A 70,866-nucleotide genomic window follows, 5' to 3' on the forward strand; every position below is an offset into this window, starting at 1 on the left:
TCTTGTGCCACACCCTCTTGGTCTTCTTTTGTGGTGTAGGTGGCGCGGGAACTGGATTTGAAGTTACACTGTAAAATTGAGTTGAAGGCTACACTTGAGTTGAAGGCTACACTGTAAACTTGTGGTATGCGATGCAGATTTATGTTTAAGTTCCTGCTGTAGACTATATACAATATATTGCTTACAAGAAATGAGGCAGCCCAATACTATAGGCAATGGGCATCATGTACAGTCTGTTACCTTTAGTAGGTAGATCTTTACCTTACTAACATCAATGGTAATGGGCTTCATGGGACAACTGTAACGACCCGGCCCACCTTTAGTAGGTAGATCTTTACCTTACTAACATCAATGGTAATGGGCTTCATGGGACAACTGCAACGACCCGGCCCAAAATAACAGTTAAGATCAATTCTACATGTTGAGTAGACCACACCTGCTAAATATTTCTTTTGCGCTTTCTTCCTCGCTTCGTGCAAAAGACTGCCGCCGGAGTTATTCAACTCCCCGAGACCTTCCTTTTAAGCTGGCTCATCTCTCCCTCAATTTCGAGTATGGGATGTTGGAGTAATGGGCTTGGCCCATTTATTCTAAAGCATTAAAAGAATTTAAAGCCCACTATTAATGCTAGGGAATCAATGCTTAATTCCGTACCGGGAATTGAGGAGGATCTCAACCGACTTAAAAGGTGGACTTCGTGTACACCACTTGTGAAGCCGGTAAGAGGAGGACAGTGAACCACACGCGCGCGCTCGCTCGCCTCGCCGGGCCGGGCCGGGCCGGGCCGTGGCGAGGCGAGGCGAGGCGCGGCGCGGCCGGCCGGCCGGCCGGACGGGCGGTGCGCGTGCGCGTGCGCATGCGCGGCCGGACGTGACGTGCAGGTGCGGTGCGGTGCGGTGCGGCGTGGCGTGGTGCGATGTGATGTGATGGCTATTTTGCCGTTGACAGCCATTAATCATGCGATTAAACGTGCAATTAAATCTGTAATTAATGGCCATAACCGCATCACCTAAATGACTCTGATGGTGTCCAGGTTCAACGATCCTAAGCACCTGAGTCACTATATAAGGAGTGCCATTCCCCTCATCCATTCTGGACCAGAGCACTGAGGCAACTCGGCTCCTCTCTTCTCCCTCTCCAGTTGCAACAACTGAGTTCCCCAACGCTAATTTCTGCGCGCACAGAATTAGCGTGAGCAGGCCTCCGAAACCTTGCTCGCCTTGAGATCCTGCACGGGATAGGCGGGCAATCAGGTTTTTGGGTAACGCTTTAGCGTGACTGCTCAAAAATACTAAGGTTTTGCCCGATTGAATGTCTACTTCCTGGTGGACGAGCCGAACGACTACGTCGACTACATTCTGGTGGCCGAACGACTACGTCGACTACATCTTGGTGACCGTTCGCGGGACTGCACTGCGAACTTCTTCCTGCACCGATTTAGTTCGACTACTTCGACTGAGGCCAACCGAGTAGATGTCTACTCCAGTTGGTAACAGCGCAGCCAATGCCTCCGGCAACGGCCCCACTTCAGGGTACTCCCTGAAACTTTGGTTATTTATATTGTTTATGCTTATATGTGTGATAAGTATAAACATGTTCACATGTTTTATTTTACTCCTTAAAGTCATAGAAATATTGCTAGTTTATACATTTAATTTTGGAATTAAATTGTGCCCGAAATTGCCTAAATATCTAACAATCCAAAAACCTGATTGTGTTAATAGGCTTTCGGTATCTAGCTTTGCTGCATCAATCAAACCACCACCTTTTGATGGTTCAAATTACAAACGTTGGCAAGAGCGGCTTATACTGTGGTTAACACTATCGAGAGTGATCCATGTGAAAGAGGGTAAGCCTGAACAATTCTCTCCAGAGGAAGGGAGTGCGTTCGATGAGGCTGATATCCTCTTTCGAGGTTTGATCATTAGTGTTCTCGGTGAAAACCTGGTGGATTCTTATATCCGGCTGCCAACTGGCAAAGCATTGTGGGATGCTCTTGAGGCTCAATATGGAGTATCTGACGCCGGGAGTGAGTTGTATATCATGGAGCAGTTCCTTGAGTACAGGATGGTCGAAGACCGTTCTGTAGTGGAACAGGCTCATGAAATACATACTCTGGCAAAAGATCTCAAAAATTGCAGCAAAGAGTCCCCATGTGTGTTACCCAATAAGTTTGTGGCTGGAGGTATAATCTCTAAGCTGCCACCTTCTTGGAGGGACTTTGCTACTTCTCTAAAACACAAGAGACAGGAGTTCACAATAGATGGACTCATAGGGACTCTTGATGTTGAGGAGAAGGCGAGAGCAAAGGACATACGTGGGAAAGGAGTTGTTGGTGCTTCAAGTGCCAATCTTGTTCAGAAGAACAACTCCCATAAGAACAAGAAAAAGCCACCGCAGAACCAACCAAAGACTAAGAAGACAACCACTTTTAAGAAGAAGAAGAAGAAGACGGGAGCTTGCTATGTGTGCGCTAGTACGGATCACTTTGCTGCAAAGTGTCCGAACCGCAAAGGCAACGACTCCGCCAACATGGTTATTAGCGAGCCTGGAGGAACTTCGGGGTACGGTAATTTATTACCTACTGTTCTTTCAGTCTTTGGTTCACCCGAGTGGTGGGTTGACACTGGTGCTAATATTCATGTTTGTGCTGATGCTTCTTTGTTCTCTTCTTACCAGACCGGCGGGACTTCCTCCTTGCTGATGGGGAACGGATCACATGCGCGTGTTCTTGGTGTTGGTACGGTAAATCTGAAGTTTACTTCGGGGAAGACCGTGCAGCTGAAGAACGTGCAGCATGTCCCCACCATCAAGAAGAATTTAGTCAGCGGCTCTCTACTGTGTAGAGATGGTTTCAAATTAGTCTTTGAGTCCAATAAATGTATCTTGTCTAAGTTTGGTACTTTTGTTGGAAAAGGTTATGAAAGCGGAGGTTTGTTCCGTCTTTCTTTGTCAGATGTTTGTAATAAAATTGCATACAATGTTATTAACGTTGATGAAACAAATGTTTGGCATTCGAGGCTTTGTCACGTTAATTTTGGTTGTATGATGCGCTTAGCTAATTTGAGCTTAATTCCAAAGTTCACTTTTGTCAAAAATTCTAAGTGTCATGTATGTGTTGAATCAAAACAAACTCGTAAGCCTCATAAGACCGCGGAGGCAAGGAGCTTGGCACCCTTAGAATTAATTCATTCCGATTTGTGCGAAATGAATGGAGTGTTGACAAAAGGTGGTAAAAAATATTTCATGACTTTGATTGATGATAGTACTAGATTTTGTTACATCTATTTGTTGAAGTCAAAAGATGAAGCTTTACACTACTTTAAAATCTATAAAGCTGAAGTAGAAAACCAACTTCAGAGAAAGATCAAAAGAGTTAGGTCAGATCGTGATGGCGAGTATTTCTCAAATTTATTTACTTTATTCTGCGAGGAACATGGTATTATTCATGAGAGGATGCCTCCCTATTCACCTCAGTCAAATGGGGTTGCCGAAAGAAAGAACCGCACTCTAACGGATTTGGTTAACGCCATGTTAGATACAGCGGGACTTTCCAAGGAATGGTGGGGTGAGGCTATATTGACTGCATGTCATGTCCTAAACCGTGTTCCAACAAAGAATAAAGAGATAACTCCATTCGAGGAATGGGAGAAGAAAAGGCCAACACTGTCATACTTACGTACATGGGGTTGTTTGGCAAAAGTGAGTGTGCCAATAACCAAGAAACGTAAGCTTGGACCTAAAACTGTGGATTGTATCTTTCTAGGTTATGCTATTCACAGCGTTGGATATAGATTTTTAATAGTGAAATCTGGAGTACCTGACATGCATGTTGGTACTATAATGGAGTCCAGAGATGCTACATTTTTTGAAAACATTTTTCTCATGAGAGATGAAACAAGTTCATCTAGGCAAGAGTTCATCAAGGATGATGGCTCTGCTGAGCCGATAGAACACAATGAACATACACTTGTAGAAAATCCTGAGAAGGATAACAATGATGCTCCGAGAAAGAGCAAGAGACAAAGGACTGTAAAGTCTTTTGGTGATGATTTCATTGTATACCTCATAGATGATACACCCAGAACCATTGAAGAGGCATATTCATCTCCTGATGCTGACTATTGGAAGGAAGCAGTAAGGAGTGAGATGGATTCTATTATGTCTAATGGAACCTGGGAGGTCGTTGAACGTCCTTATGGATGTAAACCGGTTGGATGCAAGTGGGTGTTCAAGAAAAAGCTTAGGCCAGATGGTACTATTGAAAAGTACAAGGCTAGGCTTGTGGCCAAGGGTTATACCCAAAAAGAAGGAGAAGATTTCTTTGACACTTATTCACCAGTTGCCCGATTGACCACAATTCGAGTGTTACTTTCCCTGGCAGCCTCTTATGGTCTTCTCGTTCATCAGATGGACGTTAAGACGGCTTTCCTCAATGGAGAGTTAGAAGAGGAGATCTATATGGATCAGCCGGATGGGTTTGTATCAAAGGGTCAAGAAGGAATGATTTGTAAGTTGTTAAAATCTTTATATGGTCTCAAGCAAGCGCCTAAGCAGTGGCATGAAAAGTTTGATAGAACTTTGACCTCTGCCGGCTTTGTTGTGAACGAAGCTGACAGATGTGTGTACTATCGCTATGGTGGGGCTGAAGGAGTGATTTTGTGCTTGTATGTGGATGACATACTGATCTTTGGCACTAGCCTTAATGTGATTAAGGAAGTCAAAGAGTTTTTATCTCAAAATTTTGAGATGAAGGATCTGGGAGAAGCTGATGTTATCCTTAATATAAAACTGGTAAAAGTGATCAATGGTGGGGTGATTCTTACACAGTCTCACTATGTGGAGAAGGTGTTAAGTCGCTTTGGTTATAGCGACTATAAACCTGTCTCAACACCATATGATGCCAGTTTAATTCTTAGAAAGAACAAAAGGATAATGCGAGATCAGCTGAGATATTCTCAGATCATTGGTTCATTAATGTATTTAGCGAGCGCTACAAGACCTGACATCTCGTTTGCTGTAAGCAAACTGAGCCGGTTTGTTTCAAACCCAGGAGATGATCATTGGAAGGCTCTTGAAAGAGTAATGCGCTATCTGAAGGGGACAATGAACTATGGAATTCACTACACCGGGTACCCAAGGGTACTAGAAGGGTATAGTGATTCAAATTGGATTTCTGATGCTGATGAGATAAAGGCCACAAGTGGATATGTGTTTACACTTGGTGGTGGAGCTGTTTCCTGGAAGTCTTGCAAGCAGACCATCTTAACGAGGTCAACTATGGAAGCAGAACTCACAGCATTAGATACCGCCACTGTTGAGGCTGAGTGGCTTCGTGAGCTCCTTATGGACTTGCCGATAGTTGAAAAAACCGTTACCAGCAATCCTAATGAACTGTGACAATCAAACGGTAATTGTCAAGGTGAATAGTTCAAAGGATAACATGAAGTCATCTAGACATGTGAAAAGGCGGTTGAAATCTGTCAGAAAATTGAGAAACTCCGGAGTTATAGCCCTGGACTATGTTCAGACGGCTAAAAATCTGGCAGATCAGTTTACAAAGGGTCTTTCACGAAATGTGATAGACAATGCATCTATGGAATTGGGCTTGAGACCCACGTGAGTCATTCTATAGTGGAAACCTGTCCTATGTGATCGGAGATCCCGTGAATTAGGATGGTGAAACAAACTAAAGTCTGACTGTGAGAAGAGAACCTTTGTGAAAAGGGCTCATTCCGTGTATAAGGTGCATTTCTCTTCTAATCTGTATGGCAGGTTGGTCTATACCTTAATGTGTGCCAGGTGGTTTCTTTTAAACAAATGAGTTGTTTTCTTGAAACAAAGATGTTGTCCTACAGAACATCTGAAAGGAACACACCTATATGAGTTTGACCACTGGTCATGGTCTATGAGAATTGGGTATTCTCTAGAAACTCATGAAGGGCCTGGAGTATGACTTATAAGCTCCAAACCGCGGGGATGCTTTTGCAGCCTAGTACCAGTGTAGGGCTCTGGTCAAACTTGTTTGCACAAAACTGGCAATTCAAGGCACAGTCCATTGCACAGTTGTGAATAAGTGTAGCCTTTGTCCTAGATGGAAGTTCAACTTAACAGTCTCTGTCGAATACTGGTATATCAATGAGGGAATGAGGGTATTTCTAGTGTGGCTTGAATTTCTTGGTGGGGATTGTTGGAGTAATGGGCTTGGCCCATTTATTCTAAAGCATTAAAAGAATTTAAAGCCCACTATTAATGCTAGGGAATCAATGCTTAATTCCGTACCGGGAATTGAGGAGGATCTCAACCGACTTAAAAGGTGGACTTCGTGTACACCACTTGTGAAGCCGGTAAGAGGAGGACGGTGAACCACACGCGCGCGCGCTCGCTCGCCTCGCTGAGCCGGGCCGGGCCGGGCCGGGACCGTGGCCGTGGCCGAGGCGAGGCGAGGCGCGGCGCGGCGCGGCCGGCCGGCCGGACGGGCGGTGCGCGTGCGCGTGCGCGTGCGCTTGCGCATGCGCGGCCGGACGTGACGTGCAGGTGCGGTGCGGTGCGGTGCGGCGTGGCGCGGTGCGATGTGATGGCTATTTTGCCGTTGACAGCCATTAATCGTGCGATTAAACGTGCAATTAAATCTGTAATTAATGGCCATAACCGCATCACCTAAATGACTCTGATGGTGTCCAGGTTCAACGATCCTGAGCACCTGAGTCACTATATAAGGAGTGCCATTCCCCTCATCCATTCTGGACCAGAGCACTGAGCCAACTCGGCTCCTCTCTTCTCCCTCTCCAGTTGCAACAACTGAGTTCCCCAACGCTAATTTCTGCGCGCACAGAATTAGCGTGAGCAGGCCTCCGAAACCTTGCTCGCCTTGAGATCCTGCACGGGATAGGCGGGCAATCAGGTTTTTGGGTAACGCTTTAGCGTGACTGCTCAAAAATACTAAGGCTTTGCCCGATTGAACGACTACTTCCTGGTGGACGAGCCGAATGACTACGTCGACTACATTCTGGTGGCCGAACGACTACGTCGACTACATCTTGGTGACCGTTCGCGGGACTGCACTGCGAACTTCTTCCTGCACCGATTTAGTTCGACTACTTCGACTGAGGCCAACCGAGTAGATGTCTACTCCAGTTGGTAACAGCGCAGCCAATGCCTCCGGCAACGGCCCCGCTTCAGGGTACTCCCTGAAACTTTGGTTATTTATATTGTTTATGCTTATATGTGTGATAAGTATAAACATGTTCACATGTTTTATTTTACTCCTTAAAGTCATAGAAATATTGCTGGTTTATACATTTAATTTTGGAATTAAATTGTGCCCGAAATTGCCTAAATATCTAACATGGGACTATCCATCCGATGCTACAGTATTTTTTGGTTGTACAGTAGTGAGCTACAGTAACCCCAGGATTCGGCCCGGCCATCTGGCCTGTGGGCTGGGATGTTACAACAACTGTCACCTTACAAACATCAATGGTAACGGGTTTCAAGTGACCACTGTCACCGTGGTAACATCACTTGTAACGGTCATCAAGTGCCAACCGTCACCTTACAAAGATGAGTGGTAACAGGCTTCAAGATCCAACCGTGACCTTTGATTTGTCATTAGTAACTGTCACAAAAGTAGGACTGCTACCAATACTTATGGTGGGCCAGAGGGACTAGCCGCACGTGGTCATTGGTAACTGTTATCAGTACCGGCTTAACCGACATCCGTTACTAATGGAGGTTAAAGGTAACGGACGTCCGGTGAAGCCAGTTACTATTACTTGTGGGCCTAGGGAGCAAACGCAAAGGTTGATTGGTAATTAAGTTTAGCAACCGATGTTTAATAACGCCCGTTACCATTGCGTGTAATTGGTAATGGGTTTTTACCCATCACCGATGACAGGTCATTAGTAACCCATAAATAGTATCGTTGGCTATGCTCATTAGTCATTACCAATGTTCGTGTTTCACATAGTGCAAGCAGTCTCCCACCTACCTGCAGCTCTTTCCAAAATTTTATCAAATCAAAGGCTCGATGTCCTGTGTCATCGCTCATCAGCTTATAAAAATGCAAAGGAACTCATCAGCTTCCTACATGGCATCCAAAGATACCATGTGTTCATCTCCTCCTCATCTAAGTCCATAGGGATCAACTCACTTCACAATAAAATAATTTTCATGTCAAACATTTGTGATCGGAGGGAGTATTAAGATGCACAGGTGATCAACACTTGTTACAGATGTACTCAAATATATCCATACTGATGCCTTTATAACTGCATCAATAATTTGATCAACATGAATTTGAACATGGGATCGCTGCTTGAGCATCCTGATTCCTGAAGGCAGCATTACCAGCTTATTTTTTTTGTTACTGTTCAAACAGCGGTAACATCACTCTGTAAGCAATTACTGTTGGAAGCTCCATTACATGGACTGTAGCCTGTAAGCTACGTTTGCTTATTGAAGCATGCTACTCTACACAACAAGTTCAAGAAGTCTCCAGTTGCATCTTGGATCAGCATCTGCATTTCCTTCCCATTTTGAAAAAGCATCTGCGTTTCCAAGTATACACTTCACAACAATTATCATAAACTTTGTAAACGACAGGAAGCAGCAAATCCACCTGTACTTCCACTCGATACCTGGCTTAGTGGGTTCTATATGGAATTCTGAGATTAGTGGCTCCCAGTTGACAGAGCATTTGCCTCAATCCAGTCAAAAGCAAGTGGACTAAGGAATGCATCAGGGATTCCAAAAGAACTGACAACAGCAAGCGCATGGGGCTTGAGTTCACTGCACAGTTTCAGGACTTCATTCCGCACACTGGCTACGTTGTCACGTGACAAATATCCATATCTTAAGAAAGACACAGATTCATCTATGCTGACCATAACATACAGAGACCTCAGCAAGAGCAGCACCTCCTGGAAAATGAAATGTAACATTAGCATTATGTTACGATTAAATATGAAACATAATTCTACTTTCCAATGAAAAAGACCAAAGAAAGGATTGATTTATTTGACAATAGTGGCAAGCAAAATAATACAATTGTAGACTAAACAAAAGTGTGAATATACCTTTAGGGAACCAGAAGGAACATTCATCTCGTCTGCCAAAAATATTTGGAGGATTGTACGCTCAGTAAAAGCTCTAGCTAAATCTTCAGCAAGTTGGTAGCTCTGGGAGAATGTCATTTATATCAATGACAAATAAATTTTTTAACAGGAAAAATAGCGCACAGTGAAATCTGAATTATACCAGCATCAAAGCCTTTTCTCTGCTTTTTCCTTGTGCGAGATGGAGAGAAACCTCCTCCGTGAACTGCTTTAGTAAATCTCTCTCCCTTAAGCAGTACAGGTCCATCTATTCATGTACACAAACCCACTCTAAGTCTGTATGCATGCCAGAGATATATTAGAAGTAACAACTAAAATATGGTTACCTGGAACTTGGAGCTCCTTAATATGCTACTTGTCAGCTTATCAGGAATAACAGGGTTCTGACCATTTAAGTGTTCCAATCCCAATCCCTTGAATGGCTTCTTCTTCTTTTGTGCAGCCAAAAATTCAGCATAAAGTGCTTTGCTTACCTAAACAAGATTAAAAATTTTACAACCACACGAAGCAGCTTTCATAAAATACATGGATGACTGAAAACAACAATAACCTGCTGCATTAGAACATTATTATCACCCTCAAATGTGGACTGGACATCAAATTCAGCTTTGAAAATTCCTATGCGGTTCTCAGTCTTTAGACCTTGGCCTCCACAGGCTTCACGACACTCCTATACATTTAATAGAAAATCCAGTGAGGAAAGTGACTGGAATAAAGAAACATAACGGTAGCTCGTTCAACACTAACAGTACCTGAAGTGTAATCATATTCTGCCAAGTTAGTGTGGCCTTCAGGGCACTAGAATAAATGTGTATGGCTTTGCTCATTTCAGGAGTTCTCTTGACATACATCTTTTTCATAAAATTACCAGCACTGCTCATCAGACATCTGCACAAGGAAGCATAGTGAAATGATAGCTGCTACATAAATGAAACCATTGGCACAACAGTGCTATGATTTATCACTATCAATTACAGAGTATGGAAGCTTTGTACCACAAGAAGGTAATTAGATTTGAACAAAATGTAGCTAAACTAGAGTAAGAATTTGTATTAAATATTGACTATAAATACACAAAACAATAGCAAGGTAGTAGCATACACTTTTGCTAGCAGTGGTAGAAGGCGTCGCTGGTGACTGGGATAATCAAGCAACAACATTTCAGGATCATCTGGTGTTAATGAAAAGGCCCTCCTCGACAAACCGTATCTCACAGCAATTGCTAAGCCTACCTGTATGTATGGAAAGTAAATAGCATATCACTATGCGCAATACAGTTGTATCCATGCTTCAACACTGAACGCCAGGCACATTCGCTCAGTAAAGAGTAAAACTTGGCCAAGCTAGTTATTTTAGAACAAATCAACCCTATCTTTCTGGCGAAAAGATAGAATCATTCCTTCAAACAAACAATCAGGTCCCAGATAATTTCCATGCTTGTCCAAATGAGCTAGGTTTTGCAGGGAAAATCGACTTGTTTATCTATCCCTTGCCCAATCCAGTGATATTTCACTTTAGTAAAGCTGGTTGATTACCCCTGACTGGGACAAGTTTAATTAATTGCCTTGTTGAATTTTTAAAGCAAATAACTGCAATCTTAGGGGAGTATATTTGTTAAATTAATCATCTAAAACATTTTTATCTGTGTTTACAGGGGAAAAAGTGCCACACCTTTGAAATGTAGACTGAGTTAACTGCAATATTTACTCGACCAAGTGTAAGTGGAGAAAGGAAAGCTGCAAACCTCTGCAAATCAACATTGTCAGTTCTTCAGAAAAAAAATAGCAAAATGTAGCTCATCTATCATGTCAACATATTGAGTGAAGCGGACCTGATCCGGATCATCTATCACGCTAACATATTGCCCATTTGGCAAAACATCAGCAACAAAATTAAGCAAGTTCTCGCGAGGAACACGTATATTCTGAAACCTGGTATTGAGGTAAAAGGTATATTGATATACAAAGAATGGCATATATAACAAGAAAAAACAAGAAATACAATTACTCACCAAATCCGGCCATTATCAACACCATTCAATCCAATCTTATGGCCACAGTCAGCTATATGGATATCAGGCAATACATTTCCATCTTCATCCCTAATTTGAGCCAGAAAAGCATGGACTCCTTCACTTTTCCCATTTATATGGAGTTGAGAAAAGACTATTGTATGCGTCGCATGCTGCAAAAGGGCACGAATAGTTTTAGTAAATTATAACCAAATGCGCAGCAGACACATAGAGCTAGGAAAGTGAAGTGTTATCTTACGTTAGCAGCTCCACCAATCCAGTACTTCTGAGCTGATTCACATGGAGTATTTATGATAAACTCTCTTGCTTTTGAATCATAAGTTGCTATTGTCTCTATTCCTCGCACCTTTTGTATGAAAGAAACAGTGAAGCAGAGCTTAATCAGCATGGCAACCCAGATATATACCATCCAAAATTGAAATTCTTAGCCCAAAATTCTGCACTTACATTGCTTCCATGGCCTAGTTCTGTCATTGCAAAACAACCCTTGACATCATAATTTTCCGTGGCCAACAACCACTTGTCATGGTGGCGCTTTGTTCCAAGAAACTTGATAGCACTGCCCCTGGAATATATGAATAAATAATACAAACTAAACATGAGAAAAATGCAAGAAAAAGAACTCAATACAAAATACAATATATTGTATGATTTTCTATTAAGACTAAAATTAAGGTGCAGGCCAATATTAGCTCCTTAAATTTGGATGTGAAATTCTGCTCAAAATTTTCAAAGAGGGATGAAAACATGTCGTCAAAGAGGACCGCTTCCAGATAACTTCTTTGTAATAAATGTAAAATTAGTGATAGAAATTCTGGAAGAGGCAGTATTTGCGCTGAACAAAAAATTAAATTATTTGCCAAAGGAAATAAGAAAAGTTGATCCATGGTGGAAGGCAGCCCAGTAAGGCATTGAGTATTTTTGGGGACTTAGGGGGTCTGAGGCCCTCTGGGCCCCTGGTTGGTAGTACCGACAACAGTATAACTAGGTCAACTGTTACTGCAATACAAGCAGGTTCTTGCCAAAGGAAGAAAAACGTGCTGTTTTTTCTGTTGGAGTAATGGGCTTGGCCCATTTATTCTAAAGCATTAAAAGAATTTAAAGCCCACTATTAATGCTAGGGAATCAATGTTTAATTCCGTACCGGGAATTGAGGAGGATCTCAACCGAATTAAAAGGTGGACTTCTTGTACACCACTTGTGAAGCCGGTAAGAGGAGGACGGTGAACCACACGCGCGCGCGCGCTCGCTCGCCTCGCCGAGCCGGGCCGGGCCGGGCCGGGCCGGGCCGTGGCCGTGGCCGTGGCCGTGGCCGTGGCCGAGGCGCGGCCGGACGGGCGGGGCGGTGCGGTGCGGTGCGGCGCGGTGTGATGGCTATTTTGCCGTTGACAGCAATTAATCGTGCGATTAAACGTGCAATTAAATCTGTAATTAATGGCCATAACCGCATCACCTAAATGACTCTGATGGTGTCCAGGTTCAACGAACCTGAGCACCTGAGTCACTATATAAGGAGTGCCATTCCCCTCATCCATCCTGCACCAGAGCACTGAGGCAACTCGGCTCCTCTCTTCTCCCTCTCCAGTTGCTGAGTTCCCCAACGCTAATTTCTGCGCGCACAGAATTAGCGTGAGCAGGCCTCCGAAACCTTGCTCGCCTTGAGATCCTGCACGGGATAGGCGGGCAATCAGGTTTTTGGGTAACGCTTTAGCGTGACTGCTCAAAAATACTAAGGCTTTGCCCGATTGTACGACTACTTCCTGGTGGACGAGCCGAACGACTACGTCGACTACATTCTGGTGGCCGAACGACTACGTCGACTACATCTTGGTGACCGTTCGTGGGACTGCACTGCGAACTTCTTCCTGCACCGATTTAGTTCGACTACTTCGACTGAGGCCAACCGAGTAGATGTCTACTCCAGTTGGTAACAGCGCAGCCAATGCCTCCGGCAACGGCCCCGCTTTAGGGTACTCCCTGAAACTTTGGTTATTTATATTGTTTATGCTTATATGTGTGATAAGTATAAACATGTTCACATGTTTTATTTTACTCCTTAAAGTCATAGAAATATTGCTAGTTTATACATTTAATTTTGGAATTAAAATATACCGAAAATTGCCTAGATTTCTAACAATCCAAAAACCTGATGATGTTAATAGGCTTTCGGTATCTAGCTTTGCTGCATCAATCAAACCATCACCTTTTGATGGTTCAAATTACAAACGTTGGCAAGAGCGGCTTATACTGTGGTTAACATTATCGAGAGTGATCCATGTGAAAGAGGGTAAGCCTGAACAATTCTCTCCAGAGGAAGGGAGTGCGTTCGATGAGGCTGATATCCTCTTTCGAGGCTTGATCATTAGTTTTCTCGGTGATAACCTGGTGGATTCTTATATCCGGCTGCCAACTGGCAAAGCTTTGTGGGATGCTCTTGAGGCTCAATATGGAGTATCTGACGCCGGGAGTGAGTTGTATATCATGGAGCAGTTCCTTGAGTACAGGATGGTCGAAGACCGTTCTGTAGTGGAACAGGCTCATGAAATACATACTCTGGCAAAAGATCTCAAAAATTGCAGCAAAGAGTCCCCATGTGTGTTACCCAATAAGTTTGTGGCTGGAGGTATAATCTCTAAGCTGCCACCTTCTTGGAGGGACTTTGCTACTTCTCTAAAACATAAGAGACAGGAGTTCACAATAGATGGACTCATAGGGACTCTTGATGTTGAGGAGAAGGCGAGAGCAAAGGACATACGTGGGAAAGGAGTTGTTGGTGCTTCAAGTGCCAATCTTGTTCAGAAGAACAACTCCAACAAGAACAAGAAAAAGCCACCGCAGAACCAACCAAAGACTAAGAAGACAACCACTTTTAAGAAGAAGAAGAAGACGGGAGCTTGCTATGTGTGCGCTAGTACGGATCACTTTGCTGCAAAGTGTCCGAACCGCAAAGGCAACAACTCCGCCAACATGGTTATTAGCGAGCCTGGAGGAACTTCGGGGTACGGTAATTTATTACCTACTGTTCTTTCAGTCTTTGGTTCACCCGAGTGGTGGGTTGATACTGGTGCTAATATTCATGTTTGTGCTGATGCTTCTTTGTTCTCTTCTTACCAGACCGGCGGGACTTCCTCCTTGCTGATGGGGAACGGATCACATGCGCGTGTTCTTGGTGTTGGTACGGTAAATCTGAAGTTTACTTCGGGGAAGACCGTGCAGCTGAAGAACGTGCAGCATGTCCCCACCATCAAGAAGAATTTAGTCAGCGGCTCTCTACTGTGTAGAGATGGTTTCAAATTAGTCTTTGAGTCCAATAAATGTATCTTGTCTAAGTTTGGTACTTTTGTTGGAAAAGGTTATGAAAGCGGAGGTTTGTTCCGTCTTTCTTTGTCAGATGTTTGTAATAAAATTGCATACAATGTTATTAACGTTGATGAAACAAATGTTTGGCATTCGAGGCTTTGTCACGTTAATTTTGGTTGTATGATGCGCTTAGCTAATTTGAGCTTAATTCCAAAGTTCACTTTTGTCAAAAATTCTAAGTGTCATGTATGTGTTGAATCAAAACAAACTCGTAAGCCTCATAAGATCGCGGAGGCAAGGAGCTTGGCACCCTTAGAATTAATTCATTCCGATTTGTGCGAAATGAATGGAGTGTTGACAAAAGGTGGTAAAAAATATTTCATGACTTTGATTGATGATAGTACTAGATTTTGTTACATCTATTTGTTGAAGTCAAAAGATGAAGCTTTATACTACTTTAAAATCTATAAAGCTGAAGTAGAAAACCAACTTGAGAGAAAGATCAAAAGAGTTAGGTCAGATCGTGGTGGCGAGTATTTCTCAAACTTATTTACTTTATTCTGCGAGGAACATGGTATTATTCATGAGAGGACGCCTCCCTATTCACCTCAGTCAAATGGGGTTGCCGAAAGAAAGAACCGCACTCTAACGGATTTGGTTAACGCCATGTTAGATACAGCGGGACTTTCCAAGGAATGGTGGGGTGAGGCTATATTGACTGCATGTCATGTCCTAAATCGTGTTCCTACAAAGAATAAAGAGATAACTCCTTTCGAGGAATGTGAGAAGAAAAGGCCAACACTGTCATACTTACGTACATGGGGTTGTTTGGCAAAAGTGAGTGTGCCAATAACCAAGAAACGTAAGCTTGGACCTAAAACTGTGGATTGTATCTTTCTAGGTTATGCTATTCACAGCGTTGGATATAGATTTTTAATAGTGAAATCTGGAGTACCTGACATGCATGTTGGTACTATAATGGAGTCCAGAGATGCTACATTTTTTGAAAACATTTTTCCCATGAGAGATGAAACAAGTTCATCTAGGCAAGAGTTCATCAAGGATGATGGCTCTGCTGAGCCGATAGAACACAATGAACATACACTTGTAGAAAATTCTGAGGAGGATAACAATGATGCTCCGAGAAAGAGCAAGAGACAAAGGACTGTAAAGTCTTTTGGTGATGATTTCATTGTATACCTCATAGATGATACACCCAGAACCATTGAAGAGGCATATTCATCTCCTGATGCTGACTATTGGAAGGAAGCAGTAAGGAGTGAGATGGATTCTATTATGTCTAATGGAACCTGGGAGGTCGTTGAACGTCCTTATGGATGTAAACCGGTTGGATGCAAGTGGGTGTTAAAGAAAAAGCTTAGGCCAGATGGTACTATTGAAAAGTACAAGGCTAGGCTTGTGGCCAAGGGTTATACACAAAAAGAAGGAGAAGATTTTCTTTGACACTTATTCACCAGTTGCCCGATTGACCACAATTCGAGTGTTACTTTCCTTGGCAGCCTCTTATGGTCTTCTCGTTCATCAGATGGACGTTAAGACGGCTTTCCTCAATGGAGAGTTAGAAGAGGAGATCTATATGGATCAGCCGGATGGGTTTGTATCAAAGGGTCAAGAAGGAATGGTTTGTAAGTTGTTAAAATCTTTATATGGTCTCAAGCAAGCGCCTAAGCAGTGGCATGAAAAGTTTGATAGAACTTTGACCTCTGCCGGCTTTGTTGTGAACGAAGCTGACAGATGTGTGTACTATCGCTATGGTGGGGCTGAAGGAGTGATTTTGTGCTTGTATGTAGATGACATACTGATCTTTGGCACTAGCCTTAATGTGATTAAGGAAGTCAAAGAGTTTTTATCTCAAAATTTTGAGATGAAGGATCTGGGAGAAGCTGATGTTATCCTTAATATAAAGCTGGTAAAAGAGATCAATGGTGGGGTGATTCTTACACAGTCTCACTATGTGGAGAAGGTGTTAAGTCGCTTTGGTTATAGTGACTATAAACCTGTCTCAACACCATATGATGCCAGTTTAATTCTTAGAAAGAACAAAAGGATAATGCGAGATCAGCTGAGATATTCTCAGATCATTGGTTCATTAATGTATTTAGCGAGCGCTACAAGACCTGATATCTCGTTTGCTGTAAGCAAACTGAGCCGGTTTGTTTCAAACCCGGGAGATGATCATTGGAAGGGTCTTGAAAGAGTAATGCGCTATCTGAAGGGGACAATGAACTATGGAATTCACTACACCGGGTACCCAAGGGTACTAGAAGGGTATAGTGATTCAAATTGGATTTCTGATGCTGATGAGATAAAGGCCACAAGTGGATATGTGTTTACACTTGGTGGTGGAGCTGTTTCCTGGAAGTCTTGCAAGCAGACCATCTTAACGAGGTCAACTATGGAAGCAGAACTCACAGCATTAGATACCGCCACTGTTGAGGCTGAGTGGCTTCGTGAGCTCCTTATGGACTTGCCGATAGTTGAAAAACCGTTACCGGCAATCCTAATGAACTGTGACAATCAAACGGTAATTGTCAAGGTGAATAGTTCAAAGGATAACATGAAGTCATCTAGACATGTGAAAAGGCGGTTGAAATCTGTCAGAAAATTGAGAAACTCCGGAGTTATAGCCCTGGACTATGTTCAGACGGCTAAAAATCTGGCAGATCAGTTTACAAAGGGTCTTTCACGAAATGTGATAGACAATGCATCTATGGAATTGGGCTTGAGACCCACGTGAGTCATTCTATAGTGGAAACCTGTCCTATGTGATCGGAGATCCCGTGAATTAGGATGGTGAAACAAACTAAAGTCTGACTGTGAGAAGAGAACCTTTGTGAAAAGGGCTCATTCCGTGTATAAGGTGCATTTCTCTTCTAATCTGTATGGCAGGTTGGTCTATACCTTAATGTGTGCCAGGTGGTTTCTTTTAAACAAATGAGTTGTTTTCTTGAAACAAAGATGTTGTCCTACAGAACATCTGAAAGGAACACACCTATATGAGTTTGACCACTGGTCATGGTCTATGAGAATTGGGTATTCTCTAGAAACTCATGAAGGGCCTGGAGTATGACTTATAAGCTCCAAACCGCGGGGATGCTTTTGCAGCCTAGTACCAGTGTAGGGCTCTGGTCAAACTTGTTTGCACAAAACTGGCAATTCAAGGCACAGTCCATTGCACAGTTGTGAATAAGTATAGCCTTTGTCCTAGATGGAAGTTCAACTTAACAGTCTCTGTCGAATACTGGTATATCAATGAGGGAATGAGGGTATTTCTAGTGTGGCTTGAATTTCTTGGTGGGGATTGTTGGAGTAATGGGCTTGGCCCATTTATTCTAAAGCATTAAAAGAATTTAAAGCCCACTATTAATGCTAGGGAATCAATGCTTAATTCCGTACCGGGAATTGAGGAGGATCTCAACCGACTTAAAAGGTGGACTTCGTGTACACCACTTGTGAAGCCGGTAAGAGGAGGACGGTGAACCACACGCGCGCGTGCTCGCTCGCCTCGCTGAGCCGGGCCGGGCCGGGCCGGGACCGTGGCCGTGGCCGAGGCGAGGCGAGGCGCGGCGCGGCGCGGCCGGCCGGCCGGACGGGCGGTGCGCGTGCGCGTGCGCGTGCGCTTGCGCATGCGCGGCCGGACGTGACGTGCAGGTGCGGTGCGGTGCGGTGCGGCGTGGCGCGGTGCGATGTGATGGCTATTTTGCCGTTGACAGCCATTAATCGTGCGGTTAAACGTGCAATTAAATCTGTAATTAATGACCATAACCGCATCACCTAAATGACTCTGATGGTGTCCAGGTTCAATGATCCTGAGCACCTGAGTCACTATATAAGGAGTGCCATTCCCCTCATCCATTCTGGACCAGAGCACTGAGGCAACTCGGCTCCTCTCTTCTCCCTCTCCAGTTGCAACAACTGAGTTCCCCAACGCTAATTTCTGCGCGCACAGAATTAGCGTGAGCAGGCCTCCGAAACCTTGCTCGCCTTGAGATCCTGCACGGGATAGGCGGGCAATCAGGTTTTTGGGTAACGCTTTAGCGTGACTGCTCAAAAATACTAAGGCTTTGCCCGATTGAACGACTACTTCCTGGTGGACGAGCCGAATGACTACGTCGACTACATTCTGGTGGCCGAACGACTACGTCGACTACATCTTGGTGACCGTTCGCGGGACTGCACTGCGAACTTCTTCCTGCACCGATTTAGTTCGACTACTTCGACTGAGGCCAACCGAGTAGATGTCTACTCCAGTTGGTAACAGCGCAGCCAATGCCTCCGGCAACGGCCCCGCTTTAGGGTACTCCCTGAAACTTTGGTTATTTATATTGTTTATGCTTATATGTGTGATAAGTATAAACATGTTCACATGTTTTATTTTACTCCTTAAAGTCATAGAAATATTGCTAGTTTATACATTTAATTTTGGAATTAAATTGTGCCCGAAAATTGCCTAGATTTCTAACATTTTCTTCCAACCATTCCTGTACGTTAGTCTAAAGAGCCACAAGAAACTCTTAGAAACAACCATCTAGATGCGAAAATACAGGTTGCAGTCTTTTATTCTGTGACAAGTCCGAATAAATTCTAATAAAAGAACAAGATTGAAGGACATCCTGATGTGCATCAATCATAGCTTCGAGCTGTTCGACACCAGCTCTATAGCTATTGGATACAAAGTAACCAGTTTTTTGTTAGTAATATTGCCAATCCAGAAGAAGCGAAGGATTTTTATGAATGGCACAACAGAATTACAATCTCAGAGTTTCCACAGCAATGTATCATACCACCAGATGAAACTTAATGCAATGAAATTAAAAATGACATAAACTTGTTAATTTGTCATGAAGCTTGGGAATGTTTTATAAGTAAGCACCCAGTAACTGCGCATGAAGGATATGGCTTATAACTGTGAATAACGGTGGAAGTAGTTGTAGCAGTAATCACTAGAGGAAGATTTGGCCAGAGAATGGCCATAGACGTCGATGCAGTCGAGGAGGGCAATCTTGTGGAGCTCAGCCTCGGCGCCATCCTCGCTGAGCCACCCTCGGAACACACCGTGCCGCATGATCTGCCGCATTGTTGCGCCCCTCTGCCCTTCCTTCCCCTTGTTGAAGTCCGGCACCACAACACCATGCCGCCTGTCCCCGCATGCCGGCTGCAGAAGAGGGCGCTCTCCATGGCGTGGAAGAGCTCGTCCAGCAGCCGCCTGAGGTCACTCAGGAGTCAGGACAAACGCCGTCGGCGGCTTGCTAGACTCCAGCGCGAGATAGCTCAGGCGGCAAGACAGTACCAGGGAAGTCCTCCCTGGGACAGGAGCCGTGGCGCCAGCGAGATGTCGCGTGATGGTAGCGGCACAGCGGGCCGCCTGTGAAGGTGAGGTCGGGTGCATCACGGATCGTGCAGGTGTGGGAGCGGGACAATGAGGCAGCTTTGAGGTAAACAAAGAGGCGGCATGACCAACGAAGTGGGGAGCAAGATTCCAAAGCGCGTGAGGAGAAACCGAGTGATTGAGCGAACGTGACAATGAAAGAGTACGCGGAACTTAGCGTGGACATATTGCGTCAACGTGCCAATAGTCTCATGTTTTGCGTCTGCGAGTAGTACAGCTTGTACCCTTGACGTACCAAAGCATACAGCCACCGGCACCAAGCATTTTGACTCTTCTTATTCTTAGGCCAACTTGATCTTCTATCTTATCACCATGGAAAAGCAACTAAGCAAGTATAAATAAAAGCCACTACTATTGGGTACCAGTATCCTTATTACTCCGCATTTGTCATATACTCCGTATAAAAAAACACAACATGTCTGAGAAGACAAGACATTTCAAAACCAAGTCAGCAAAAAGTACTAAAATCCCCGGAGATCTTAACTAACCCAAACAGCGCTGCAACTAAAATTCTTACAAAGTTACAAGAGCAACTGTTGAGAGAACCTAAATTCACCATAACAGAGCGTCAAAGTTTCCCTGACTTTGATCAAGTTAATCATCTTAATTTCATCTCAGAACAAGGCATCGTCTTAATGGAGTGCAATCACTGCAAATTAGGACAGAGGCGAAGCTCCTAGCTCTAGGATGAACACCATGGACGACCATCTGAAGTCAGAGCGCGAAACAGAGATAGATAGCCGCACAATTCTTCAATAATAAGCGTTGTTCTTATGCGGATTCTAAGCATCCAATCAAGTAATTGACGAGAAAACGTGAGATGGGGAAAATCGATGGGCAATTGGGGAAATTGGCGTACCAGAGAAAGAAGTGGACGCCGATCTTGATGGCGAGGGAGTGGTCGTAGACACCTAGGCACTCGAGCAGCGCGAGCTTGCGGAGCTCAACCTCGGCTCCGGGCTCGGTGAGCCACCCGCGGAACACACCTCGCTGCGCCAGGTGCGCGATGCGCCGCATCGTGGCCTCCCGCTGCGCCTCCTTCCCGTCGTTGTAATCCGGCGCCACGAAGACCCTACTCCCGCCGCCACGCTGACGCGGGCAAAATAGCTGGCTCTCCTCCATGACGCGAAACACCCAGTCGCGCTCCATGAGATGGTGCCCGTCAAGTAGCGCACGGAGCTCTGTGGGCGGGAAAGCCGGCGCGTTCTCGGCCGACTCCGGCGGCGCGTAGCTGAGGCAAGGGGAGGGGCCCAGCAGCGCGGCCGCGGCAGCGAGGGGCGGTGGAACGGGGAGCGCGCCGGCGGCGAGGTGCCGCGCGATGGCGGCCGCGCGCCGGCCGGCGGGGGACACGGCGGGGTCCATCGGCGTCAGGGATTTGGAGCTGATGTGGGAAAGCGGACCGGGCAACACAGGCAGGGGAAGGAGGAAACTTGCAAGCTATCGATTCCCGTACAACGACGAGGAGCTTTCTATTTTTTTATATACTACTAGTAAAGTGTACGCGTGATTATTTAAAAATCGTTGACCATTAAATTCATTAATTAATATTGGACTATTCATTCACATTATACACGTTCGAAGAGGGGAAAAAAGAAAATATCATTTTACTGATATCGAGTAACTGAATCATGTAGTAACTTTCTCATTCTCCATCCCAGTTTGCCAAACACTATAAAAAGTTTTCTACCACGTGCTCACATCATAATAATCAGAGAAAAGAGAACAATGGCTGGAGTTATAAAAGAAAGAAAATTCATATTGATGCCAAAGCAAAATGTCTACACTAATGTTGTAGGCAAGATTCATATTTATGCCCAAGCAAAATTCATATTGATGCCCAAGCAAAATGTCTACACAATAATGAAGTACAGTTAGCATCCATGAAACGGATATACAAATATTTGTTCACAACACTGTATCATCCGCATCATAACTGTTAGTGGAGAGTGTCTTCGGGGCGGACGAACACTACAACAGTCAGGAATATGTTCGGTGCAAAGATGAATCGAACACAGAGAAGTGAGGAAGGTCTTCGGACAATCATCCGGTATTCTCTCTCTGTATTCAATGTCCCATCAAGGATTATTACAGGGGTATTTATAGGCGACAGTCCGCCTTCCATGTGCAATTACAACATTGAACCCTTACACCGGTAATATTCCAGGTATATTCTCGAACCCTTGGGTAATTTCTCCCCCTACAATTGTGAGTGGATTACAGCTCAGGAGGCCCCCCACGACCCATAACTCAGGTCGGTCTTCGCATGCCACATCCGACGAAGATCCCATCAACCTCGCTGGTCTCCCATCGACCGATGCCCACGCGTGTCGTCGCCCAGCCTTGGTCAGTTTTGTAAACACTTTGTTGAGCACATCTTTTATTACAAAAGTAGTTTTAAGGTTCATCGTAAACTCTGGTGTGTATGTTTCGGCTCTGATACCAGCTGTGGCAGAACCGCCAAAATTAATCCGACTCAAGTGCGTTTACCATCACCATTACTGATGAAATGATTAAGACGCACTTCGAATGGAGTAATCTGATAGTCTGTCGGGTAAAATCCCGATACAACCACTGTATTTCCGATCGAAACAACATACCTCACACGAAGGTGAGCTCAGAGATTACAATAACCATAAATTTTACAACACAAACTTCAATAGTAAATGTTATTACAAACCGAGTTTGGGAATTCAAACAGGTACCTCAGAAATTTGGAAGTAGATAAGTTCTTTAGAGTTTATAAACAGCGGAAAAGAAAACGACATCTAGCGACGATATATGATATCATGATGAAGCCCGTACATGACGTCAATCTCACCAAGTATCCCAAAAATTACCTGAAAACAAAGTCACAAGCAAGATAGAGTATGCTAATACTCAGCAAGACTAACCCGACTAAGGGTATAAAATATCCTTTTAGCTAAACATGCAAGGCTTGTGAAGGCTCTGGGTTTTCTTTTGCTGAAAAGCAACAAAAAGTAGGTCCTTAATTTCAAATTTTAGCTTTTAGATTATAGTTTTATTTACAAATCTAGATAAGCACCTATCTATACAAACATGGTAGAGGAATTAATTTCATTCAACCATATTGAGCATTGTTTTGTTCCACTTCTTACTCTATGTGGCAAAGGGATCAAGCGGTCTCAATTTCCGCAAGAAATGGATGATTCTGAATCGAATTTCCAACCTTGCAAGGGTAAACCTAACACACACGCTTGGAGCACTGTCGAGTCACTCCCAAGCAACCGTTTGCTTCTTATTCTGGTTCATGGATCAGTGCCACTCTCCCCGACTACAGAGAACCGCCATTCTCTGCACCCGTGGTGTTGCGCAACCTAACATAACTTCCAACATAATTTAACTTCCTATCTCTAAAAGAGAGTGGGAGGTATTTCCTTTTGCCGGGCCGATCAGTTACTAGCCTTGCCGCTTTCCCATAATTCACGGCATGTGGCTAGTACTTTCAAACACTTAACCACCGCTACCACACACTACGGCCTTAATAATTTATCAACACAGACGGATTTCAATATGAAGCTTGTAACCAAATACGTCCATGGTCCTTATAGTGATTGCAAGAAAGTAAACAGTCAACTCCTATAAAGCTCACGAGTGACAGGTAATCACTCGACTTTTACCAGTCCTATTAGCATAGCATCTATTTCGGACTCAGCTTCTAGTATTCAATCAATAGGTACCTAGAATTATGCATCTAAGTTCTCATTCAACTCCAATAACTTAAATGCACAAGTAAATAGTAATAATAAATTGCATAATTTAAAATAATGGGATTATGCACCGGGGCTTGCCTTCAGTGGTGTCTATAGAGTTAGTAGGCTTTGACTCTTCCGAATCTGAGTTCGGGACTTCAGTTAATTCCGCAACGTTGGCCTGGACTTCAGAAATATCCCCATCTGGTTCCTAGATAAGCTCGTATGTTCTGTCTGCTAACGATGTTGTTTCTATATGCAATGCAATGGTTGGAAAATAGTGAGGTGCTTGAGTAAAGCTTTCCTTCACTATTAAGTTGTAATTTAATAGCACATCAATCTAGATTAACCATGTCAAGCACTCTCTTCTGTAACTCACTAATTATAACTTCATAAAATAACAAGACTAGCTACACTAGACAAGATGGGTGAGGTTCAAAATCAAACATAAACTCAAGGTCCAAAAGGAAAGACCATGTATAAAAATTCAAGCTCCACATGGAGCTTATTCTAACAAAAACAAAAACAGCACTAGCATAAGAAGATCTATTTATAGGTCAAGTTCCAGACATAACTACAGACTGAATCCTCATGGACATGACATACTACTCAGTAGTAGCTCTCAAGAATATTTTCATAATTTTGTATGGATAGGAACTAACATGTATGAATTAACCTTAGGACTCAAGAACAAATCCAAAACTCAAGCTAAATAGAGCTAAAACTCTCTCAAGAATTACCATAAACTACTTGTGATCAGTAATAAAATAATAATTGCATATGCTAGAATTTAAACAAAGTACATGAAATCACAAGCAAAAGTCAGGCACTAGGGCTACAGTTTTTACACAAGATTATATGTAGTAAAAGAATGCTAGGTTTCAAAAAGTAAGCATAGCAAGGCTATGGTTAAATAGATATAAATAAATCACTCATTTCCTAACAATTAAACTAGAGATCACTCATTTCCTAACAATTAAACTAGAGCACACAATATAAGGTTTCAAACAAACTTTAGTAGTCAAAGTCATAGAGCTAGTTAAGAGGAACTCAACAAAATTTATTTGACATTTTTTTATTTTTCTACGAATTTCTATGAATTTTGAAAGTTCACAAGTTTAAAAGAAAGGGGGCTCTGACTATTTTGCAGAAAGGACCCTAGGAAGATTTAGATCAAAGCAATTGGGTCCTTGGCCGGTTTGGAGAAAAAGGCAGGGAAGGGCGGTGGCCGATTCCGGCGAGGAGGGTCGTCGGGGCAAGGGACAAGGGGCCATGAAGAAAGAGCAGCTTGAGGCGAACCTCTGGGTACTGGTAGCGCGGCTGGAGGTGGCCGATAGGGTGGTCGTCGGCGAGGAGGTGCGGGCGGCGGTGGGTGAGCTCGTCGGTGGCCGTGCTCCGGCCGAAATCCGGTGGTTTGAGCGGTCAAGGAGCTTCAGGGAGCCAAGGGGGTTTGGTTTAGGGGTTTATTTGGGGCAATGGAGGCCTGGGGTGGTGGCTCCACGTGCGACCGGCGAGCGGCGGTGCAAATGGAGAAGGGCGGCGGCGGATGTGCAGCACACAGGCCGACTGGGGCTTTTATAGGCCGGGCTGGGAGAGGATGAGTGAGGGGAAGAGGGGATAGGCTCGCCGAGGCTGTGGGTATGATCTCGCAGCGGTGGAGCAGTTTCTCCAGGGGCAGCCGGCGAGATGGCGCAAGGGGGCAGCTTGGCGCGCGTGCGGATGGCCAGTAGAGGCGGTTCGGGTGGCGGCGGGGGCTTATGCGCGACGCGTGGAGGCGGTGGCTCGGCCGCTGGCGTTTGGCGAAGACCAGCGGCGGGGCAAAACTGGCGGCGAGAGGGGGGCGCCCCTGTTTTGACAGAGAAGGGAGGAAGAAGAAGGCAGTGTGGTTTTGGAAATTTACAAAAGTTTAGGGGGGCTAACTGTAAAGTAAAATTTCCCATTGATCTAGGGCTCAGATGAAAAAGTGTTCAACATTAAAGTTGTGTAACTTTGCAAGATCTACAACTTTCCTGTTGGGCAAAAATTCACTTGGTCAAAGAATTTGGAATTATTTTGAAATCCGTCAATTCTTTTAAATGCAAAAGAACACAACTTAAGTTTTAAAATTGCAAGGGTAGCCCTAAGCATAAATATATTTTTTTATGATGGTAAAAATGAAAAACAAGGTATGCACTTTAACCCCTCACAAAATTTGAAATTTTTCCTTATGCAAAACTATTTTGTAAAAAGGATCCTGCACTTTTCCAAAATTACAAAAATACCCTTGCTATGGCAATCATGGTTTAAATTTTAAAATACTCATAAACACAAAAAAAACTATATTTTAACTGGGTGTTTCTAGACCACAAAACCTGGATTGTCACACCAACCAAGGGTGGAGCGATGAACGACTCCAACCCCGCACGAAGGGCATGCATACCGTCATGGAGACGGATATGATTGCTGCAAAGCTGGACCTCCTCATTAAGAAAATGGAGGAAGGGAGCAAGCAACCGATCCACGCTCCCGTCTATGCCATGGGTTCACACTTCACGTGGGAAGTCTGTGGTACTGATGGACATTCGGGGAACGACTGCCCCAAAACCCGTGAAGACTGCGCCTACCTCAACAACAACAACAACAACAACAGGTACCGTCCACCACAAGGAGGCTAGGGGTGGAACCAGCCATGTCCACCATTCCATGGAGGTAATAACTACAATCCTTCTTACAATTCGAATTTCAATTCGAACCAACCTCCCTTGAGAGAACTTGTTCTTGGCCAAGTTAAAATCAACAAAAATATAAATAAAAAGCTTTTGGCCAATGACAAAACCCTGGAAAGTTTGAATGTGAAGCTTGAAACTTTGTCTTCCACTCTTAAAAATCAATTAAGTTTCAACAAAATGATTGAAACCCAACTTGCTCAAATTGCTGCTTCGTTACCTGCTATTGAAAACGAGAAGATCCCGGGGCAACCCGAGACTCCCGTTGAAAATGTTAGCATGGTGTCTACCGGATGGGGTAACTCGTCCCGGAGGCTACCATGCACTAACCATGCAGGTAGGTACAATCCCCCAAGGAACGATGTTTGGGATAGCATGGTGGTAGCAGTGCAAGAAGATCCAAGGGTCCCCATGATCAGCTGCTCGATCTACGTCAAAAACTTCGAGCAATGTCTATGCGATCTGGGGGCGAGCATGAACATAATGCCCAAGGTAATATACGAAGAACTTCAATATCCTGCTCTTTCCCCAACAACCATGCTTGTACACCTTGCAGATTCGACCATTCGATATACCGAAGGGATAGCCGAACACATCTTCGTACGAGTACGAGATTCCTTCATCCTTGCCGATTTTGTGGTAATGGATATGGAGGGAGACCTTGGAGTCGACCTCGTTCTTGGGTCACCTTTCCTAAGCTCCGCTAAGGCAAGTTTCGATGTCGGAAGGGGAGAAATCCATTTTTGTTTCGGAAAGGAGGATATGTTTTTCAGGTTCAAGCGCAGGGAAGAGCAGCGCTTCATGATACAACAAGGCGGCGAAGGGCAAGCACTCCTGGGTGCACTAGAACCCCAGTCAGAACACCGACCTTCCACACCTAAAAGGAAGAAGAAAGCAAAGAAGGTGTGGCGGAAGGTCGAGAGTCCAGCCTCGTCCAGTTCTCCAGGACGAGCCGACCAATGGTAAGTATGACGGAGAAAGGTCGTGCACGTCAGACTATAAATGACGCGCCCTTGCCAAAGGTAAATTGGTATTTATCTCATATTTGTTTTCTCCGCCTTTTCAATTTATTTTCACCTTATTTGTTTTTTTCACTGCATGATTAAAATTGTTTTCTGCATGATGGAATTTTTCTAGAACTTTTTCCTTTTTACAAAAATACCAAAAATATTTTTTGAGTGTCAAAATCCTTTGGAAAATAATTTGGACATCTTTTCGAGCAAAATTCTGGCCGAGCACCCCATGGTCATCTACCATATGACCGTTGGAGCTCAACGGCCAAAGAGGAGCAGCAGCGGGCCCACCAAGTCGGCCGAACCCTGGTAGCCATTGCGCGGGCCCTACTTGCTCCAATGGTCACCTGACCGTTGTGGCCGGCCTCTCTTCATGTGCCTTCGCTCGTTTTCCTTTAAATAGAGGCCAAGAGAGGGGTGAGGAGCTCTCATGCTCACTCTCTTCACTCTCATTCCCTCTCACACATTCTTGCTCGGGATTTCATTAGATTTTGGCTCAAGTTTGATTGCACAAAAACTCTCTCTCTCATTTCTTTGCTGCAAGATTGTCCACACACTTGGAAGAACAACTTTCGGGTAAGAGTTTCATTTTCAATTCACTAACGTAACCCGACTCGAGTTGTTCTCGTTCGTTCTTGTTGCAAGCATGAAGGGTGCAGGATGGAAGATATCCGGAGCTCTCAAGAGGACGACGATGTTAGGCTCATCACGTTCATGGGATGAGTCTAGCTCTTGTCATTCCCCCGAAGCTACACCAACACCAACTATGATGGACTACGAACAAGACGAACAAGAAGAGCAATTTGAGGAGCAAGTTGCAGAACCGCAAGCTGAGGACATGGAAATAGATGAAGATGATGCACTGTACCTCGACTTACGTGACGACCGCGAGCGTCAAGCCTACGCCACGATCAAGAATCAAAGCTTTGGTCATACCAGAGCCTTCGATCTGGATCTTCTCAAGAAAATAGGTATGGACGTTGACTTCGCTCGTGTTTGGCATGCGGTTGGATGGGATGACTTTGTGCCCGTTGAGGAGAATGGTTCTCGTCTCCTCACCATCCAATTTCTTTGCACTCTTCGGGAGGTGGACGACGGTGTTTCTTTCCGACTTTTTGGAGTTGAACGCTATTTTAATTGGAGAACTTTCAGCCACCTCCTTGGTTTTAGCATGCGCTTGCCAGCTTCCCTCGCAAAAAATTGCCGCGGTTTTGATCTACATGAGTTTTGGGGTTTGATTTTGGGTCAAGTTGTCCATGGCAAGTTTGCACCTCGGTGCAATGACATTCAAGATCCGACTCTTCGTTTGATGCACAAGTGGGTGGCTATCACTCTCTTTCCAAGAGATGATCCACGACCAGTGCGGAACGATGAGTTGATGCTATTATACGCCATGGTTAACAAGATCCGAGTTTCTCCCGCAAGAGCTATGGTTAAGCAATGGCTTACAAATTTTAGGATGACGAGTCCTATTGAATGCACTTCTTTGGTTACCCGCATCGCATCGAACATGGGAATCTTAGACGGGAACCCCGTTCCCTTATTGAGGAGCCCCGTGTTATGATCGATGAGGCGTACTTGGTTCACGGCCACATACTCAAGAAAAGGCCGGATGAATCCTTGGTTTTTTTTCTCTCAGTTATGCAAATGAAATCCCGTTGCCAAACACGGGATATCACTTGTATAACTGTCGTTCGCTAACCATCCCTCTTGTTCCACAAGAGGAGAGCTGCAGGCATAGCTTTTCTAGTCTTCCTGGCAGGGTTACAAGAAGCAGGGCCAGAAGGGAAGAATTCATGCAGCAGCAACCTCAGCCTCATCCACAGCAATACGAGGCTGGAGGTTCATTATGGCAGAGTGCCAGCTCCACCAAGTGGGCACGGCAGGCCCCAAGGCGTCGGTCCACTAGCTCCAGTTCCAATGGACCCCCGATCTCCCCCAGACATACAGCTTCATCCAGAGGTTTCGCTACTCTGACTCGGCAGATGGGTTAGCTGAACATGCGCACCACCAACATCGACGAGTCGTTGGGCCAGCACATCGAGTCAACACAAAACTGGCAGTGATACAGAGGCGAGAGGATCCACAACTTGGAGCGATAATAGTAGCAGACCCAGGAGGAGTGGAGGGCTTACTACCATTGGCCTGGGTTTAACCCCAACCAACAGAAGTGAGCTTGAAGCTAGCTTGGGGGAGGATCCACACGAGAGGTAACTTGTATCAAACTCTATCTTTATCGCTTCCAAAACCTTGCATGAAACCAAACAAAAATTTGCAAAATTCTGAAAATCCATAAAAATTTGCATAACTAAAATCAAATAAAAATTGGCAAAACTTAGAAAAATCCAAAAATATTTACTTGCTTTCTAGTATGTGTAGTAAGCATGTGTAGTTTTTCCTTGTTGAGATGATGAATAGTTGCTCTGTTAGTTCCTTTCATATGCCTAGTTACAACCTTGTGCTCTGCCTAAATTTTGAGTTTGGTGGCTAGTTGTTCAAACCTTAAGCTTGAAACTGTGGGTAGCGAAAAGCAGAATTCGAATCTAGGGTGTTGTGGGTTATGATATGGCGGAAAAGAGTTGTTATGATCTTCTCCTACGTGATGCTGATATCTAGAGCATTTCTTTTCAAAAATACAAAAATAAATATAGTTCCTCGGTGATATGCAATTCTTATCCAGAGCCATATGAGTTACAAGTTTGAAAAGCCTTTCCACATATGCAACTTATTTTCTCATTGAGCTTTGTCAAATTGTTGTGACCCTTTGCGAGAATCATTTCATACGCCCATGATTAAGATCACGTACACGTCCACTCACATGCTACACTTCTACACTTGGAAGATAGCTAGTACACCCATCATCCATCCACAAATAAAACTCCATGCTATACCATGACTATCTCTCTCCAAAGTTATCACCAAAATGTATGGGCTATACAAAAAAGAAATAAAAGATGCATACCCAAAGAAGGTATGCCACGTGCCCCCAAGACATGTAAAAAAAAGACGCATACCCAAAGAAGATATGCCACATGTCTCGAAGGCATGACAAAAAGAAAAAGAAAAAAAATAGCCCATACCAAAAATATTACAAGGGAGAGAGAAATCATATGAAGGAGTTTCATCCACCATCCACCAAAAAAAATATCCACACACTTGCACATCTTGATCAAGGTTTATGACTTGTTTCTCCTTTGGATCCGGTCTTTGACTTAGCAAAATATGAGAAGCAGGTTCGCCATCATATCCTCCATACCTACAGATCCACAAAAAAAAACCATTAGAAGTAGGATGGAAAAGAAAGGCGCATAAAAAGACCTTGGTGAGGAATGAAACACTTTTGAGTGATCCGAGAGATCACCCGAGGAACTTACAAAAATTCTCTTCAAAAACTTTACAAAACCTCCGGATTGACGGTTGAACAAAGGAGTGGGTAAATGGTACTTTACAAGCCATTCTGACCCTCAACCGCCAAAGATGAGGATGATGCTATAAGCCCCACAGGAGTAAGGTAAAAGGTGCGAACAAGGCCAACGTATTCAGAATAAAGGTAAGAACACTCGGTTGTGCCTTGTGCATAGGTCAGGAATGCGACATTGTAGCAACTCCTGATCAACAATCTAAGTCTAAAACTTTGCTCGGGACAAGCAAAGGGCTAGCTTGAGGGAGTTGTTGACGGTCCTTAAGTATCAAATCCGACCGTCAACTAGACTCATAATAAAGGAAAACTATACGCCTTACTCACATATTTGTATCACTAACCTTGCTCCATAGTTGTTTTCGAGTTATGTACATTTCAGATGAGCAAGAGTGGAATAAGAAGAAAACACACAGCAGACGCCACACTTCTACATAGAAGATCGCATCCGGCATCACCCACTTACAAAGAGGGCCCACCCGGCAGAGCAAACGGGCGTGCCACACAAAATGCACACAAGGAAAGATACAAGGGCCCACCTGTCAGCCTGCCAGAAGAGGATAAGGACAAGGGGCGCCATGGGGGGGGTCAGCCGAACCCCAGGTTCGGCCGAACCTGCCCTGCCTCCCGTCCAGGTGCATTTCAAGGAGGAGAAGCTACCAAGTCTCCTGATCACCTTCCATATGTGCATTGGCGGGAAACTGACCTCCACTAGTATAAATAGGGCCCCCTCTCACCTTAGTGTTTTGCCTATTGCTTGAGGCACAATGTCATAGTTAATGTTAAGTACAATACCTTTGCCACTGCCATCCTTTGGGAAACAAATAAATAACGATACCCTTACTCTCCGGGTGAAATGCTACAACGGTATATCCGTGTGCTTACGGAACCATCTGTAATCGTATTGATTATACCACGAGAGTGGCACCCCTTGGGTGTAGTTGCTAGGATGGGTTGGTGCCCTCATTTCTAGTGACTGCACAAAGGACCACCAACAAGCAATTCTAAGATTGTTGCCGAGGTCTTCGCAAACCCGGTATCGACTTAAGAAATGCCAAAAACTTCTATTCTTCGGCTCAGCCTATAAATGTGGTTGACGAAGACCTGCAAGCTAGCAGCAAGCACTGAAGGTTTTGCTCGTGCATTCTAGATTCATTATTAGCCGAAGAAGATCGTCGTGCTGTCGGCCAGCAGGGAAAGTATCTTAGCTATTCCCCAATACGGATGCTACACCTTCGCATTTCACAAGAATTTGCCCTGCCCTGTTGCAGCGAGCAAGAACAAGTGGGCAGGTGACTGGGCCTCGCACTGGTTCTATCACAAAGTTCCACTGGATCTGAAGACCAACATCAATCCCCTCATCGTTGGATGCATTGGCGCCCTCAGTGATGTGCTGAAGGTGGCTATGAACGTCTGGCCCGAAGATGAGGCGTTCCTCGCCATGCTCCGCAAGGTGTCGAAGACCTTCGGGACTCGGGACATCTTTGAGGAGTTCGTGGCTTGTGATTGTTTTCCCGTGAAGGCCAGGTGGTCTGTCTATGGTTGGTTGGCCAAAGACCGATGGATCGAAGGCATCCCGGTGCCGAACTTAGTGTCTACATTCAATGTTCACCATGATCGTAAGTTGCTTCCCTTGGTTGTTCTCCGTGATCGTAAATTGTCTCCCTTGGTTGTTCTCTATGATCGTAAATTGCCTTCCCCGTTGAACAATCGCACTATGTTGACACCCTGCACCTCTTCGCTGTTTTAGGGATTGATGCTGCTGTCCTTGAGAGCCCGGCCAATGAAATAGTCGGGCCAGTCTCTTCTAATGAGTACCAAGCCTGCTGGGGCGTTTTGGCGGGGTTCGACGGAACTGTGTCTTTCACGCCCTAGGGATATCTGTGCCTCGTCGGGTGGCAGAGGCGAAGCTTGCTTAAGGGAAGGGCCCTGCCCCTACAGTTGCCCTGGAGAAAGCGAAGAGGAAATATGGCTCGGCTTTGGCCATCCTAACGAAGCGTAGCCGGATTCTTAATGTTGTTCTGAGTGTCTCCCCATTGTAGAGCAAAGGGGAGTCGGAGGATGTGGGGAGCGAGGGCAGCAACTCCCCCTCCAACGAAGCCTTGCCCCCCGTTTTGAAGAGTGCTACGCCACTGACCATGGCTCCTGCATGCCTGGACCTTGAGTGCAGCACTGCCTAGGAGAGCGCCGACGAGGACAACAACACAGAGGTGCAAGTCGAAATTGACTCGCCCTCTTTGGCGCCCACACAACGACAAGGTCACGACGTCGTCAAGGAGGCGGAGAAGGCGGCGGCCCGAATCAGCATTTCACCTGACTCTAGGGCCAAGGGGACGGATGCCGAAGTGATAGCAGTTCTTCGGACAGTAGTAGCAACTTCATTTGTGATGCTGATCCTGAGGCTGGTGCCATCGAGATAGGAGCGGAGCTGACGGCGGTGCGCCTTGGCGGCAACATCATCAGCTCTCTCCGCTTCGAGAGCCGTGACAGGGAGCGGGAGCTATTGGTGGAGGGTGGGGAATCATTCTGTTTTTCGCTCATGGAGAAGGAACTGATGGAGACTAGGTTGGAGAATATTCTAGAAAGTGCTCAGGACCTATCACTTGAGGCATTTATTGCCTCCTGTTGTGCCGCTCATCTGCTAGGAGCCGAGGGTAGCTCGAAGTCCGTCATTTTGGACATGGAGGTCAAGGTTGCCGCGCTCGAGAAAGAGAAGGCTACTCTGCAGCTTCGTCTGGAGAAGTCCACCGCGAAAAATGCTACTCTCTCCACCGAATTGGTCGCCACTGCTGAGCAAGTGGGCCCAGCGGAGGAGGCCGCCATGGAGGCGAAGAAGGAGCTGGAGGCTACCGAAGAGCGGCGCACGACGATGAGGAACCGTCTCCACTCGTATAAGGAGGCGGTGAAGGTAGGTGCTTCGGTGCTGCAGGAGGAGCTTCCTGAGCTTCTGGAGAAGTATGGGCTCATGGCTCCTGAAATGTCTTCGAAAGAACGAGACACTGTCGGGCTGGAGGTGTTCTTCAAATGGACTTGGGCTTGCGTCGCCACGGTGGATGCTGGGGCTCACTTTCAAGAGGACCTGAGTGCTGTGGTTGCAGTGTGTACTTTGAGTGCTGCCGTGTACGGGCTCTTCCCCGCCGAAGCTGGCAACGCAGGGATCGTGACGAAGGCCCAACTCTGTTCCCTCTGTGAGAAAGGTTTTGCGTGGCCTGGGGAGAGCGCCGTCCAACCGAATGCGCTTCCTGCCTTGGCGAAGAATATTGCTAAAAACTTCATGGATCATTTTTTCAAAGGTGAAGGTCGTTCTCTGGTGCGGCGCGAAGTTGATCGTTTGAAGCCTCAGGTGGCCCTCTATTCGATTTGTCTTCATTTTTCTTTGTTGTTCCTCGTCTGCTGACTGGTTTATGTTTATATTTCTAGCTCCAAGCTAAAGCTGACGCCATTGCCCATTGTATCCTGGGTGGGAATGAAGAGCCTGCCGCTGCCGCGGAAGATGCTGCTACTCTAGTTGTTAGACTGGAAGAGGGTGCTTTGCAAGCCCTTCCTTGTTGGCACTCCTTAGCCTAAACGAATTACTCCGCAAGCGTACAGAGACTGATGTAGCCTTCACCAGGGAGTATACCTGGGATATCGAATCCAATGAATGGTAAAGTTTCGACCAAATCAAGAAGTACTCAACCGGACACACCAAAAGAGAAAAGGTAAGAGGGAAGAGGTCCTAACTCCAGATAGCCTATTGTTCTACCTAGCAGCGAGCTAACTACTGACTTGATCTACTTTGGCGGCCTCAGGGAAGGACTCAGACTGGGGTGACAAGGAATTCCAATGGCAGTCGGCACTACTGCTATGAAAACACCCGAATGTGGTGGACTACGAGGGACGGACAGGGCTGTCACCACCTGCCACCTACCACAATGGTTCCGTGGGCTGGAACACAACCCGAGATAGCTAGCCAAGCCTGGGCACCATGCCCACAGCTATCGAGCTACTTGCTCCTACCGTGTATTTAGATAGAAAGCAACCTCAAATAAGCAGAACTTGCTACTTACACAGACTCAGGATCCCGCAGATCAAAGAAAGTAATTAAACAAGTAACCAAAGCAGAAAGTAAAGCTAGCGAGAAACTGAAGTTGAGACGAGGAACTTACTCAAAGATATATTCCTCCGAGGTGGATACAAAATATGGAGTAAGACCGAGAGAATTCGAGTCCACTCCTTTAGCTTGGTTTGCACCAAAACTCTCACCTCACTCTTTGCCTATTCTAATACAAGGAGAACACAAGAGTGAACACTCTTCTCTAAAGGATGGTGTGTGTTACAAGTGAGAGGTGGAGCTCTATTTAGAGTGCTTCAGGGTCGGTTCAGAGCTTGGTGTCAGTTGTAAGCAGGTGAGACGGTTGTGCTTAGCTTCCACGCCAAGGGAGATCACCAGAGGCTGACAGGTGGGGCCGGCCGGCCTCCCCTTGGCTGGCCGGCCTAGGGATCATGCCATCTGGCACCGACCTTCCTCTAGATGGCTTGGATTCTCTCCTGGAGTCGGTTGTGAGCTGCTTGTCATTTTCCACGTGACTCTTAGGCCGGCCGGCCTCACCTAGGCCAGTCGGCCTAGCTCTGGCACATCTCGGCCCTCCGTTGCTTTGTCACGTTGATCTAGGGTCTGTGTTGCTCTTCAAGTAGGTTTGGGTATTGGTTCATTTGTTTGTCACTGAAAGTGGACCAATTAGGCTTGGTGTACGCCTTTCGGTCTTAACTTGTGACACTTGTGTAGAGCACTTATCTTTGCTCGATCTTGTGTTCAGGACCATCACCGGGGAGTTGCACGACGAGGTTGCACCTAGGCCGGCCGGCCTGGGATTTCTCCCATTTTGGCTCAATTTTGTATGTTTTGTTCCTGAAATCATAAATGCACCAAAACTCGTAGAACTCATTAATGTTAGTGAAAATTATGGTATTATGGTCCTGAAAATATGAAATCCGAAGGAATGTTGGCGGTAGAATTCACTGAAAACGACCGCCAACACACCCCCACACCTAGACTTTGTTCGTCCCGAGCAAAAAGAGTCGAAACGGATCTTGAGGATCAAGCAAAGTTTAGGGTTCATAAGATCGGGTATGCTTAAGCGTTATTTCAAAACTTTCCCTTTCATACCTCGGATTCCGGGTGGCTAGCGCTGCCGTCTTTACCCATTGATCTCCGGAATGAGTCGATGAAGGTTGTGACCAGTCCCTGCTTCGCCGTACTTGGAAGGGCTTTTCAGGTCTTTATAAAATCAAGGCATACTCTTTTGCTTGAACCACTCATTCGCTCATTTTATTCAAACCTCACTACCCCTGACTTTTCTCCTTGCTAGGCGTATGTGGAGCTCGGGTAAGGGTGATTGCTTATCTTAAACATTCATATTGCAAGTGCAAACGTAATGTCTCCTGGTAGTTAAAGTGTTCATCACTCAGGTCACGTGCAAAGTGTAGATGGAGATACACGTCCTTAGTGGTACTAACTTAAGCATTCTTCATTTCTCCCCTTTCTCATCATTTTTTTACTGAACTAGCATGAACGCCATTCATATGTTTCTTTTTCCTTTTTGTTTCAGGGGGATGAAGAGCTTTCTGCATCCACATGAAGGACTGTGGAGTGATGGCCATGTACGTGTATGACCCAAGCGATGAACAACCATAACTGACTTCAGAGGCACGGCGTTTGAACAAGCTCAGAAATGAGAAAGATAGCTATAGGTTTGAATTTGTATGTATTATTGCAAAGGCTCTGGAATCGGTGTACGGCAAGCTGAGCACAGGAGTTGCCTTGTTTTGTATTTTCGAAATAAAAACTTCCAAGACTTTGAATTAGGAACTTGTACACCTTCATGTCAGCATATCACAAAGATCAATAAGCAAGAAAGCAAACGATCCTAAACATGAGTTCCGAGGTAGGCAGGTACTTGTATATGAAATAAAACTTAGCACATGTCGATTCCATGAAGAGATTTCAACTCTTCCTATGCAATTCGTTCAAGGTTTTATTTGAAGTTAACCAGAGTGAATCTGAATGAAAACAGGAAGGATAGGGGAGTAGAGATATCAAACCACCTCCACGCAAATGCCCTCGGAGAGAGGCCAACAAGTGCGGCCGGCCGGCCTAGGGTAGGCCGGCCGGCCGGCCTGCACCTGTGGCCAAACTCTGTGGCCCTTTTGCAGATGTGCAGGCTTGGTGTACACTGTTCCAGAGAAGTTGCCTTGGTCGATTTGATGGCGAATGTTGGCCAGCCGGCCTGAATTCCCTTCAGAATTCATTCGAATTTCTCTGGAACGTTGGTTTCGTCCTCCTCGTTTGAATTCACTGCGCACTCAGCGAAAGATCAGAGCAGGGGTGTGGTTGGCACACACATATGCACCAACCACAAGAGCACAAGAAGGAATAACCTTTTTTTATTCAAAGCAAAGTTGGGTGCTGCTGCATACAACTGAATTAACTAAACAAATGAAATAAAGGAATTTAAAATGCAGCACCGAAACCTAAACCTAAGACTCTTCCTAGACCTAACACCTATTTCGGGTCCGGGGATCGGTAAAGATCCTCGTTCCCAGTCACCTTCGCAAGACGTTTGATCTTTGAACAAACGGCCTTGCGAAAGCTGTCAACCCGATCACCCAACTCCATCCTATCGATCTCTGACTCGGCCACGCGCTCGTCCATGTTGTTGAGGCGTAGCCGGAGGGCAGCGAGCTGCTCACAGAGAGAGGCGACGTCGGTGGGCTCCTCCTCCTCGTCCTCGTCCTTGTCCTTGGTATCCGTGTAGGCGTGGATCTCTGGCGGAGCACGGATCGGTGGCGGCTTGATGTGGCACCGCACCGTATCCGGTGGGGAGTCCACACTGCTGTGATCCGATGGCGGGGTGAGCACCTTCCCTCACCAGACCTTGGCCCCGGTCACGCGATAGCATGGAGGGCTAGGACTGGCGAGAGAGTACTCCGGGGAGTACGTGGACGAGTCGATGTGCACAGCTTGGAGTGCAGCGACTTGTGCGACACAACCCGCAAAGGATGTTCCCGCGCTCTTGGTAACGACCTTTCTAGGGGAAAGAACCCCTGTTGTAGGTCGCACCGGGCTGCGCACGCGGGAATGCACTATGGCCCCTGCTCTTGGCCTCTGGGCAGTGCTCTCTGCCGAATCGGGAGACGCCCGGCCTCGGGGTGAGGCCGGCCGGCCTCCTCTAGGCCGGCCGGCCTGGGGCTGGCACCCCTGGCCGGCAGGTGACGACGGAGAGAGGGCGGCGATCTCCAGGGATCCAAGGATCCTGACGCTGCTGGACAATGCTCGCGAATGGCTGGACTTGGAGGGCGCTTTTGGAGTGGATATTGTCGGTGTTTTACCATCGGGTTATCCGAGGGGTATCCCGAGGATAGTGGTTGTAAGTAGGGACTCGCCAAGATCAGAACGCGATGGTGCAAGGAACACAAGGATTTAGACAGGTTCTGGCCGCCGGAGCATAATACCCTATGTCCTGTGTGGCGGTTTGTATTTCCTTATGTTTTGTTCGATATTTTGGAGGGGTCCCTGTCCGCTCTTATATAATCTGGGGGGATAGGATTACATGGAAAGTCCTAGCCGAGTACTGGCAGAGTTCTACTCTGAGTTGGTCGGGTAGTTTCCTTGTACTCAACTAGTCCTACTGCTGTACGAGTAGTTACAGTAGAGGTAGGGCGTATCTGTGTGCTATTCCCTACTCCAAAATATTCCACGCCTGTGAGCAGTCCTGCTGCCCCATGTCGGACAAGCCCCCGAGCTCTTCGTAGTCGAGTTCCGCAGGTGCCTAGTGCTTCTGAAGACGTTCTTTGAGTGCCTCCGAGTGCCTCTAGAATCCATTGCTCAAGCTTGGAGTCTGTCGAGTGCTTCGAGTAGTCTTCCGAGTACTTTTTGGCTATGTCGAGGCTATGAGGTGCTCAAGCCCCGAATCTTTTCTTCAGATATGGCGCACGATGTACTCGTGCTCCATATGGAGTAGCCCCCGAGCCTTAGGTTGAACTGTAGGATCAGGCTGAGGATTATCTCTGTCTTTGGGGTCCTTCAGATCTTCATTTGAATTTTAGATCATTTTTGAAAAAAGCTTTCCATTTATGACACGTATTCCGCAGCCCCCAATCCTTGACTTGAAATCTCTTAATTTAGGATTAAGGTTCCAAAATCGATGCGTTCTTTGATGTGTGACCTTTGAGCTTCTTGGTCGCCACGGTTGGGGAAGCCAATCTTGAGCTTCGTCCTGATATGTCGGGAGGTACATTCCGTATACTCCTCGCCGTCAAATTGGTGACTGGAGGGCCATGTGGTTTTATATCGATAATCACGCACCGGCACTTCCTGACAGAGTTCCTGGTCCGCCCAAGCGGTGTCATGAGTGGTTCAACCATGGATATATTCAAGTTCAGGAAGAGGAACTGCTGCAAAGAATTGTTGTTCTGAGGAATAAGGGGGTGATTGGTGCAACAGTTGTTTTTTCCTGGCTTGGAAGACAGATTCAGCTGCTGCAGAAGCGTTGCCATGCTGGGTTCGAGTACTCTGGTTTGGATGATCCTTCTAGATTTTCTTCAGATATAATTCATCCGAGTGAGGCTATGGCGATTCTGTATAGCATATTGGAGGGAGTGGATTCTGAACCCGAACTCCCCAAACTTTATCGCCGTAAGAATCCGCCGAATCCGGTAATTTTCTAAACCTTCGAGTGGTTTTTCTTTTCCTTTGCGCTTGTGGCTGAATGTTGCTTTTGTTTGCAGAGTGATTTTCTTGTGTTCCGGAGTGATTTTCCACTGCCGGAAGTGCCTCGTCTGCTTCATCAGACCCCAAGTTCTCATCGACCATTTGTTGATTCTCATCCGGATCCGGCTAAATTGGATGATTTAACAGATGAAGATTCTGATGGGGGTGCTACTCTTGCAGAAGATGTGAAGGGTAAGGCGGTCGAGTCCTTGGATCGAGAGGAGAGCCCTCAGCCCAAAGCCAGCACTAGTTGTCCCAAGAAGCTGAGGACAATTGTGCGGAAGAGGAGGGCTAGCAGTGATGCCAGGTAACTCATCGAGTTGTTTTTGGTCCTTTTCTGAGCTTGCTACTTGATATGATTGCTTCTATTGTAGCCCTGTAACCGCGCCCAAGCAGAGGTATAACATCCAATTAGCAGCTTGAAGTAAAAAGCTTAGCTAAAATCAGTAAGGCATGAATACATGAAAAATACTCAAAGCAGATTATGTTTAAACAAAGATGAATTTCTACAGAACAAACTACCAAACTTATGAAGCTCAAATTTTCTCAGAACATGCTTCATATGCTTATGAACATCCTATAAAGTTTTCATAATTTATCTAGGCATAAAACAGAAGTAATAATTTTGGCAAAATTAAACCACACAGGGTAAAACTAATTAGTACAGAAAGTTCTATAGTGTTTCTGGTTCACAAATTTTACATGCATGGATATACGACAAAAATAGAGATCTACAAAAATTCTTAGAATTTTCGAAGCAAGGAAACTATTTATCACAATTAAAGCCTACTTACCAAGCATTAATTCAAAGATATATCTAAACAGATAAAAAATTTCTCAAACTTGTGCAACAACAATTTTTTAGTAACATGCAAGGATGGAAAAAGTTTCACACTCAGAACTATAATATTTTTACCAGCACAAATACACTAGCAAAAATAGTAGATCTAGGAATCTTGAAACTTTGACCTAGTTAAAGATGTCAAAAAGGGTTCAAAATTTTACCAGGCACTAGTAGCACTGCAAGACACTTTCTAGCCAAAAACCACATAAAATTACTGAGCACAACTCCTAGAACAATTGAAGCCTATTTATTCTATTTTTTTCTTGGATTAACATGCCGACCAAAAATAAAGATGTGCATGTAACAAAACTTGTAGTGCTTGTAACAAGGATTCCAAAACATTTAGATTTGCATTTTTTTGATTTTTCTATGAATTTCTAGGCATTTTCAAAGTTAAGCCTAAAAACAAAAGGTAAAGAACTGAAGACTTGCATCCAGGCCCCTAGAAGATTTCAAATCATAGCAAAAAGGTCCCTGGCCGGAGTCAGAGCGAGGGGGAAGTGTTGATCGGCCGATTCTGGCGGCTCTGGTTGCCGTCGGCGAGGGTGGAGGAGCTGTGGAGCTTTAGAGCGCCGAGCGCTACCTGCTGGTGGGTCTGGGTCGAGGAGGAGTCGGCCGGAGGAGGCTCGTCGACGGCAAGCAGCGGCGGTCGGAGCACGGGGAACGGCGGCGAGGGTGCTCCGGTGGGTACTGGGCAAGGAGGAGAGGTCTGTGAGCTGCGCGAGGATGAGGCGGAGCTAGAGGTAGGGTCTGCGTGGGCGGAGGAGGGCTAGAGTGGCTGGTCGACTGTGCGGTCGAGCTCGTCGGAGCTCGGTTGGGCGGTGGCGATGTTCTGGAGGTTTGGGGCTGGGAGCTGGCGAAAGAGTGAGCGGAATATGATGCGGGGGTGCTCTGGGTGCTAAGGCGCGCGAGAGATGGGGGTCCGGGGCACTGCAGCGAGCTGGCCACAACGACGGCGAGGTGGCGGCCGCGGAGCTCGGTCGGGATGGCATGGCAAGGGGAGGAGGGGTCCAGCGCGAGGGGGAGTGGGTCCAGGAGGTCGCTGGGGTGCCGCGTGGGGCGGTGGGGAAGCAGGAGCTGGCCTGCGGCCCTCCTCAGCGGCGGGCGGTGCCGCTCTGCGCCGGCGGCAGAGGAAGCAGGGAGGGAGGGAGGTGGAAGATGAAGGGTGGACCTAGTTGCAAATTCTGAAAAGTTCAGGGGTCCTACTATAAAACAAAAATAACTCCTAAACTAGGGCTCAAATGAAAAAGTGCCCAACATGAAAGATGTTCAACTTTTCAAGATCTACAACTTTGGTGTTGTGCAAAAATTGATTTGACCAAAGGTTGGAGAGTTATTTTGAAAACATAGAAGGGAATTTGAATTTAATGGACTTTTGTCTTTTCTGAAGCAAATTCACCTTAAATTTAGACTGAAATGTAAAATTTCCTGCCATGTAATGATTACACTGAATTTTGCAAATAAACCCTCCACAAAAGCAACATTTGCACATCCTATTCAAATTAATTTATAGGAAAGACCTTGTATTAATTCATATTTACACAATTAACCTTATATTTTTAAAATAAGACCCTTGTTCAAGCAATTAAGCACGTGATGCATAAAATAAATACAATTCTATTATGCAGACACCTAGGGTGTCACAGCCTTCCCCCCTAAAAGGAATCTCATCCCGAGATTACAAGAAGAATAAGTATAGAAAGATTTGGTACCTGGATTGGTTCTAAGAAAGTCGGGAAAATTTCTTTGGAGATAAGTTTCAGTCTCCCAAGTGGCTTCTTCCTCAGTATGGTGATTCCACTGGACTTTGTACATTTTAACTTTCTCCCTTCTGGTACTTCTTTCTTTGGTGTCAAGAATTCTGATTGGATCCTCAGCATAAGATAGATCGGGTTCAATTTCAATATTTTGGGGTTTAATGATCTCAGTGGGCACTTTTGATGCACTTCCTGAGTTGATAGATATGGAAGACATCATGAATGGTAGCCAACTGAGAAGGAAGACAGATTCGGTAAGCAACTGGACCAAAAGTTTCGATGATTTCAAATGGTCCGATGTATCGGGGTGCCAATTTCCCTTTTATGCCGAAGCGTTGAACACCTCTAGTAGGAGATACTCGCAAATATACGAAATCCCCTACCTTGAACTGTAAAGGTTCTCTTCTTTTGTCTGCATAACTTTTCTGTCTTGATTGGCCTACTCTAAGATTAGTCTGAATAACTTTGACTTTCTCTTCTACCTCAATGACTATATCTGGCCCAAAGACATTGCATTCTCTGTCTTGTGACCAACTCAAAGGAGTTCGACACCTTCGACCGTATAACGCTTCAAATGGTGCCATTCGCAAGCTGGATTGATAACTGTTATTATATGAGAACTCTGCCAATGCTAGGCACTTATCCCAGTTCTTGCCATATTGAATAGCACATGCCCTCAACATATCTTCAAGGATTTGATTGATTCGTTCAGTTTGCCCATCTGTTTGTGGATGATAGGCTGAACTACGAATCAATTTGGTTCTAAGGGATTCTTGCAATTTCTCCCAGAAACGTGCAATGAACTGCGCCCCACGATCAGAAATGATCGTCTTTGGAACTCCATGTAGACGGACAATCTGGTCGAGATAAATCTCTGCATACTTCTTGGCAGAATAAGTTGTATTCACAGTAATAAAATGAGCGGTCTTGGTAAGTCTATCAATGATTACCCAAATAGAATCATGCTTCTGAGAAATGTTGGGTAAACCAACGATAAAATCCATACTAATGTCCTCCCATTTCTAGGATGGAATGGGTAAAGGTTGAAGAGTACCAGCTACTTTCAAGTGGCTAGCTTTAACTCTTTGACAGACATCACACTCAGAAACATATTTGGCGATCTCTCTTTTCATTCGAGTCCACCAAAAATTCTGTTTAAGATCCTAGTACATCTTGGTACTACCGGGATGAATAGAAAACTTCAATAGATGTGCCTTATCAAGAATTTGTTTTCTAAGCTGGTGATTCTTGGGTACAACAAGACGAAATTCAAACCACAAAACTCCTTTATGATCCACACGGAAACATTTGTACTTTGCTTCTCCCTGGATTAGCTTTTCCTTGATGATTTTGATACCTTCATCATGTAATTGTGTCATGATGATGCTATCATAAAGTGTAGGCTCGACAGCTATATGGTTCAGACTTCCTTGAGATATCATTTCTAGGTTTAGTTTCATCATTTCCTGGCATAGAGTTTCATTGGATGGCTCTACAGATAGGCAATGACATTGTGACTTGCGGCTGAGTGCATCCGCAACCACATTAGCCTTTCCTGGATGATAGTGCACTTCTAGATCATAGTCTTTTATCAACTCTAGCCAGCGTCTCTGTCTCATGTTGAGATCAGCTTGGGTGAAGATATACTTGAGGCTCTTATGGTCAGTGTAAATGTTACAATGAGTTCCCATAAGATGATGTCTCCAGTGCTTAAGAGAATGTATGATAGCTGCTAACTCTAGATCATGTGTTGGACAGTTCTTCTCATGATTCCGAAGAGCTCTTGATGCATAAGCGATCACCCAGTTGTCTTGCATAAGTACACAACCAAGTCCCATACCAGAAACATCACAATAGACATCAAAAGGTTTGGTACTATCCGGTGTAGCCAGCACTAGAGCAGTAGTCAGTCGTGCTTTAAGAGTTTGAAAGGCTTCTTCACATTTATCATCCCAAACAAATTTCACTCATTTCTTTAATAACTCCATCATAGGTTTGGCTATTCTGGAGAAATCAGGAATGAATCGACAATAGTATCCAGCTAAACCGAGAAAACTGCGAATCTGATGGACTGAAGTAGGAGGTTCCCCATCCATCACTTCTTGCACTTTAGATGGATCAACTGATATACCTTCACTGGAGATAGTATGACCCAAAAATTTCACACTATCCAGCCAAAATTCACACTTGGAGAATTTAGCATAAAGGTGATGATCTCGTAATCGCTGAAGAACGATGCGTAAATGCTGAGCATGATCTTCTACATTCTTGGAGTAGATCAAAATGTCATCGATGAACACCATGACGAATTTACCAAGCTCCGGCATGAAGACTGAATTCATTAGGTACATAAAGTATGCCGGGGCATTGTTGAGACCAAAAGACATAACCAAATATTCATAGAGTCCATATCTGGTCGAGAAAGCTATTTTCAGAATGTCACATGGCTTGATCTTTATTTGATGATAGCCAGAACGAAGATCGATCTTAGAGAAAATCTTGGCTCCAACTAACTGATCAAACAGGATATCAATGCAGGGAAGAGGATACTTGTTTTTAATAGTGACCGCATTGAGTGGTCGATAATCAACACATAGCCTCAAACTGTTGTCCTTTTTATTCACAAACAGGGCTGGACATCCCCATGGTGAAGCACTTGGACGAATAAAACCCTTGTCAAGAAGGTCTTGAAGTTGGATTTTCAATTCTGCCAACTCATTTGGAGGCATACGGTATGACCTCTTAGAAATAGGGGCGGTACCGGGTTGAAGCTCGATAACGAATTTGATATCTCTATCAAGGGGCATTCCAGGCAAGTCATCTGGAAATACATCCGCATACTCACACACAATAGGAATATCATCAATTTTAATCTCTTTTATGGCATAGGCACAAGAGTTGAGGCACTCTTGTTGTGGCAGATAGAGTATGGTGGCTCCTTGATACGGTGAATCTATCTCTGAAACTCCCTCAATCTCCTCTGGGTCTTCTTCTTCTTCTTCTGCAGGCTCGGCTGGAACAACTGGGGGTATTGGCTGCTCATGGAGCATACCAATATGGTCCATAGCATCACCCAACTCCATTTGGAGCTCGTGAACCTGCTCCTGAAGAAAAGCAATCACCATGTTGCGCTACACTATTTCAGCTCCATGCTCCAAAACCTGAAGCTCGTACTATGCAATGGCATTATCTCTCCCAGCAACAGCCTCATTAAGCCCCTGAATCTGAGTTTCTCTCAGGCTAAGACCTCGCTGAAAAGTCTGGGCCAAGTCCATCACCTGATCCATATGCCTCTGCTGAAGAGCCTGATAGTGGTACTGTGCATTCATATACCTAATCACCGCCTGAATAGACTCATCAGCCACATCTCCAACTAAGTGACCAAAGTGGGTGGTCCTGAAGAGCCACTCTGCACTGCCAGCATTGACTGCCGGAAACAAGCCAATAGGATAAGCGGCCACTTCATTCGGATGGTGCTCACAGAAGGTGGTAATAGCTTTGAGAGCTGCTGTTTCAAAAGCGTCCACAAGGCGATATCCAACCTCCTCAATCTCAATAGGCGGCCAAGTCAAAGTAGGGTGCTGAGGAATGATCATAGTGGCACTGCACTTCTGAACTCCATCCTCCGAAAAATGTCGTCCCTTGTACCGGGGTGGTTCTGGGTAGTGGAAAATACGAAGCGTGTCCCACAGAATCCTAGGAAAGCCCTCCCAGTACAGGCAATCAGTATGAGAATATCCATCGTCATCCCAGAAGATACTTGGAAGGTCCGCCATCTGAATCAAAAGGATTCAAATGTGAGTTATATGTTTATCTCAAGACTTCTCAAATAAAGCTTTTAAGAATATTGCGGAAAAATGTGATTCTGATTCAAAAGATCATATGGTTTCACAAAACTTAGGAAGTAAGCAAACCACAATTGGTACCAGTTCATCTTTTGAGATTCTTTGGAACGAAAAGATCATTATGACATCAAAATGGGGCTAAAGTGTTTCAACAAACATGCTCCTAATATGAAGTTTCAACTCAACTTATTGTTTAAGCATACTAAGACATATTCATGATGATCCACGCTAGAAATTCCTTAATAAGGCTCATGTAACAAATTCAAATTCTAGGAATCAAATCAAACATCATCAAACTATGCATGCACGATCTATTCGCCCTCTCAAGATAAACAATTGCTAACTATTATTGGGCTTACGCGGTTAGTACGGTGGCATAACATAGATACGTCTCTCCCTATAATATGTAGTCGATACTTTCTAACCGTTCTTAACTTATCGAATCGTGGTTAGCGTACCTGCAGAAGATTGACAGAACATATATAACCTTTCATGCCAGCACACATGAAAGCGTTCCCATCCATTACCGCTCACTATAGAAGCGGCATCCATGCATCCAACACTGCATGGACAGTGCTCATACGCTACCGAGGCAACATATTCACGGGGTACTTTTACTACCAATATAATCGAGCGAGGGTCAATATATTGGAAGTAGCTCAAGTAGGCCACTACTTGAGCGCAGCATCCGGTTCGCATCGCCGACGGGAAGGTCAGACTCCCTCAGCTGACTGAGCATACTTTACTCCCAATATAGTCAACTAATCGTTGGTATATTGGTAGCACCTCAAGTAAGCCACTGCTTGAGGACAGCGTTTGGCTCGCATCACCGATAGGAAGGTCAGACCCCCTCAGCTGACTAAGGATCCTTACATTCTTACCTTAGCATAGGTGCGTCGTTACATAATTTAAAAAGTTGATTGTGCACAAATGTAAGGTTTGACAGAAATGTAAAGTGCTGGAAGTCAGATATACATAAACCATAAGTAAATAGCCACCTAGTAACTCCCTTAACTTCCCTAGGGCTTTACAATCTATGCATAATCCTTATCGAAACCAAGGTAGTTTTATAAATTCTTTGTGGGTCCAATTTTTATACAGAAATCAATTTTTAAGGTTCCAACACCTCTTGTGTACACTTGCAGCTCTGATACTAGCTGTGGCAGAACCACCTGAATTATCCCGGCTCAAATGCACTGGCCATCACCATAAAGGCAACACCGACTCAAACGCACTTCAAACGGAACAATTCTTGGTCTGTCGGGTAACGTCCCGATACAACCACCGGATCTCGGATAGAACAAGCGTACTCCGCACGAAGGCGAGTCCAGAGATATCACAACCAAATATTTTACAACACAGACATAGCAATTCTTACAACAAGTTCAAAGTACTATTACAAATACAAACTCAGTAAAACATTATACAAAACATAAGTTTAAAGTTCAGAGTTAAGCAGCGGAAAGAAAACACGACGGCTACGACATGTCGCAAAAGTATACCAAGCTAGCCCAAGCAAGGTATCACTCGTCAGGGTCATTGCCGGCCGAAGATGGATCCCACTCTACGGACCAGCCAGGGGGCAAAGAACAGGGCCAAGTCAGACTAGCGATCTGGTCCTCAAAACCCATTCCTGAAAAAGGATTCAACAGCAAGTCTGAGTATACTAATACTCAGCAAGACTTAACCGTCAACGGATATACTTATTCCACTTAGCTAGACTATGCAGGGTTCTGTAGGCTCTGGTTTTCTTTTTGCTGAAAAGCAATAAAGAGTAGGTCCTTAATTTCATATTTTAGCTTTCAATATTCTAGTTGATTAACCATTCTATGTAAGCAACTAATTCTAGTCAACCATGGTAAAACTTTAGTCAAACATCAAGATCGATCATAATAATGTTACTCTTATTACTCTGTGTGGCAAAGGGATCAAGAAGTCTCAATATCCGCGAGAGACGGACGATTCGAATCGGATTTCTAACCTTGCAAGGTAAACCTAACACACACGTTTGGAACACCATCGGGTCGTTCCAAAACAACCGTTGACCTTTCATTCCGGCCTATGGATAGGGTCACTCTCCCCGACTACAGGGCACCAACTTCCTCCCTGCACCCGTGGTGTTGCGCAACATAAACATAAATAAAAACCTATCTCTAAGAGAGAGTGAAAGGTATATCCACTCACTGGTCCGATCAGCTACTAGGCTTACCGCGTACCATATTTACGGCATGTGGCTAGTACGTTCAAACACTTAACCATCGCTACCACACATCGCGACCTTAGCAGAATTCATCAACACAGACGGGGTCTCACCCAAGGTCATGATATTGAACATGACCCCGTCCGACGTCCTTATAGTGATTGCAGAAAGTAAACATGCAACTCCTATTAAGCTCGCGAGTGACAGGCAATCACTCGACTTTTACCGGTCCTATAAGCATAGCAATTACTCGACTCAAATCTAGTGTTCAGTACATAGGTTCCTAGGATCATGCATCTAGGGTGTCAATTCAAATCCTAAGAACTGTAAATGCACAAGTAAGTAGTATATAAAGTGCATAATTTGAAATACTGGGTTTATGTACGGGACTTGCTTTCGCGGTAGTCGCTAGCTAAAACAGCATTGGGCTCTTCCGGACTTTGGTCCGGGTCTTCAGTCAGTGTAGCAGCGTTCGCCTGGGCTTTTGGATCACCTTCTTCGGAATCCGAGATCAGCTCGTACGTCCTGTCCGCTAGAATAGTCGTATCTACATGTGATGCAAAAAACGTATTATAACATACACACTTCACGATAAAGTTGTAGTCTAACAAATAGCAATCATACTTAGCATATGGGCAATCGTTTATAGAGTAGTTCTAATCTTAACTTTACTTCATAAAAATAAATTGGGTGGTAGTTTTTAAAAGCGAACTAAAAAGCATGAAAGACTTTGATTATTTGAAAACATAAGCTAAGAACAGATTATGCAGCTACAAAATTTATGCAAGGTAGAACATCCAATCAGCAGCTTGCAGTAAAAAGCTTAGCTAAAAACAGTAAGGCATGAATACATGAAAAATACTCAAAACAAATTATGTTTAAACAAAGATGAATTTCTACAGAACAAACTACCAAACCTATGAAGCTCAAATTTTCTCAGAACATGCTTCATATGCTTATGAACATCCTATAAATTTTTCAGAATTTATCTAGGCATAAAACAGAAGTAATAATTTTGGCAAAATTAAACCACATAGGGTAAAACTAATTAGTATAGAAAGTTCTATAGTTTTTCTGGCATAGGGCAAAATTAAACCACATAGGGCAAATTTTACAGGCATGGATATATGACAAAAATAGAGTTCTCAAACTTGTGCAACAACAAGGTTTAAGTAACATGCAAGCATGGAAAAAGTTTCACACTCAGAACTATAATATTTTTACCAGCACAAATACACTAGCAAAAATAGTAGATCTAGGAATCTTGAAACTTTGACCTAGTTAAAGATGTCAAAAAGGGTTCAAAATTTTACCAGGCACTAGTAGCACTGCAAGACACTTTCTAGCCAAAAACCACATAAAATTACTGAGTACAACTCCTAGAACAACTGAAGCCTATTTATTATATTCTTTTTCTTGGATTAACATGCAGACCAAAACTGAAGATGTGCATGTAACAAAACTTGTAGTTCTTGTAACAAGGATTCCAAAACATTTAGATTTGCATTTTTCTGATTTTTCTATGAATTTCTAGGCATTTTCAAAGTTCAGACTAAAAACAAAACGTAAAGAACTGAAGACTTGCATCCAGGCCCCTAGAAGATTTCAAATCATAGCAAAAAGGTCCCTGGCCGGAGTCAGAGCGAGGGGGAGGTGTTGATCGGCCGATTCCGGTGACTCTGGTCGCCGGTGGCGAGGGTGGAGGGGCTGTGGAGCTTCAGAGCGCCGAGCGCTACCTGCTGGTGGGTCTGGGTCGAGGAGGAGGCGGCCGGAGAAGGCTCGTCGACGGCGAGCAGCGGTGGTCGGAGCACAGGGAAGGGCGGCGAGGATGCTCCAGTGGGTACTAGGCAAGGAGGAGAGATCTGCGAGCTGTGCGAGGATGAGGCGGAGCTAGAGGTAGGGTTTGTGTGGGTGGAGGAGGGCTAGAGTGGCTGGTCGACGGTGAGGTCGAGCTCGTCGGAGCTCGAGTGGACGACGGCGGTGTTCTGGAGGTTTGGGGCAGGGAGCTGGCGAAAGAGTGAGCGGAATAGGATGCGGGGGTGCTCTGGGTACTGAGGCGCGTAAGAGATGGGGGTCCGGGGCACTGCATCGACCTGGCCACGGCGACGGTGAGGTGGCGGCTGCGGAGCTCGGTCGGGATGGCGTGACAAGGGGAGGAGGGGTCCAGCGCGAGGGGGAGTGGGTCCAGGAGGTCGCTGGGGTGTTGCGTGGGGCGGTGGAGAAGCAGGAGTTGGCCTGCGGCCCTCCTCGGCGACGGGCGGCGCCGCTCTGCGCCGGCGGCAGAGGAAGCAGGGAGGGAGGGAGGTGGAAGATGAAGGGTGGACCTAGTTGCAAATTCTGAAAAATTCAGGGGTCCTACTGTAAAACAAAAATAACTCCTAAACTAGGGCTCAAATGAAAAAGTGCCCAACATGAAAGATGTTCAACTTTTCAAGATCTACAACTTTGGTGTTGTGCAAAAATTGATTTGACCAAAGGTTGGAGAGTTATTTTGAAAACATAGAAGGGAATTTGAATTTAATGGACTTTTGTCTTTTCTGAAGCAAATTCACCTTAAATTTAGACTGAAATGTAAAATTTCCTGCCATGTAATGATTACACTGAATTTTTCAAATAAACCCTCCACAAAAGCAACATTTGCACATCCTATTCAAATTAATTTATAGGAAAGACCTTGTATTAATTCATATTTACACAATTAACCTTATATTTTTAAAATAAGACCCTTGTTCAAGCAATTAAGCACATGATGCATAAAATAAATACAATTCTACTGTGCAGACACCTAAGGTGTCACAGAGTCTAGAGCCCGAAGCTGGCCCTAGTTGTCCCAAGAAGCCGAGGACAACTATGCGGAAGAGGAGGGCTAGCAGTGAAGCCAGGTAACCCATCGAGTGGTTTTTGGTCCTGTTCTGAGCTTGCTGTCTGATATGTTTGTTCTTTTTGTAGTCTTGGAACCGCACCCAAACAGAGGCGAGTAGTTGAGGAAGGGATTCCTGCAGCTGCCACTGATGTGGGGGAGTCATCGAGGAGGGCTGGTGAAGCAGGAACGCGGCCTCCGGAAGAAATCCCAGTTGGTGAGCCAATCATACCACCTTATAATGGTTCGAAAGTTCTTCCGGTTGCTCGACTGCTTCATGAGGATAGGACAGCAGGTGCTTCACCAGATCTTGAAGAGGAGGAGGAGTCAAGTGATGGCTTTCTGGATGAAATTACGGCATCTCCTCCTTGTTTTGAATGTAGTCATGGCGAAGATCTTGAGGACGATCCACAGTTGACGCTTGGGAATATGAAGAAATTCCAAGCGAATGTTCGTGAGTTCACCAAGTTTTCTGTGGTGAGTACTTCTATCGAGTACTTTTTCTCTTGTTTTAGTTTCTGCGCTCTTGGGGCTGATTGAGATTTGTTGCAGCAAATGGCCAATCGGTCGTATTTGAAGTCGCAAAAGCTGAAGGAGACCTTTGCGGATCGTTAAAGGATCAGCCTTCTTGAGAGGGAGAGCACTGCCCTGAAGAAGGATAAAGTAGCACTCGAGAAGAAAGTCAGGATGTTGAAAGAAGTGATTCAGAAGAATCGAGGTAACTTCCTATTCTGTCTTTGTTATGGATCTCTCTTGTTTGGTCGCCTAGGTGTTGACGTTCTTTTTGTTTTATCAACGGATGGAACCGAGAACCATCAGAAGGAGCTGCAGGAACTCAAGTCGGCAGCTCAAACTGAAGTCGACCTTGTTGATCCAGCTGAAAACTCCAGTGGCAGCTTGGTTGATCGACTGCAGAGGGCTCCCTAGAAGTTTGCCGAGTACTTGGCAGAAACTTCTAGGAATTGTGTTGTGCAAGCTCTTGGGCTTGTTAAGTCATATTGGCCTTCAGCGAAGATAGCCATTCTTGGCGATGGCATGTGTTCAAATTGTAACCATGACCAGTTCGTCAAATATGTTGAGGAGGCTGAGCCTGTGGCCGACAAAATTGTAAAGTTGATAGAACAGTAGGATATACTGAATCTTCTCCTTGCCATGTAAATATGACATTTTTGAAAGCGAGTTGTCCAATTCTTTTTTGGGGAAACCTTGCCTGAGGATTAACGAGTCACAAAGTAGATCAACTCTTGTAGATATTTAGAGAACTTGTCTCTAGGGTCGCAGAGATCGTGTCTCTTAGCTTGATTATATGAGGGTCTGTGCCTTTTGACTGATCAAAAAGAAGACTAATTGAGTAGTCGATGGAGTGTTAACTCCTGAAGAGGTAGAGATCTTGTCTCTAGGGCCGCGGAGAGTATGTCTCTTAGCGCCGACTACTCGATAGGCCGTGCCTTTGACTTTGACTTAACAAAGAAAGGTTGGTACTCGAGGTAGCCGATGAAGTAACGACTCCTGAAGAAGGTAGAGATCTTGTCTTTAAGGCTGCGGAGAGCATGTCTCTCAGCCCCGACTACTCGATAGGCCGTGCCTTTGAATTTGACTTAACAAAGAAAGGTTGGTACTCGAGGTAGCCGATGGAGTAACGACTCCTGCAGAGGGTAAAGAACTTGTCTCTAGGGCTACGGAGAGCATGTCTCTTAGCCCCGACTACTCTATAGGTCGTGCCTTTGACTTTGACTTAACAAAGAAAGGTTGGTACTCGAGGTAGCCGATGGAGTAACGACTCATGAAGAAGGTAGAGAACTTGTCTCTAGGGCCGCGGAGATCATGTCTTTTAGCCCCGACTACTCGATAAGCCGTGCCTTTGACTTTGACTTAACAGAGAAAGATTGGTACTCGAGGTAGCCGATGGAGTAACGACTCCTGCACAGGGTTGAGATCTTGTCTTTAGGGCCGCGGAGAGCATGTCTCTTAGCCCCGACTACTCGATAGGACATGCCTTTGACTTTGACTTAACAAAGAAAGGTTGGTACTCGAGGTAGCCGATGGAGTAACGACTCCTGCAGAGGGTAAAGAACTTGTCTCTAGGGCTACGGAGAGCATGTCTCTTAGCCCCGACTACTCTATAGGTCGTGCCTTTGACTTTGACTTAACAAAGAAAGGTTGGTACTCGAGGTAGCCGATGGAGTAACGACTCATGAAGAAGGTAGAGAACTTGTCTCTAGGGCCGCGGAGATCATGTCTTTTAGCCCCGACTACTCGATAAGCCGTGCCTTTGACTTTGACTTAACAGAGAAAGATTGGTACTCGAGGTAGCCGATGGAGTAACGACTCCTGCACAGGGTAGAGATCTTGTCTTTAGGGCCGCGGAGAGCATGTCTCTTAGCCCCGACTACTCGATAGGACGTGCCTTTGACTTTGACTTAACAAAGAAAGGTTGGTACTCGAGGTAGCTGATGGAGTAATGACTCCTGCAGAGGGTAGAGATCTTGTCTCTAGGGCCACAGAGAGCATGTCTCTTAGCCCCGACTACTCGATAGGCCGTGCCTTTAACTTTGACTTAACAAAGAAAGGTTGGTACTCGAGGTAGCCGATGGAGTAATGACTCCTGAAGAAGGTAGAGAACTTGTCTCTAAGGCCGCAGAGAGCATGTCTCTTAGCCCCGACTACTCGATAGGCCGTGCCTTTGACTTTGACTTAACAAAGAAAGGTTGGTACTCGAGGTAGACGATGGAGTAACGACTCCTACAGAGGGTAGAGATCTTGTCTCTAGGGCCGCGGAGAGCATGTCTCTTAGCCTCAATTACTCGATAGGCCGTGCCTTTGTCTTTGACTTAACAAAGAAAGGTTGGTACTCGAGGTAGCCGATGGAGTAACGACTCCTGAAGAAGGTAGAGAACTTGTCTCTAGGACTGCGGAGAGCATGTCTCTTAGCCCCGACTACTCGATAAGCCGTGCCTTTGACTTTGACTTAACAAAGAAAGGTTGGTACTCGAGGTAGCCGATAGAGTAACGACTCCTGAAGCTGTCTTGTGCACTTGATTTGAACTCCGAAAGGCCATGTCTCTTTATTGAAGTTCCAAATCCGGAGAAGAGCTTTGTAACATCTTATGAATAGAACTTTCGTAGATGCTCGATGTTCCATGAGTTGGGAACTTCCAGTCCGTCTGGGTAGATCAGACGGTAGGAGCTAGTCCTATGACTTTGGTGATGATGAAAGGTCCTTCCCATCATGAGTTGAGTTTATGTAGGTCTGTTTCATCTTGAATTCTGTGGAGGACCATGTCTCCTATGTTGAAAGATCTTGTCTGAATGTTGCGATCGTGATATCTTCACATGTTTTGGAGGTATCAGGTGGATCGTAGCAATGCATTGTATCTCATCTCATCGAGTGAGTCTAGTTCCAGTTGGCGACTTCCATCGGCTTCTGCTGAGTCATACATCTCTAGACGAGGTGTCTTCCACATGATGTCTGCAGGAAATATTGCTTCAGAGCCATATACCAGGAAGAAGGGTGTTTGACCAGAAGCCTTGCTAGGTTTAGTGTGTAGCCCCCCAGATAACTGATACATATTTGATGTCGATGCTGGAGTTCTCTTAGTAATCCCAGAATTCTTGCGAAGTGAAGTTTGATCCAAGATCGGTTATAATTGTATTGGGGAAACCAAATCTGTGGAGTATTTCACTGATGAACTCGACTGCACAATCCGACGAGATTTTTGTGACTAGTTTGACTTCAATCCATTTGGTAAACTTGTCGACTGCCACCAATATGTGTGTAAAATCTCCTTGCGCTGCTAGGAGTGGTCCTATCATGTCAAGGCTCCAGCAGGTGAACGGCAAGGATGGAGGTATGGTGATCAAGTTGTGAGCTGGTAAGTGATTCTGTTTGGCGAAGTACTGGCTTCCTGGACACCATTTGACGAGTGCTTCTGCACCTGATAATGCTGTCGACCAGTAAAATCCTGATCTGAAGATTTTACCGACCAAAGTACGCGAAGCTGCGTAGTTTCCGCATGTGCCTTCATGAGCTTCTTGTAGAATTTTTTTTCCTTCTTCTGCTGTGACGCATTTCATGAGGATATCTAATCCTGCGCCTCGTTTGTAGAGCTTATTGTCAACAAGGATGTAGTTTTTGCTGGGACGCATGATGAGTATTGCTTCTGCGTCTTCCTTGTTGATTTCTGGAGGCAGCACTTGATCTTTGATGTAGTCGATGAATGTAGTGCACCAGTCAACTTCAATCATCATTACTTCTCGACTGGTTTCTTGAGGAACTGAGTCGACTTCCATTGAGGTAAAAGTATTGGTTGATGGGTGATGTAGCTCGTGGACAAAGATTCCTGGAGGTACTTCTGCTCTATCGGAGCCCAGTTTGGACAGGACGTCAGCTGCAACATTGTTGTCACGGATGACATTATGAATTTCCAGTCCTGAGAACTTGTTTTCAAGCTTTCTAATTCCTGCGACGTAGGCATCCATGGTTTCTTTGTTGATGTCCCACTCCTTATTTACTTGTACTACAAGGAGGGAATCTCCATAGACGAGTAGTCGCTTGATGCCGAGGGAGATGGCCAGTCGAAGGCCATGTAGGAGGGTTTCATAATCGGCTTCGTTGTTGGATACTTCGAAGAGAATTTGGAAAACATACTTGAGTTGTTCCCCCTTTGGAGAGATGAAAAGACTGCCTGCTCCTCCTCCACCCAACTTCAGTGAGCCGTCGAATTACATGGTCCAGTGATCTGAGATGGATGCTGGAGCAGGTATTTGGTTTTCTCTCCATTCAGCCAGAAAGTCGACTAGAGCTTGAGACTTGATTGTTGTTTTTGGCTTGAATTTTAGTTTGAGTGCTCCTAGTTCGACTGCCCATTTGGAAATACGACCAGTCACATCCGGTTGTGTAAGATATCACCCAATGGGAAGTCCGTGACGATCGAGATCTTGTATTTGTCGAAGTAATGTCGTAACTTCCTTGATGTGATCAGTATTGCGTAGAGGAGTTTCTGAATCGGTGGGTATCGCACCTTTGACTCAGAGAGTACTTCGCTGATGAAATAAACAGGGCGTTGAACACCATAGGCGTGTCCTTCTTCACTACGTTCTACCACAATTGCTGTGCTGACGACGTGTGTGGTAGCCGCAATATAAAGGAGCAACTCTTCTCCTAGCATTGGGGCCCTGAGGATAGGAGGTGACTGGAGATGTTGCTTAAGGTCTTCGAGTGCATTGACTGCTTCTTGAGACCATCTGAACTTGTCTTGCTTCTTGAGCAGATTGAAGAAAGGAAGTCCTCTTTCCCTAAGTCTCGAGAGGAATTTGTTTAAGGCGGCCATGCATCCAGTGAGCTTCTGAACATCTTTGATAGAGGCCGGAGCTTCCATGTTCATGATGGCGTTAATCTTCTCGGGATTTGCTTCGATCCCTCTGTGACTGATAATGAAACCGAGTAGTTTTCCGGATGGTACGCCGAAAACACACTTGGTCAGGTTTAATTTCCACCTGAAGCTTTGTAAAATGTTGAAAGTTTCTTCTAGGTCAGGGATAAAGGAATTGTATTCCTTTGTCTTTACGACCACATCATCGACGTAAGCTTCTACGTTTTGGTGAAGCTGATTGGAGAAGCATAGCTGTATGGCGCACTGATACGTTGCTCCAGCATTCTTTAATCCGAAGGACATGGTCTTGTATGCGTATGCACCGAACGGAGTGATGAACGTTGTCTTGATTTGATCCTCTTCCTTAAGGGCTATTTGATGGTAGCCTGAGTAGCAGTCAAGAAAGGATAGTAAAACACAACCAGCCGTCGAGTCGATGACTTGGTCGATACGAGGAAGCCCGAAAGGATCTTTTGGACAATGTTTGTTGAGGTCTGTGTAATCGACACACATCGTCCACTCATTGTTCTTCTTGAGGACAAGTACAGGATTCGCCAGCCACTCGGGGTAGTAAACTTCTTTGACGAATCCAGCCGCGAGTAATTTGGCGAGTTCTTTCTTGATGGCTTCTCTCTTCTCTGCTGAGAATCTTCGTAGGCATTGCTTCTTAGGGGTAGCAGTAGGGTTGACATTTAGGGAGTGCTCGATCAACTCCTTCGGGACACCGGGCATATCGGCTGGTTTCCATGCGAATACATCACAGTTGGCCCTAAGGAAGTTGACGAGCGCGCTTTCCTATTTGTCAGTAAGTCCTGTCCCGATCAAAGCCGTTTTTGACGGGTCACCCTCTTGTAGTTGGATTGTCTTGACTCATACATTGTCGGGTGGTTTTGGGGCAGAGCGGTTTATCTTCTTCGTAGGGATTTCTATCCCTGATATCCCTGATGCTGAGTATTGCTGGGCAGTTGTGAGTACTTCTGCGGTGTTTGGTAGTCGATTGGTGGAAGCATAGGTGATAGCTTCTTTTTCACATTCAAAAGACTTCTGGAGATCTCCGCAGAAAGTAAGGACTCCTGTTTTTCCCAGCATTTTGAGCAGAAGGTAGACGTAATGAGGAATTGCCATGAATTTGGACAAGGCTAGTCGTCCGAGTATGGCGTGATATGAGGACTCGAAGTCTTCTACTTCGAATTTGATGAGCTATGTTTTGTAGTTATCCAGAGTGCCGAAAGTGACTGGGAGTACCACAGTGCCAATTGGAAAAGATGCGTTTCCTGGCACAATGTCGTAGAAAGGTGCTTTGCTTGGTTTTAATTTGTCAGAGATGTCGAGTCCCATCTTTGTAATTGTACTCATGAAGATGAGGTTCAAGCCGCTGCCCCCATCAATAAGTACTCGAGTAAGTATGGAACCTGCCACCACCGGGTCTAGAACGAGTGGGAATTTTCCTGGCTCAGAGAAGCTAGTCCACTGGTCTTCCCTTGAGAAGGTAATCAGGATCTCACTATGTCTGAGTGGTTTCTGGATGGCTGGTGCCATTTTTAGTATTTCTTGCCAAACTAGTTTCTGATTTCTTCTGTTGAAGGAAGAGTCCACTCCATAGGTCATGTTAACCCTGTTGGCAGGTTGCTGGAATCCCATGGTTCCATCTTTATCATTGTCTTCATCATCTTGCTTGTTCTTCTTCTTTTTGTCCTCTTCCAACTGACGCTCTTGGAGGGACTTGCGAAGATTTATGCACTCGAGGATCGTGTGCTTTCCCTTTGGATGGAGAGGACAAGGTCTGTCGAGTAGTTTCTGGAAATTGTCTTGCTGATTTCCCTTTTTGCCTCGTTGACCCTGGTCCATTGTCGCCACTGTGTCCTCCGGCTTCCGCTTCTTATCGAAGTTGCGCTGACCTTTATCAGATCGCAGATCACCATTGCGTTTCTGGTTGTTATCATCGCGATGGGGGAAGCGATCGCGCTCCTGTTCTTCTTGGTCGGCCCATCCCAACATCATGTCTCGAAGTGCTACGACTGATCGAGGTCTGTTCCTCCCGAAGTCGCGGTATAACTGCTGGGTAGCGAGGCCATTGTGAAAGTAGTCGATGACGTCGTGGTCTGCTATGTTGGTGATGGTAGCGCGCGTGTCAAAGAACCTCTTGATGTATGATCTCAGGGCCTCGCCACGCTCTTGTTTGCACAGGCGCAGGTCATGGCGAGTAGTTGGGCGATGGATGGAGCCTTGAAAGTTGTCGATGAAGAGCTTTTTCAAATCTTCCCATGAGTGAATTGAGTCGTGCCTTAAGCTCTCGAGCCATGTGAGGGGAGCAGATTCCAGAGCCATTGGGAAGTATATGACCTTATTAGAATTTGTTCCTCCGGCCACTTCGATAGCAGTCGAGTAGATCCGTAGCCATTGGCGAGGATCATGTTTGCCATCGTATTTCTTCAAATTCTGCATGTTGACTGGGTTGAAGCCGGTCGGGTATTCAGCGTAGTTTATGTTCTGGCTGAAGGCTGGGAACCGATCAGTTTCATCTGTAGGGTGCCATGACGCCTGGCATTGATTATATCCTGTGCATCACTGTGCTTGCCGCGATTGCGGTCGCGACTCCTTGAAGGGCCGGCGTGATGACTCTCGTCTTGGAATCTAGGCTAGTGCTGACCGCGCGGGTGGTCGTCTTTATCCGCTTCCTGGTTGTCATGTTGTCGTGCTGGAGTACGGCTGTTGTGGGAAGCGGATGGAGCTGGATTCTGCTTACCAATCTGATGCAGGGCATCTCTGGTCAAGCGTTGGATTTGGCGAATTTCAGGGGTGTCCGGCAAGCTTTGCATTAGTATGGCCGCTTCGGCTAGGTTGATCAACAGGCTGCAAAAAGCATTGCCGGCTGCCTCATCAAAGTCCCGTCGCAGGTTACGTGGTCCGTGTGGCACTAGAGCACGCTGAGCTCGTGCCATCGCCTTCTTTCTGCGAGTGGCGCGGCAGCAGTTCCGTCGTCGTCGGTTATCTCTGTCTTGTTGAGATTCATCTTGCGGAGCATTGACTGATAGCTCATCATCCAAAATTTGGTCCAGGTTCTCGTTGGCGTATTTGTCAGCCTGAGATCCAAGTGCATTGCCCTCTCCATGGAGTGAAACGTACACTCGTCACTCCGGGGTCGAGTGTGATGTACTGTAGTCGACGAGGGCAGTGTCGCCAATTCCTTCTCCTCTGATGGGAGAGAGCGGTCTGCCCGACTGGTAGGGGTGGTCCCATAGGCAAGCTACTAGCCGAGCGTTGTTGATTGTACTAGCAGATTCCGAGTCCTTCTAGTAAACGACTCAGCTTTGTGGTGTTGCTAAGATAGTCAGACTCGGATAGTTGAGCAAGTCTGAGTTGGGTTCGAAGTCGTCATCTGAGTCCGGGTAAGAGTCGAACTGGGGAGCAGTCCGAGTCATGATTGGATTCTTTTGGTGGAGAATCACAGAGTATGATGCGGCCGAATTTCCCAATCTGAGAGGGAAACGAATCGAAGTCGTGTCCGATAAGGACAAGTTTTCGATTTCTTCTGTGATTTCAGGGAGGAGAATCTCGGCGGAAGTGGTTTCGCCGAGTTGCTCCTGTCAAAGCGTCTTCATGCTTGCGGAGCCGATCAAGTGGCTAGAGAAGCCTCCCGATCCGTCGGCGATGCAGACCCACGAGCCGAAAACAAAGGTGGTTCCAGCGTCGATTGCCGGGAAGCTGAAGTCGAAGGAAGCCATCGAATTTTTCTGTCGATTCTTGGCAAGAGGCCCCGCAGTGGGCGCCAGCTGTCGGAGTTTTACCGTCGGGTTCTCCGAGGGGAATCCCGAGTAGAGTGGTTGTTGGCGGGGACTCGCTGGGATCAGAATGTGATGGTGCAAGGAACACAATGATTTAGACAAGTTCAGGCCGCCGGAGCGTAATACCTTACGTCCTGTGTGGTGATTTATATTCCTGGGAGCGTAATACCGTCCTTGGTTGCATCGAGGCTATAAGGTGCTAAAGCCTCGAATCATCTTCTTTTGTATGGTGCGCGATAAACTCGCGCTCCATATGGAGTAGCCCTCAAGCCTTGGGTTGAATTGAAGAATCAGACTGACGGTCAAATCAGTCTTCAATCATTACTAGTTGAATGCCCGTACATTCCTACGGGTTTAGATCATGATGACATCAATAAATACTCAAAACACGTACAATGAATATATAAGACAAGGAATAAATAGCATGTAGCAAATATATTAATTGGGCACTCTTTGTCATTTGTAGAGAAAACACATTTTAATTAGAAGTTCAAATGCATTATCAGCATTTTATCTCTTGTACTTAAAATTTTCATACAACTTCCATGTTTCACCCCCTTCAGCCTCGATGAGCTTCTTGACATCTTCAGTAGCTCGGAGCGATCCATTAGTCCAGATCGCACAGCTTGATCACACACCTGCAACCATATTGTTAGTGCACGAATAGCTCACTCATAGTTGATGATTCTCTACGGAATCCCGTTGCCTAAGCTCGTGCTTATGATGACCAAATCTAAGCATTGGAAAACAAACATAGTCAAGCGAGGAAAAGGATCGAAGCGGCTAGATTTTTGAATGACTAAAGAAAAGTACTAAATCTAGAAATGAAATATAAGAAAAACTAACTAAAAATAAATAAATATGAATTTCCCCTAAATTTATTCAAGTTTAATTCTTTTTATTTATATTTCTTCCATTTTCACCTTAATCTTTCGGATGCTTTTCTATTGGTTTTCATTCACATTTTAAACCAGTGGCAAAACATCATGTCATAATTGAAAATAAACGAAAGGTGAATGGTACACCGTGTATTCTCAACCCAAAAGTACAAACATATCGGTAAAGAAAAAATCCAAATGATATCAATCAGATTTCCCATCATCAGGAGTATCGTCGATAACGGAGGCAAAATAACATGTTGCTCTAACGGAACCAGAACAAAACTTTGCAGTGGAGAAAAGATTTAAGAAATATAGAAAAAAATGAACGCATAATCCGGTCTAAAGGCTAAGAGTGCGAATGAAAACAAGCTGGAGACACAAGCTGATAAGAATGGGTAGAAATCAACATAGCCTTTGATCAAACCTCACCTCCAGTTGCCTGTACCATTCTGTGATGAAATCTGTCCACCCATCACATACTTCCTTTTTACTGACCTGTCTCAGAATCTAGTCAAGATATTGATCCACGTAAGGAGTGAAGGTAAAACAACACAGGCTTCATGATTATCGCAAAAGAAAAAAGAAAAAGAAAAAGGAAAACACACATGCTATCATAATGTAATGTCAGAAGTTGGCATTTGTATGCATATTATTGCTCAAAGTTTTTTTCTAAGGTAATGAACATAACTCAAACTTAAGTCAGGGCAAAGTGGAGGTCAACGGAAAGGAAAATGATAAGATTTATTACCTAGAAGACAACATCAGCTCTCCATTACTTGATTCCTATTGGTCTATCCTCTCCCTACCCTAACACAGCAGATTAACTATCAGCAGGCAGTAGCAGCACTATGAGCCCAAAAGCAAGGTGATGAGGGACTACAAACCATGATGGCATGCTCGGGCATTGCAGAGGGCACGATGGTGGTGACTTGTGAGGAGGGCTTGTTACTTGTGCGCGACGGCTAGGCAGCACCAATACTGATGGCACAGTGAGCAAAAGCAGAGTACTGATTGCAGTAAGCCAAAGCGGTTATGTTGTTGGGCCCATACTGTCAGAGAGGAATAGGAGAGAATAGTGGCTTGCATTCCTCCAAACCCTAGAAGGGTGGGTATATATAGATCCTATACATGGGCCTATAAATGGGCCTCTATACATGGGCTCAATATACTCCAACACCCCCCGCAGTCTAAACTACCGGCGCAGCGGTGTTTAAGACTGGACAACAAGAAAGCTAACACCCCCCGCAGTCTGAACTACCGACGCAGCGGTGTTGAAGACTGGACAAGATGAGAGTACAAATAGAGTACAAAGGGCAAATACCCCCGCAGCCACAACTAGCCACCGGCTACGTTGAGGCTGGATCGAAACTCCGAGAAGGTCGAGGAGTGCAGCTCCTTGATGAAGATGTCAGCAAACTGGGAGGTGATCGGGACATGGAGTACCCGAACATCGCCGATTGCGACTCTGTCGCGTACGAAGTGTAGGTCGATCTCCACGTGCTTCGTCCGCTGATGCTGGACAGGGTTGGTGGAGAGATACACAACGCTGACGTTATCGCAATAGACGAGCGTGCTCTTGGCGAGCGGGATGTGGAGCTCCGCCAAGAGCTGTCGTAGGCAGGACGCCTCCGCCACGCCGTTAGCGACAGCCCGGTACTCCGCCTCGGCACTGGAGCGGGAGACAACCGGCTGCCGCTTGGACGACCAGGAGACCAGGTTGCCGCCCAGGAAGACGGCGTAGCCGGAAGTGGATCGACGAGTGTCCGGGCAGCCAGCCCAGTCAGCGTCGGTGCAGACCACCAGCTGAGCAGAGGACGAGCGGTGAAGCATCAGGCCGAGGTCCACAGTGCCGCGGACGTACCGGAGGAGACGCTTTAGCGCAACAAGGTGTGACTCCCGGGGATCATGCATATGGAGACAGACCTGCTGAACAGCGTAGGTGAGGTCCGGCCTGGTGAAGGTGAGGTACTGCAATGCGCCGGCCAGACTCCGGTAGGCAGTAGAATCAGCCACCGGATCACCCAGATCAGCAGACAGCTTCACCTGAGTGTCGACAGGAGTGGAGCAGGGCTTGCAATCAGTCATCCCAGCCCGCTCCAGAATATCGAGTGCGTATTGCCGCTGGTGAAGGAGAAGACCAGACGGGCGAGGCTCAACTATGATGCCCAAGAAGTGGTGGAGCTGACCGAGATCCTTCATAGCGAACTCCTGCTGCAGAGAGATGACACTCTGAAGCAACTGCTGACTGGAGGCTGTGAGAACAATGTCATCGACATATAGCAGCAGATATGCAGCCTCATCCCCACGGCGGTAGATGAAGAGAGACGTGTCGGACTTGGCCTCGGTGAACCCCAGTGTCAGCAAAAACGTGGCGAACCGAGAGTACCAAGCCCGAGGAGCCTGCTTCAGTCCATAGAGAGACTTGTTGAGCCGGCAGACCATATTCGGACGACTCGAGTCCATAAATCCCGCTGGCTGAGAGCAGTAGACAGTCTCTGAGAGAGTGCCGTGAAGAAACGCATTCTTCACGTCCAACTGGTGCACAGGCCAGGAGCGCGAGAGCGCAAGTGAGATGACCGTGCGCACCGTAGCGGGCTTCACGACTGGGCTGAAGGTCTCATCATAGTCCACAACAGGCCGCTGAGTGAACCCCCGGAGAACCCAGCGAGCCTTGTAACGCTCCAGTGTGCCATCAGCCCGACGCTTATGCATCCAGATCCACGTGTCAGTCACCACATTGCAACCAGACGAACGCGGCACGAGGTCCCACGTCTGGTTGGCAAGAAGAGCCGCGTACTCCTCTTCCATCGCGCGACGCTAGTGAGGATCCGCCAAGGCGTCGCAGACAGAGGAGGGTACCGGAGAGGCCCGCGGCTCTCCCTCGGTGGCGGAGAGAGTCGCGGCCTGAGACGCCATCCGCCGAGTCACAATGGGATGGATATGGCGAGGATCCCGATGGATGACTGGCGGGTGGTACACCTCTGGCTCGGCTCGAGAGGGAGCCGGAGGAGGCGGCGGCGGCGACGGCTCCGGTGTCGGCGTCGCAGGAGCCTCCGGAGCAGGAGGTGGCGCCGGTGTCGACGCCGAACGACGCCGGTACACCTACACCGGCTCAGCGTACCGCTGCGGCGTCGGGGTCGGCACCGAGCGACGCCGGTACACCTGCACCGGCTGAGCGTATCGCGCAGGTGCAGGGGAAGGCACCGGGGCCGCGCGTGGCGCAGCAGGGATCACCGGTAGCAGTGCCGGTTTGCCGGGAAAACCTGCAGGGAAAGGAAAGACAGGTAAAGGTGGTTAAACCAACTGGGCAGTCGGAAACAAGGACTCCAGCTCGGGGTCAGGAGAAAGTGTGGAGGAGGTGGAGTAGGGAAAATTCGACTCGTCAAAGACGACGTGTCGGGAGATCAGGACGCGGCGAGAGGTGAGGTCAAAGCATCGGTACCCCTTGTGGTTAGGGGAGTAACCAAGGAACACACAACGAGTCGAGCGGGGCGCCAGCTTTTGAGGAGCAGTGGCGGTGGTGTTAGGATAACACGCACACCCGAAGACCCGAAGGTGGTCGTAGCGAGGAGGGGTACCGAAAAGAGCGTGGTGTGGAGTGGGAGCAGGAGAAGCAGTGGACGGAAGACGGTTGAGCAAGTAGGTGGCGGTGTGGAGGCTCTCAGCCCAGAAGCGCGGGGCAGAGAATCCTGGATCAGAAGGGTGCGCACGTCGTCGTTCATCGTGCGAATCATCCGCTCAGCCTTGCCGTTTTGAGGAGAGGTATACGGACAAGACATGCGCAGCTGAACACCCCGAGAGAGGAAGAAAGAATGGGAGGTGAAGTTGTCGAACTCCCGCCCGTTGTCACACTAGACGGCCTTAACGGTATGGCCGAACTGAGTGGACACCCAGGCAATGTAGTGGAGGAGGGTGGGAAAGGTCTCAGACTTGGCGCGCAAAGGAAACGTTCAAGAGTAGTGCGAGAAGTCATCGACCACCACCAGATAGTACTTATAACCAGAAAGGCTAAGTACAGGAGAGGTCCACAGGTCACAGTGAAAAAGGTCAAATGCATGCGTCGCATGTGAAGAAGAAAAAGGGAGCCGAACATGGCGACCGAGCTGGCACGCATGGCAGAGGGGCTCAGCAGGAGCCCTGGTACCAGGAACATCGGCACTACGACTGAGCTGAGCCAGAACGTCGCGGCCAGGGCGACCAAGACGGCGGTGCCAGGTGGTGGAAGACGGTGTCGCGGCAAAAGCGTAGACCAAGACGGCCAGGGCGAAGAAGAAGGCGAGAGTGGTGCAACGGAAGAAGGAAGGCGAAGGGTGTAAAGGGGCCCCGTGCTGTCACACCGAAGTAGCGGACGCCGGGAGGCCGAATCCTTTATAGTGAGGCTAGAAGAATCAAACTCGATAGAACAAGAATTGTCAGCTGTGAACTGACGAATGGAAAAAAAATTATGAACCATCTGTGGAGCAACAAGGACATTGGGAAGACGAAAGGAGCCAGGAGAAGAACCCACGGCGGTGACAGGAAGGCAAGACCCGTCACCAACCATGATGGAAGGACAAGAGGGGTATGGGGGTCGGACAGAAGAGAGGATACCGGTATCAGGGGTGGTATGGAAAGAGGCACCCGAGTCGGCGATCCACTCGGTGCAGACTGGCGGCGTCCGCCCCATGGCGCTGAAGGACTGCGCCAGTGCGGCCTGGCCCCACCCCCAGGCCAGGTCGGCTGTGCTGGCTGGGCTGAGCGGGCGGGGTCCAGAACGGCGCGACCGCGGGCGGTATACCGAACGCAGGCCACGCGGGCGCGGGCGCAAGCACGCGCGCCATGGCCAGCGCGGTCGTCGTGAGCGCGGGCACGTGCACGGGAAGTCGGGCAGCAGGGGCGGCGCCAGGGGCCCCGAGAAAGGTGGATCCGGCAGCCGGGGCGGCAGTGGCGCCCTGTGGCAGCCACGCGTCGGGGGCGGCAACCTGCGCGGCGTGCGCGGCTTGCGCGGCGGCGAGGGAGGCGGCGCCTGGAGCGTCCGCGGGGGGCATGCCCAGCCAGTGGTAGGAAGGAGGAGGAGCGCCCGTGCCGAGGGACCACACGCCAACGGGAAGGGCCCCAGCTGCGCCCGCAGGGGGAATCCCTGCCGCAGCAGCGGCTGCAGCGCCCCCCGGGCGCTGTAGGGCAGAAGCAGCGGCGGCGTCCCCGGCCCCCGCGCCCCCCGCGCGCCGCAGGGCATCAGCAGCGGCGGCGTCCGGGGCGGGATCCGGCAGCGGGGCCAGGACGAGCGCGGCAAAGGAGGCGGTAGCCGGCACGGCGGGTCTGGCGGCGGCTGCAGAGGCCCCAGCGCCCGCGGCCGCGGCAGAGGCAGCGGTAGGAGGGCGCCAGGCGGCGGTGCCAGCAGGGGATGGAGCGGCCGGCCAGGCAGCGGCCGACCAGGCGACGGCGGCTGCTGTAGAGGGGCCGGTGGCCGGTCCGGCGACGGAAACAGAGGAAGGAGCAGCCGGCCAGGCAGCGGTCGACCAGGCGGCGGCCGTTGCAGAGGGCCCGGCGGGCACCGGCGGCCAGCAGGCGAGGGCGGCCGCGGGATCTGCGCGGCAGCGCGTCCCTGTCCGCGGATCCGGCGGCGGCGCGTCCCATGCCGCGGGATCCACGCGGCAGCGCGTCCCAGGGTCCCTGGCGGCGGCGGCGGCGGCTCCAGTAGAGGAAAGAGGGAAAGAGGAGAGGGATGGGGCCGGCGGCGGCGGCGGCCAGCCAACCATGGTGGCGGCGGCGGCTAGAGGAACCCTAAGCTAGCTGGTACCATGTCAGAGAGGAATAGGAGAGAATAGTGGCTTGTATTCCTCCAAACCCTAGAAGGGTGGGTATATATAGATCCCATACATGGGCCTCTAGATGGGCCTCTATACATGGGCTCAATATACTCCAACACATACAACTGCAACAGACACTGGTATGATCTCTAACAACAGTATGTTTGTTATGGTACTGGGCATTGGTGTCAATGTCCGTAGATCTAAGAAGAACAACATGTATTTCACATCGCATGGGCAAAAGAAATTTCATCAAAGCTCTATGTGGAATGGTGGAGTGCCGTACTGCTATTGTACTTCATTGGGCCTATATTGTATCAAGATGCAATACAATACAACTTATCAAACATCTAAGCAGCAGAAACTATGCCATGCTTTAGCAAATAATGGTGGCCTGTCGACAGTATTAAGTACCTCATCATCAATAAGCCGAAGACACAGCTTTATCTTCTCATCCTTCAGGTCCTTCGCACCCATGACAAGCTGCAATAAGTTTCATGTCTCAATGTCAGATGGAATGTCACCCCACACAATCTCGTTGGGCATTTCACAAAACAGCTTGTCTGCATCATGCTTTCTTTCCATCTCATATCTGAACATGGCTGGCTCAGCATAAGCTGCTGCATTGGCCTCGTCAAGTGCCATTCCAACAAGCATCAAATCCATCTCATTGATGCCAGAATCCAAAATGAAATAAGAGCATTTCTCCTGACTGAGCATGTTGCTGATGAATGACTGGTTAATTGACTTGCTATCTTCATCAACCAAGTAAGCTGATTGCTGGCCATGGTGTGTGTCGAGGTGAGGAGACAAATCCTCATACTGTACCACGTCACTGTGATACCTCAAGCACCCCAGATCAACGTATAGCTCTACGGGAAGGGAAGCAGCACTGATATGATTGAACTCTGCAGTTGGCTTCTTTACCTTGCCAATCAAGTCCTCTCCACCTTGATGCATTTCCTCGAACATGACTGGAACCATCAACGAGACCTGCTCGCCAGTCCACTGAGATAACTGCTGCAACAAGCCATGTGAATCGAACCCATGCTGCACTTTCTTATCCCAGACTACATCTAGAGGAGACATTTCATCGAACACAGGGTGGGCAACGTCCTTAGGCACCACTGAAGCAAAAGATAAATCACGAGCGTGAGGAACCTGGTCCGTAGCCATGGATGCCAGACCAGTCGAACCCTCCACTTTCTGCTGTGACTGATCCCAGCCGGCCTGCAACCTAGAACCAATGAGCCAACCACAAGCGGGACGGCGGAGCGGCGGTGTCGGCGAGCGAGATGGGGAGGGCGAGAGCGAGGGCGGCGCGAGCGGATCGGTGGGCAGGTCGACGGCGAGTTGGCGCGCGGGGAGGCGCAGGAGGGGCGCGCGGGGAGGCGACAAGCTGACGGGGACCCGCCTTCTTTGTGCAAGTGGACAGGGACCCCTCGCGGCGGCAACCAGGGGCACCTCGATTTGGCGGGGCGGGGCGGGGATGGCTGGATGACGCGATGGCGGCGGCGCGGACCAGCTCGGGGCGAGGGGTAGGGCGTCGCGAGGGGCCGGAGGGGATTGCGATCGAGGCGGCGTGACGGCGGCCGCAGTGGAATCCCCGGCGCACGGCGGCCGCGGTGGACCGCGACGGGGGACGGGGGACCGAGAGCGGTTGCGCGAAGAGACGATGTGGTTGGGGCGGGCGCGGAGCGGAGGGGCGGACACACGGAGTTGGCAGAAACAACAATGGGGCAGAGACACTTTTCACTTCGTTCTTTTTAGATAATAGGATCTTCCAAATCTTTACTTGCCTTCAATTTGAAAAACAAGCCATTTATGTTGCCTTGATTCGTCGCTCATTCATGAGTGTAGGCTTGATTTTGCAGCAGCTGAATTAGGATTGGGTAAGCCTGCACAGGCCCTCGCTTCGCCAGTCCCCGGGCCTTCACCAGCCACAGGAGTACCCACGACGCAGTCTCGAGCTGAAGTTGATCAGATTCTGCCTGAGGCTTCTGCTGAGGAGACTCCTGGAACTGGAGCAGATCGAGGTGGCCAAGGAGGGGTACCAGCAGCGCCTGAAGGTGATGACGCTCTGATTGATGCATCAGAGATCTCAGTAGGTGAGCCAATTCTGTGGCCTTTTTCAGATTGACCCCATCTCCCAATAGCTCGACTCGTTAACACTGATGGAGTAGAAATTGTAGCCATGCAGCAATCAATATCCGAAAAGCAAGGTGCTGCAAGTGCTGAAGAAATTCTGGAGCGTCTGCCGAAGGTATATGCAGCTTCAAGTGATCTGAATGAAGACTCTATGCTGTTGGCGGAAAAAATGAAGTTATTTCAAGATAATATAAAGGAATGTCAGACATTTTTAACCGTAAGTGCTTTTCATCGAGTACTTATCTTGTGTTTGGCACCGTAGTTCATATGTCCTCGTGTGTGCAGGAACTTGCCAACCAGTCAGCTGTGAAGTCCCAGAAGCTAAAAGAAGTTGAAGAAGGGCTCCAGCTGATGGTCGACAAGAAAAGCCAGCTTAAGGAGAAGACCCAAGAGGTCGATGACTTGTGGAACAAACATGACACGATCGAGTTTGAGCACCGCCAGGAGAAGGAGCTGCTGAAGAAAGAGATAGAGTCCCTGGCAAAGGACAACAAAGCTCTCAAAGAGAAAAATCAGTCTTTGCAAGAGAAAAACAAGTCGATTGTGAAGAATCATAAAGGTAACTCCTTTAGCTTGCTAGCCCTTGACTGTAGTCGAGTAGCAACCTGTACATCTGTCTTGGTACTTGTCGCAACCACGCAGAGCTCAAAGTTGTTAGTAACTAAAAAAGAACTGGTGACTGACTTAAAGATTCTTGTGCACCGTTGCACAGATGAAGTAGAGAGGCTGACCAAGATCATGGAGCATGCAGATGTGCAGCTGGTGCAGTGCATGCAGCAGATCAAAGACTTGGTAGCTGAAAAAGATATCTGCAACAAGGAACTTGCCGACTTGAAGACTGCTGCACAGGCAGTGGTCGACATGGTGGATCCTCCTGAGGGGAGTGTTGAAGAGGGTAGGACTTTGTTGGAGCGACTGTAGGCAGCTCCACAAAGGATCACCAATTATCTTTCGGAGACCACCAGGCAGTATGTATCGCATGTTTTAGGTTTAGTCAAATCTTATAGGCCAAAGGCGAACTTGACCCCACTTGGAGAAGGTATGGCCCTCGAGTGTGACGAATAGAAGTTTGCTACTCTTGTTGAGGTGAAGCATGTGGCCGACAAGATTGTTGATGCCTTAGAGCAAGGTGCTGAGGCATGAACAATGTATTTGACATTGAATTTGTATGTATGGATACATTGTATGTATAATTGTCATAAATCCTGGTTGATATGTGCAAAGTACTATCTCGAGGAAATAGTATCTGCAATCATAGGACGTAGACAGAGAATCGTGTGCGGTGGTCGAACTACGTAGGATGTAGGAATCCTTCTAGGTAGTCGATGACAAAGCACTCGATATGTAGTCTATAATAGGGACTTAGGCGAATCAGGATTTACACGCGCACAACGATATGCTAGATTGCCCTAGTAGGCGTGAAAGCCAAGTGATTGCTCGATTTGTCCCGTACCTTCGACTCTACGAGATAGAGAAAGGTTGAGTCTTTAAGCGATCCGTAGATCGGGATCTAGGCGAATCAGAAATTACACGCTCGTATTAGAGTGACATGCTGGATTGCTAGAGTAGGCGTGGTAGTCTAAAACTACTTGATTAGATCCGAGCCTTTGACTCCGCAAAGCAAAGAAAGGTAGGTACTCGAGGTAGTTTGTAGGGACAACGCCCTAATAGGCATGGAAGCCTAAAACTACTCGATCAGACCCGAGCCTTTAACTCCGCGAAGCAGAGAAAGGTAGGTGCTCGAGGTAGTTTGTAGGGACAATGCCCTAATAGGAATGGAAGCCCAAAACTACTCAATTAGACCTGAGCCTTTGACTCTGCGAAGCAGAGAAAGGTAGGTACTCCAGGTAGTTTGTAGGGACAACACCCTTATAGGCGTGGAAGCCTAAAACTACTCGATTAAACCCGAGCCTTTGACTCCGCGAAGTA

The 70,866-nt window shown here is 46.6% G+C and overlaps 3 protein-coding genes and 1 long non-coding RNA gene across 7 annotated transcripts; 1 reads left to right on the forward strand and 3 right to left on the reverse strand.

Annotated features, from left to right (window-relative positions):
• Positions 1-8,201: 8,201 nt before the first annotated feature.
• LOC120703685 (acyl-coenzyme A oxidase 3, peroxisomal-like) lies at positions 8,202-21,281 on the reverse strand. 2 transcript variants are annotated; one of them, XM_039987839.1, is made up of 14 exons: positions 20,718-21,220; positions 11,596-11,713; positions 11,387-11,494; positions 11,128-11,300; positions 10,948-11,047; positions 10,788-10,862; positions 10,218-10,348; positions 9,869-10,004; positions 9,667-9,786; positions 9,443-9,589; positions 9,259-9,363; positions 9,078-9,179; positions 8,640-8,921; positions 8,202-8,549 (listed from the first exon to the last, which is right to left on the reverse strand). In XM_039987839.1, the coding sequence occupies exons 1-13, from the start codon at positions 21,218-21,220 to the stop codon at positions 8,673-8,675; spliced, it is 2,067 nt and encodes a 688-aa protein (XP_039843773.1). In that variant the 3' UTR covers positions 8,202-8,549; positions 8,640-8,672. The 2 variants fall into 2 exon arrangements, with proteins under 2 accessions (XP_039843773.1, XP_039843772.1); XM_039987838.1 differs by having other exon boundaries at positions 8,202-8,921; positions 20,718-21,281.
• A 36,253-nt stretch (positions 21,282-57,534) lies between these two features.
• LOC120702142 lies at positions 57,535-58,662 on the reverse strand. The gene has a single exon (XM_039985900.1). It carries the CDS (start codon positions 58,660-58,662, stop codon positions 57,535-57,537), a length of 1,128 nt encoding a protein of 375 aa, XP_039841834.1.
• A 1,835-nt stretch (positions 58,663-60,497) lies between these two features.
• On the reverse strand, positions 60,498-62,209 carry LOC120703687. Of its 3 annotated transcripts, XR_005687138.1 has the most exons (3): positions 61,885-62,209; positions 61,430-61,807; positions 60,498-60,757 (listed from the first exon to the last, which is right to left on the reverse strand). It is a non-coding gene; the product is annotated as an uncharacterized LOC120703687 (long non-coding RNA). The 3 variants fall into 3 exon arrangements; XR_005687136.1 differs by having other exon boundaries at positions 60,522-61,807; XR_005687137.1 differs by having other exon boundaries at positions 60,524-61,802.
• Positions 62,210-68,754: 6,545 nt separating this feature from the next.
• On the forward strand, positions 68,755-70,147 carry LOC120703686. Its single transcript, XM_039987840.1, has 4 exons — positions 68,755-68,897; positions 68,982-69,154; positions 69,223-69,496; positions 69,650-70,147. The coding sequence occupies exons 2-4, from the start codon at positions 68,984-68,986 to the stop codon at positions 69,856-69,858; spliced, it is 654 nt and encodes a 217-aa protein (XP_039843774.1). The 5' UTR covers positions 68,755-68,897; positions 68,982-68,983; the 3' UTR covers positions 69,859-70,147.
• Positions 70,148-70,866: the final 719 nt, after the last annotated feature.

Source organism: Panicum virgatum, chromosome 4K, assembly GCF_016808335.1.
Source record: "Panicum virgatum strain AP13 chromosome 4K, P.virgatum_v5, whole genome shotgun sequence".
Taxonomy (NCBI): domain Eukaryota; kingdom Viridiplantae; phylum Streptophyta; class Magnoliopsida; order Poales; family Poaceae; genus Panicum; species Panicum virgatum.

What these genes read in the sequence shown, in the direction of transcription:
- LOC120702142 (XM_039985900.1), bottom strand. Translation starts at nt 58,662, where the DNA reads ATGGCTCTGGAATCTGCTCCCCTCACATGGCTCGAGAGCTTAAGGCAC.
- LOC120703685 (XM_039987838.1), bottom strand. Translation starts at nt 21,220, where the DNA reads ATGGACCCCGCCGTGTCCCCCGCCGGCCGGCGCGCGGCCGCCATCGCG. An exon ending in GTTGATAATGGCCGGATTTG is followed by an intron (nt 11,048 to 11,127) that starts GTGAGTAATTGT and finishes CCTCAATACCAG; the next exon opens with GTTTCAGAATATACGTGTTC. An exon ending in GAGAAAAGGCTTTGATGCTG is followed by an intron (nt 9,180 to 9,258) that starts GTATAATTCAGA and finishes ACATTCTCCCAG; the next exon opens with AGCTACCAACTTGCTGAAGA.
- LOC120703686 (XM_039987840.1), top strand. Translation starts at nt 68,984, where the DNA reads ATGCAGCAATCAATATCCGAAAAGCAAGGTGCTGCAAGTGCTGAAGAA. An exon ending in AATGTCAGACATTTTTAACC is followed by an intron (nt 69,155 to 69,222) that starts GTAAGTGCTTTT and finishes TCGTGTGTGCAG; the next exon opens with GAACTTGCCAACCAGTCAGC. An exon ending in GATTGTGAAGAATCATAAAG is followed by an intron (nt 69,497 to 69,649) that starts GTAACTCCTTTA and finishes ACCGTTGCACAG; the next exon opens with ATGAAGTAGAGAGGCTGACC.